This window comes from Lagopus muta, chromosome 1 (assembly GCF_023343835.1).
Source record: "Lagopus muta isolate bLagMut1 chromosome 1, bLagMut1 primary, whole genome shotgun sequence".
Classification (NCBI taxonomy): domain Eukaryota; kingdom Metazoa; phylum Chordata; class Aves; order Galliformes; family Phasianidae; genus Lagopus; species Lagopus muta.
Genome location: NC_064433.1, coordinates 169,719,863 through 169,789,041, shown reverse-complemented (window position 1 = coordinate 169,789,041; position 69,179 = coordinate 169,719,863). Strand labels below are relative to the sequence as shown.

General features: G+C 48.9%; 1 protein-coding gene and 1 long non-coding RNA gene across 3 annotated transcripts; one reads left to right on the top strand and one right to left on the bottom strand.

Moving 5' to 3' along the window:
• Positions 1 to 41,073: 41,073 nt before the first annotated feature.
• Positions 41,074 to 50,770, bottom strand: LOC125688390 (uncharacterized). The gene is made up of 2 exons (XR_007374708.1): positions 50,497 to 50,770; positions 41,074 to 50,392 (listed from the first exon to the last, which is right to left on the bottom strand). It is a non-coding gene; the product is annotated as an uncharacterized LOC125688390 (long non-coding RNA).
• Positions 50,771 to 50,919: 149 nt separating this feature from the next.
• Positions 50,920 to 60,864, top strand: UFM1 (ubiquitin fold modifier 1). Of its 2 annotated transcripts, XM_048934421.1 has the most exons (6): positions 50,920 to 51,085; positions 51,175 to 51,231; positions 51,456 to 51,513; positions 55,233 to 55,272; positions 55,681 to 55,713; positions 58,908 to 60,772. In XM_048934421.1, coding segments are annotated over exons 1-6 (258 nt in total). In that variant the 5' UTR covers positions 50,920 to 51,083; the 3' UTR covers positions 58,976 to 60,772. The 2 variants fall into 2 exon arrangements, with proteins under 2 accessions (XP_048790378.1, XP_048790379.1); XM_048934422.1 differs by lacking the exons at positions 50,920 to 51,085; positions 51,175 to 51,231 and adding an exon at positions 51,251 to 51,355 and having other exon boundaries at positions 58,908 to 60,864.
• Positions 60,865 to 69,179: the final 8,315 nt, after the last annotated feature.

Here is a 69,179-nt window from a genome sequence, read left to right as displayed (position 1 = left end):
GGCAAGTTAACGCGCCGGAGGAGGTTAGTGGGCAGGGCAAGTTAGCGCGCCGGGTGAGGATATCGGGCAGGGAAAGTTAGCGCGCCGGAGGAGGTTAGAGGGAAGGGCATGTTAACGCGCCGGAGGAGGTTAGTGGTCAGGGTAAGTTAGCGCGCCGGTGGAGGGTAATGGGCAGGTCCAGCTAGCACGCCGGTGGAGGTTAGCGGGCAGGGAAAGTTAGCGTGCCGGAGGAGGTTAGTGGGAAGGGCAAGTTAAGGCGCCAGAGGAGGTTAGCGGGCAGGGCAAGTTAGCGCGCCGGTGGAGGGTAGCAGGCAGGTCCAGCTAGCACGCCGGAGGAGGTTAGAGGGAAGGGCAAGTTATAGCACCGGTGGAGGTTAGCGGGCAGGGAAAGTTAGCACGCCGGAGGAGGTTAGAGGGAAGGGCAAGTTAACACGCCGGAGGAGGTTAGCGGGTAGGTGAAGTTAGCGTGCCGGAGGAGGGTAGCAGGCAGGGCAAGTTATAGCACCGGTGGAGGTTAGAGGGCAGGGAAAGTTAGCGCGCCAGTGGAGGGTAGCGGGCAGGTCCAGCTAGCACGCCGGGGGAGGTTAGCGGGTAGGTGAAGTTAGCGCGCCGGAGGAGGTTAGCAGGCAGGGCAAGTTATAGCACCGGTGGAGGTTAGAGGGCAGGGAAAGTTAGCGCGCCGGTGGAGGGTAGCGGGCAGGTCCAGCTAGCACGCCGGGGGAGGTTAGCAGGCAGGGCAAGTTAGCGCGCCAGTGGAGGTTAGAAGGCAGTGCACGTTAGCGCGCCGGTGGAGGTTAGCGGGCAGGGAAAGTTAGCGCGCCGGATGAGGTTAGAGGGAAGGGCAAGTTAACGCGCGGGAGGAGGTTAGTGGGCAGGGCAAGTTAGCGCGCCGGGTGAGGATATCGGGCAGGGAAAGTTAGCGCGCCGGAGGAGGTTAGAGGGAAGGGCATGTTAACTCGCCGGAGGAGGTTAGTGGTCAGGGTAAGTTAGCACGCCGGTGGAGGGTAGCGGGCAGGTCCAGCTAGCACGCCGGTGGAGGTTAGCGGGCAGGGAAAGTTAGCGTGCCGGAGGAGGTTAGTGGGAAGGGCAAGTTAGCGCGCCAGTGGAGCTTAGAAGGTAGGGCACGTTAGCGCGCCGGTGGATGTTAGCGGGCAGGGAAAGTTAGCGTGACGGAGGAGGTTAGAGGGAAGGGCTAGTTAAGGCGCCAGAGGAGGTTAGCGGGCAGGGCAAGTTAGCGCGCCGAATGAGGTTAGCAGGCAGGGAAAGTTAGCGCGCCGGATGAGGTTAGAGGGAAGGGCAAGTTAAGGCGCCGGAGGAGGTTAGCGGGCAGGGCAAGTTATAGCACCGCTGGAGGCTGGGGGGCAGGGAAAGTTAGCGCGCCGGTAGAGGGTAGCGGGCAGGTCAAGCAAGCATGCCGGAGGAGGTTAGCGGGCAGGGCAAGTTAGCGCGCCGTTGGAGGTTAGCGGGCAGGGAAAGTTAGCACGCTGGAGGAGGTTAGAGGGAAGGGCAAGTTATAGCACCGGTGGAGGTTAGCGGGCAGGGCAAGTTAGCGCGCCAGAGAAGGGTAGCGGGCAGGGCAAGTTAGCGCGCCGCTGGAGGTTAGCGTGCAGGTTAAGTTAGCATGCCGGAGGAGGTTAGTGGGCAGGGAAAGTTAGCACGCCGGAGGAGATTAGCGGACAGGGTAAGTTAGCGCGTCGGTGGAGGATAGCGGGCAGGGGAAGAAGAGCGCCGGTGGAGATTAGAGGGCAGGGAAAGTTAGCACGCCGGTGGAGATTAGCGGACAGGTTAAGTTAGCGCGTCGGTGGAGGATAGCGGGCAGGGGAAGAATAGCGCCGGTGGAGATTAGAGGGCAGGGAAAGTTAGCACGCCGGTGGAGGGTAGCGGGCAGGTCCAGCTAGCACGCCGGAGGAGGTTAGCGGGCAGGGGAAGAATAGAGCGCCAGTGGAGGTTAGAAGGCAGGGCACGTTAGCGCGCCGGTGGAGGTTAGCGGGCAGGGAAAGTTAGTGCGCCGGATGAGGTTAGAGGGAAGGGCAAGTTAACGCGCCTTAGGAGGTTAGTGGGCAGGGCACGTTAGCGCGCCGGTGGAGGTTAGAGGGCAGGGAAAGTTCGCGCGCCGGAGGAGGTTAGAGGGAAGGGCATGTTGACGCGCCGGAGGAGGTTAGTGGTCAGGGTAAGTTAGCGCGCCGGAGGAGGTTAGAGGGCAGGGAAAGTTAAGGCGCCGGAGGAGGTTAGTGGGCAGGGAAAGTTAGTGCGCCGGTGGAGGTTAGAAGGTAGGGCACGTTAGCGCGCCGGTGGAGGTTAGCGGGCAGGGAAAGTTAGCGTGCCGGAGGAGGTTAGAGGGAAGGGCAAGTTAAGGCACCAGAGGAGGTTAGCGGGCAGGGCAACTTAGCGCGCCGAATGAGGTTAGCAGGCAGGGAAAGTTAGCGCGCCGGATGAGGTTAGAGGGAAGGGCAAGTTAACGCGCCGGAGGAGGTTAGTGGGCAGGGCAAGTTAAAGCACCGCTGGGGGCTGGCGGGCAGGGAAAGTTAGCGCGCCTGTGGAGGGTAGCGGGCAGGTCAAGCAAGCACGCCGGAGGAGGTTAGCGGGCAGGGCAAGTTAGCGCGCCGTTGGAGGTTAGCGGGCAGGGAAAGTTAGCATGCCGGAGGAGGTTAGAGGGAAGGGCATGTTAACGCGCCGGAGGAGGTTAGTGGTCAGGGTAAGTTAGCGCGCCGGAGGAGGTTAGAGGGCAGGGAAAGTTAAGGCGCCGGAGGAGGTTAGTGGGCAGGGAAAGTTAGCGCGCCGGTGGAGGGAAGCGGGCAGGTCCAGCTAGCACGCCGGAGGAGGTTAGCGGGCAGGGCAAGTTAGCGCGCCAGTGGAGGTTAGAAGGTAGGGCACGTTAGCGCGCCGAATGAGGTTAGCGGGCAGGGAAAGTTAGCGCGCCAGATGAGGTTAGAGGGAAGGGCAAGTTAACGCGCCGGAGGAGGTTAGTGGGCAGGGCAAGTTAGCGCGCCGGGTGAGGTTAGCGGGCAGGGAAAGTTAGCGCGCCGGAGGAGGTTAGAGGGAAGGTAAAGTTAAGGCGCCGGAGGAGGTTAGTGGGCAGGGCAAGTTATAGCACCGCTGGAGGCTGGCGGGCAGGGAAATTTAGCGCGCCATTGGCGGGTAGCGGGCATGTCAAGCAAGCACGCCGGAGGAGGTTAGCGGGCAGGGCAAGTTAGCGCGGCGTTGGAGGTTAGCGGGCAGGGAAAGTTAGCATGCCGGAGGAGGTTAGAGAAAAGGGCAAGTTAAGGCGCCAGAGGAGGTTAGCGGGCAGGGCAAGTTATAGCACCGGTGGAGGTTAGAGGGCAGGGAAAGTTAGCGCGCCGGTGGAGGGTAGCGGGCAGGGCAAGTTAGCGCCCCAGTGGACGTTAGAAGGCAGTGCACGTTAACGCGCCCGTGGAGGTTAGCGGGCAGGGAAAGTTAGCGCGCCGGATGAAGTTAGAGGGAAGGGCAAGTTAACGCGCCGGAGGAGGTTAGTGGGCAGGGCAAGTTAGCGCGCCGGGTGAGGATATCGGGCAGGGAAAGTTAGCGCGCCGGAGGAGGTTAGAGGGAAGGGCATGTTAACGCGCCGGAGGAGGTTAGTGGTCAGGGTAAGTTAGCGCGCCGGTGGAGGGTAATGGGCAGGTCCAGCTAGCACGCCGGTGGAGGTTAGCGGGCAGGGAAAGTTAGCGTGCCGGAGGAGGTTAGTGGGAAGGGCAAGTTAACACGCCGGAGGAGGTTAGCGGGTAGGTGAAGTTAGCGTGCCGGAGGAGGGTAGCAGGCAGGGCAAGTTATAGCACCGGTGGAGGTTAGAGGGCAGGGAAAGTTAGCGCGCCAGTGGAGGGTAGCGGGCAGGTCCAGCTAGCACGCCGGGGGAGGTTAGCGGGTAGGTGAAGTTAGCGCGCCGGAGGAGGTTAGCAGGCAGGGCAAGTTATAGCACCGGTGGAGGTTAGAGGGCAGGGAAAGTTAGCGCGCCGGTGGAGGGTAGCGGGCAGGTCCAGCTAGCACGCCGGGGGAGGTTAGCGGGCAGGGCAAGTTAGCGCGCCAGTGGAGGTTAGAAGGCAGTGCACGTTAGCGCGCCGGTGGAGGTTAGCGGGCAGGGAAAGTTAGCGCGCCGGATGAGGTTAGAGGGAAGGGCAAGTTAACGCGCGGGAGGAGGTTAGTGGGCAGGGCAAGTTAGCGCGCCGGGTGAGGATATCGGGCAGGGAAAGTTAGCGCGCCGGAGGAGGTTAGAGGGAAGGGCATGTTAACTCGCCGGAGGAGGTTAGTGGTCAGGGTAAGTTAGCGCGCCGGTGGAGGGTTGCGGGCAGGTCCAGCTAGCACGCCGGTGGAGGTTAGCGGGCAGGGAAAGTTAGCGTGCCGGAGGAGGTTAGTGGGAAGGGCAAGTTAGCGCGCCAGTGGAGCTTAGTAGGTAGGGCACGTTAGCGCGCCGGTGGATGTTAGCGGGCAGGGAAAGTTAGCGCGCCGTTGGAGGTTAGCGGGCAGGGAAAGTTAGCACGCTGGAGGAGGTTAGAGGGAAGGGCAAGTTATAGCACCGGTGGAGGTTAGCGGGCAGGGCAAGTTAGCGCGCCAGAGAAGGGTAGCGGGCAGGGCAAGTTAGCGCGCCGCTGGAGGTTAGCGTGCAGGTTAAGTTAGCATGCCGGAGGAGGTTAGTGGGCAGGGAAAGTTAGCACGCCGGAGGAGATTAGCGGACAGGGTAAGTTAGCGCGTCGGTGGAGGATAGCGGGCAGGGGAAGAATAGCGCCGGTGGAGATTAGAGGGCAGGGAAAGTTAGCACGCCGGTGGAGATTAGCGGACAGGGTAAGTTAGCGCGTCGGTGGAGGATAGCGGGCAGGGGAAGAATAGCGCCGGTGGAGGTTAGAAGGCAGGGCACGTTAGCGCGCCGGTGGAGGTTAGCGGGCAGGGAAAGTTAGTGCGCCGGATGAGGTTAGAGGGAAGGGCAAGTTAACGCGCCTTAGGAGGTTAGTGGGCAGGGCACGTTAGCGCGCCGGTGGAGGTTAGAGGGCAGGGAAAGTTAGCGCGCCGGAGGAGGTTAGAGGGAAGGGCATGTTGACGCGCCGGAGGAGGTTAGTGGTCAGGGTAAGTTAGCACGCCGGAGGAGGTTAGAGGGCAGGGAAAGTTAAGGCGCCGGAGGAGGTTAGTGGGCAGGGAAAGTTAGCGCGCCGGTGGAGGGTAGCGGGCAGGTCCAGCTAGCACGCCGGAGGAGGTTAGCGGGCAGGGCAAGTTAGCGCGCCAGATGAGGTTAGAGGGAAGGGCAAGTTAAGGCGCCAGAGGAGGTTAGCGGGCAGGGCAAGTTAGCGCGCCGAATGAGGTTAGCAGGCAGGGAAAGTTAGCGCGCCGGATGAGGTTAGAGGGAAGGGCAAGTTAACGCGCCGGAGGAGGTTAGTGGGCAGGGCAAGTTAGCGCGCCGGGTGAGGTTAGCGGGCAGGGAAAGTTAGCGCGCCGGAGGAGGTTAGAGGGAAGGGCAGGTTAAGGCGCCGGAGGAGGTTAGTGGGCAGGTCAAGCAAGCACGCCGGAGGAGGTTAGCGGGCAGGGCAAGTTAGCGCGCCGTTGGAGGTTAGCGGGCAGGGCAAGTTAGCATGCCGGAGGAGGTTAGAGGGAAGGGCAAGTTAAGGTGCCGGAGGAGGTTAGCAGGCAGGGCAAGTTAGCGCGCCGGTGGAGGTTAGCGTGCAGGTTAAGTTAGCATGCCGGAGGAGGTTAGTGGGAAGGGAAAGTTAGCATGCCGGAGGAGATTAGCGGACAGGGTAAGTTAGCGCGTCGGTGGAGGATAGCGGGCAGGGGAAGTAATAGCGCCGGTGGAGATTAGTGGGCTGGGCAAGTTAGCGCGCCGGTAGAGGATAGCGGACAGGGAAAGTTACCTCGCTGGTGGAGGTTAGCGGGCAGGGAAAGTTAGCGCGCCGGATGAGGTTTGAGGGAATGTCAAGTTAACACGCAGGAGGAGGTTAGTGGGCAGGGCAAGTTAGCGCGCCGTTGGAGGATAGCGGGCAGGGCAAGTTAGCGTGCCGGAGGAGGTTAGAGGGAAGGGCAAGTTAACATGCCGGAGGACGTTAGCGGGTAGGTGAAGTTAGCGCGCCGGAGGAGGTTAGCAGGCAGGGCAAGTTATAGCACCGGTGGAGGTTAGATGGCAGGGAAAGTTAGCGCGCCGGTGGAGGGTAGCGGACAGGTCCAGCTAGCACGCCGGGGGAGGTTAGCGGGCAGGGCAAGTTAGCGCGCCAGTGGAGGTTATAAGGCAGGGCACGTTAGCGCGCCGGTGGAGGTTAGCGGGCAGGGAAAGTTAGCTTGCCGGAGGAGGTTAGTGGGAAGGGCAAGTTAAGGCCCCAGAGGAGGTTAGCGGGCAGGCCAAGTTAGCGCGCCGGTGGAGGGTAGCAGGCAGGTCCAGCTAGCACGCCGGAGGAGGTTAGCGGGCAGGGCAAATTAGCGCGCCAGTGGAGGTTAGAAGGTAGGGCACGTTAGCGCGCCGGTGGAGGTTCGCGGGCAGGGAATGTTAGCGTGCCGGAGGCTGTTAGAGGGAAGGGCAAGTTAAGGCGCCAGAGAAGGGTAGCGGGCAGGGCAAGGTAGCGCGCCGAATGAGGTTAGCAGGCAGGGAAAGTTAGCGCGCCGTATGAGGTTAGAGGGAAGGGCAAGTTAACGCGCCGGAGGAGGTTAGTGGGCAGGGCAAGTTAGCGCGCCGGAGGAGGTTAGCGGGCAGGGCAAGTTATAGCACCGCTGGAGGCTGGCGGGCAGGGAAAGTTAGCGCGCCAGTGGAGGGTAGCGGGCAGGTCAAGCAAGCACGCCGGAGGAGGTTAGCGGGCAGGGCAAGCTAGCGCGCCTGAGGAGGTTAGCAGGCAGGGAAAGTTAGCGCGCCGGATGAGGTTAGCAAGCAGGGAAAGTTAGCGCGCCAGTGGAGGTTAGAAGGTAGGGCACGTTAGCTCGCCGGAGGAGATTAGCGGGCAGGGCAAGTTAGCGCGCCGTTGGAGGTTAGCGGGCAGGGAAAGTTAGCATGCCGGAGGAGGTTAGAGGGAAGGGTAAGTTAAGGCGCCAGAGGAGGTTAGCAGGCAGGGATAGTTAGCGCGCCAGTGGAGGTTAGAAGGTAGGGATAGTTAGCGCGCCAGTGGAGGTTAGAAGGTAGGGCACGTTAGCTCGCCGGTGGAGGTTAGCGGGCAGGGAAAGTTAGCGTGCCGGAGGAGGTTAGAGGGAAGGGCAAGTTAAGGCGCCAGAGGAGGTTAGAGGGAAGGGCAAGTTAGCGCGCCGAATGAGGTTAGCAGGCAGGGAAAGTTAGCGCGCCGGATGAGGTTAGAGGGAAGGGCAAGTTAACGCGCCGGAGGAGGTTAGTGGGCAGGGCAAGTTAGCGCGCCAGGTGAGGTTAGCAGGCAGGGAAAGTTAGCGTGCCGGATGAGGTTAGAGGGAAGGGCAAGTTAACGCGCCGGAGGAGGTTAGTGGGCAGGGCAAGTTAGCGCGCCAGGTGAGGTTAGCAGGCAGGGAAAGTTAGCGTGCCGGATGAGGTTAGAGGGAAGGGCAAGTTAACGCGCCGGAGGAGGTTAGCGGGCAGGGCAAGTTATAGCACCGCTGGAGGCTGGCGGGCAGGGAAAGTTAGCGCGCCGGTGGAGGGTAGCGGGCAGGTCAAGCAAGCACGCCGGAGGAGGTTAGCGGGCAGGGCAAGTTAGCGCGCCGTTGGAGGTTAGCGGGCAGGGAATGTTAGCATGCCGGAGGAGCTTAGAGGGAAGGGCAAGTTAAGGTGCCGGAGGAGGTTAGCGGGCAGGGCAAGCTAGCGCGCCTGAGGAGGTTAGCAGGCAGGGAAAGTTAGCGCGCCGGATGAGGTTAGCAGGCAGGGAAAGTTAGCGCGCCGGAGGAGGTTAGAGGGAAGGGCAAGTTAACGCGATGGTGGAGGTTAGCGGGCAGGGCAAGTTAGCGTGCCGGAGGAGGTTAGCTGGTAGGGCAAGTTATAGCACCGGTGGAGGTTAGCGGGCAGGGCAAGTTAGCGCGCCTGAGAAGGGTAGCGGCCAGGGCAAGTTAGCGCGCCGGTGGAGGTTAGCGTGCAGGTTAAGTTAGCTTGCCGGAGGAGGTTAGTGGGCAGGGAAAGTTAGCACGCCGGAGGAGATTAGCGGACAGGGTAAGTTAGCGCGTCGGTGGAGGATAGCGGGCAGGGGAAGTAATAGCGCCGGTGGAGATTAGTGGGAAGGGCAAGTTAGCCCGCCGGTAGAGGATAGCGGGCAGGGCAAGTTACCTCGCCGGAGGAGGTTAGCGGGCAGGGCAAGTTAGCACGCCGGTGGAGGTTAGCGGGCAGGGAAAGTTAGCGCGCCGGGGAAGGTTAGCGGGCAGGGCAAGTTAGCTTGCCGGAGGAGGTTAGAGGGAAGGGCAAGTTAACACGCCGGAGGAGGTTAGCGGGTAGGTGAAGTTAGCGTGCCGGAGGAGGTTAGCGGGCAGGGAAAGTTAGCGCGCCGGAAGAGGTTAGAGAGAAGGGCAAGTTAACGCGCCGGAGGAGGTTAGTGGGCAGGGCAAGTTAGCGCGCCGGGTGAGTTTAGCGGGCTGGGAAAGTTAGCGCGCCGGAGGGGGTTAGAGGGAAGGGCATGTTAACGCGCCGGAGGAGGTTAGTGGTCAGGGTAAGTTAGCGCGCCGGTGGAGGTTAGAGGGCAGGGAAAGTTAAGGCGCCGGAGGACGTTAGTGGGCAGGGAAAGTTACCGCGCCGGTGGAGGGTAGCGGGCAGGTCCAGCTAGCACACCGGTGGAGGTTAGCGGGCAGGGAATGTTAGCGTGCCGGAGGAGGTTAGAGGGAAGGGCAAGTTAAGGCGCCAGAGGACGTTAGCGGGCAGGGCAAGTTAGCGCGCCGAATGAGGTTAGCAGGCAGGGAAAGTTAGCGCGCCGGATGAGGTTAGAGGGAAGGGCAAGTTAACGCGCCGGAGGAGGTTAGTGGGCAGGGCAAGTTAGCGCGCCGGGTGAGGTTAGCAGGCAGGGAAAGTTATCGCGCCGGAGGAGGTTAGAGCGAAGGGCAAGTTAAGGCGCCGGAGGAGGTTAGTGGGCAGGTGAAGTTAGCGCGCCGGAGGAGGTTAGCGGGCAGGGCAAGTTATAGCACTGCTGGAGGCTGGCGGGCAGGGAAAGTTAGCGCGCCGGTGGAGGGTAGCGGGCAGGTCAAGCAAGCACGCCGGAGGAGGTTAGCGGGCAGGGCAAGTTAGCGCGCCGTTGGAGGTTAGCGGGCAGGGAAAGTTAGCATGCCGGAGGAGGTTAGAGGGAAGGGCAAGTTAAGGTGCCGGAGGACGTTAGCGGGCAGGGCAAGCTAGCGCGCCTGAGGAGGTTAGCAGGCAAGGAAAGTTAGTGCGCCGGATGAGGTTAGCAGGCAGGGAAAGTTAGCGCGCCGGAGGAGGTTAGAGGGAAGGGAAAGTTAAGGCGCCGGAGGAGGTTAGTGGGCAGGTGAAGTTAGCGCGTCGGAGGAGGTTAGCGGGCAGGGCAAGTTATAGCACCGCTGGAGGCTAGCGGGCAGGGAAAGTTAGCACGCCGGAGAAGGTGAGTGGATAGGGCAAGTTAGCGCGTCAGTAGAGGATAGCCGGCAGGGTAAGTTAGCGCGCCGGATGAGGTTAGAGGGAAGGGCAAGTTAACGCGCCGGAGGAGGTTAGAGGGCAGGGCAAGTTAGCGCGCCGGAGGAGGTTAGTGGGCAGGGCAAGTTATAGCACCGCTGGAGGCTGGGGGGCAGGGAAAGTTAGCGCGCCGGTAGAGGGTAGCAGGCAGGTCAAGCAAGCACGCCGGAGGAGGTTAGCGGGCAGGGCAAGTTAGCGCGCCGTTGGAGGTTAGCGGGCATGGAAAGTTAGCACGCTGGAGGAGGTTAGAGGGAAGGGCAAGTTATAGCACCGGTGGAGGTTAGCGGGCAGGGCAAGTTAGCGCGCCAGAGAAGGGTAGCGGGCAGGGCAAGTTAGCGCGCCGCTGGAGGTTAGCGTGCAGGTTAAGTTAGCATGCCGGAGGAGGTTAGTGGGCAGGGAAAGTTAGCACGCCGGAGGAGATTAGCGGACAGGGTAAGTTAGCGCGTCGGTGGAGGATAGCGGGCAGGGGAAGAATAGCGCCGGTGGAGATTAGAGGGCAGGGAAAGTTAGCACGCCGGTGGAGATTAGCGGACAGGGTAAGTTAGCGCGTCGGTGGAGGATAGCGGGCAGGGGAAGAATAGCGCCGGTGGAGGTTAGAAGGCAGGGCACGTTAGCGCGCCGGTGGAGGTTAGCGGGCAGGGAAAGTTAGTGCGCCGGATGAGGTTAGAGGGAAGGGCAAGTTAACGCGCCTTAGGAGGTTAGTGGGCAGGGCACGTTAGCGCGCCGGTGGAGGTTAGAGGGCAGGGAAAGTTAGCGCGCCGGAGGAGGTTAGAGGGAAGGGCATGTTGACGCGCCGGAGGAGGTTAGTGGTCAGGGTAAGTTAGCGCGCCGGAGGAGGTTAGAGGGCAGGGAAAGTTAAGGCGCCGGAGGAGGTTAGTGGGCAGGGAAAGTTAGTGCGCCGGTGGAGGGTAGCGGGCAGGTCCAGCTAGCACGCCGGAGGAGGTTAGCGGGCAGGGCAAGTTAGCGCGCCAGTGGAGGTTAGAAGGTAGGGCACGTTAGCGCGCCGGTGGAGGTTAGAAGGTAGGGCACGTTAGCGCGCCGGTGGAGGTTAGCGGGCAGGGAAAGTTAGCGTGCCGGAGGAGGTTAGAGGGAAGGGCAAGTTAAGGCACCAGAGGAGGTTAGCGGGCAGGGCAACTTAGCGCGCCGAATGAGGTTAGCAGGCAGGGAAAGTTAGCGCGCCGGATGAGGTTAGAGGGAAGGGCAAGTTAACGCGCCGGAGGAGGTTAGAGGGCAGGGCAAGTTAGCGCGCCGGAGGAGGTTAGTGGGCAGGGCAAGTTAAAGCACCGCTGGGGGCTGGCGGGCAGGGAAAGTTAGCGCGCCTGTGGAGGGTAGCGGGCAGGTCAAGCAAGCACGCCGGAGGAGGTTAGCGGGCAGGGCAAGTTAGCGCGCCGTTGGAGGTTAGCGGGCAGGGAAAGTTAGCATGCCGGAGGAGGTTAGAGGGAAGGGCATGTTAACGCGCCGGAGGAGGTTAGTGGTCAGGGTAAGTTAGCGCGCCGGAGGAGGTTAGAGGGCAGGGAAAGTTAAGGCGCCGGAGGAGGTTAGTGGGCAGGGAAAGTTAGCGCGCCGGTGGAGGGAAGCGGGCAGGTCCAGCTAGCACGCCGGAGGAGGTTAGCGGGCAGGGCAAGTTAGCGCGCCAGTGGAGGTTAGAAGGTAGGGCACGTTAGCGCGCCGAATGAGGTTAGCGGGCAGGGAAAGTTAGCGCGCCAGATGAGGTTAGAGGGAAGGGCAAGTTAACGCGCCGGAGGAGGTTAGTGGGCAGGGCAAGTTAGCGCGCCAGGTGAGGTTAGCGGGCAGGGAAAGTTAGCGCGCCGGAGGAGGTTAGAGGGAAGGTAAAGTTAAGGCGCCGGAGGAGGTTAGTGGGCAGGGCAAGTTATAGCACCGCTGGAGGCTGGCGGGCAGGGAAATTTAGCGCGCCGTTGGCGGGTAGCGGGCATGTCAAGCAAGCACGCCGGAGGAGGTTAGCGGGCAGGGCAAGTTAGCGCGGCGTTGGAGGTTAGCGGGCAGGGAAAGTTAGCATGCCGGAGGAGGTTAGAGGGAAGGGCAAGTTAAGGCGCCATTTGAGGTTAGCGGGCAGGGCAAGTTAGCACGCCGAATGAGGTTAGCAGGCAGGGAAAGTTAGCGCGCCAGTGGAGGTTAGAAGGTAGGGCACGTTAGCTCGCCGGTGGAGGTTAGCGGGCAGGGAAAGTTAGCGTGCCGGAGGAGGTTAGAGGGAAGGGCAAGTTAAGGCGCCAGAAAAGGTTAGTGGGCAGGTGAAGTTAGCGCGCCGAATGAGGTTAGCAGGCAGGGAAAGTTAGCGCGCCGGATGAGGTTAGAGGGAAGGGCAAGTTAACGCGCCGGAGGAGGTTAGTGGGCAGGGCAAGTTAGCGCGCCGGGTGAGGTTAGCGGGCAGGGTAAGTTAGCGCGCCGGAGGAGGTTAGAGGGAAGGGCAAGTTAAGGCACCGGAGGAGGTTAGTGGGCAGGTCAAGCAAGCACGCCGGAGGAGGTTAGCGGGCAGGGCAAGTTAGCGCGCCGTTGGAGGTTAGCGGGCAGGGCAAGTTAGCACGCCGGTGGAGGGTAGCGGGCAGATCCAGCTAGCACGCTGGGGGAGGTTAGCGGGCAGGGCAAGTTAGCGCGCCAGTGGAGGTTAGAAGGCAGGGCACGTTAGCGCGCCGGTGGAGGTTAGCGGGCAGGGAAAGTTAGCGCGCTGGATGAGGTTAGAGGGAAGGGCAAGTTAACGCGCCGGAGGAGGTTAGTGGGCAGGGCAAGTTAGCGCGCCGGGTGAGGATATCGGGCAGGGAAAGTTAGCGCGCCGGAGGAGGTTAGAGTGAAGGGCATGTTAACGCGCCGGAGGAGGTTAGTGGTCAGGGTAAGTTAGCGTGCCGGAGGAGGTTAGAGGGCAGGGAAAGTTAAGGCGCCGGAGGAGGTTAGTGGGCAGGGAAAGTTAGCGCGCCGGTGGAGGGAAGCGGGCAGGTCCAGCTAGCACGCCGGTGGAGGTTAGCGGGCAGGGAAAGTCAGCCTGCCGGAGGAGGTTAGTGGGAAAGGCAAGTTAAGGCGCCAGAGGATGTTAGCGGGCAGGGCAAGTTAGCGCGCCGAATGAGGTTAGCAGGCTTGGAAAATTAGCGCGCCGGATGAGGTTAGAGGGAAGGGCAAGTTAAGGCGCCGGAGGAGGTTAGTTGTCAGGTGAAGTTAGCGCGCCGGAGGAGGTTAGCGGGCAGGGCAAGTTATAGCACCGCTGGAGGCTGGCGGACAGGGAAAGTTAGCGCGCCGGTGGAGGGTAGCGGGCAGGTCAAGCAAGCACGCCGGAGGAGGTTAGCGGGCAGGGCAAGTTAGCGCGCCGTTGGAGGTTAGCGGGCAGGGTAAGTTAGCATGCCGGTGGAGGGTAGCGGGCAGGTCCAGCTAGCACGCCGGAGGAGGTTAGCGGGCAGGGCAAGTTAGCGCGCCAGATGAGGTTAGAGGGAAGGGCAAGTTAAGGCGCCAGAGGAGGTTAGCGGGCAGGGCAAGTTAGCGCGCCGAATGAGGTTAGCAGGCAGGGAAAGTTAGCGCGCCGGATGAGGTTAGAGGGAAGGGCAAGTTAACGCGCCGGAGGAGGTTAGTGGGCAGGGCAAGTTAGCGCGCCGGGTGAGGTTAGCGGGCAGGGAAAGTTAGCGCGCCGGAGGAGGTTAGAGGGAAGGGCAGGTTAAGGCGCCGGAGGAGGTTAGTGGGCAGGTCAAGCAAGCACGCCGGAGGAGGTTAGCGGGCAGGGCAAGTTAGCGCGCCGTTGGAGGTTAGCGGGCAGGGCAAGTTAGCATGCCGGAGGAGGTTAGCGGGCAGGGCAAGTTAGCGCGCCGTTGGAGGTTAGCGGGCAGGGTAAGTTAGCATGCCGGTGGAGGGTAGCGGGCAGGTCCAGCTAGCACGCCGGAGGAGGTTAGCGGGCAGGGCAAGTTAGCGCGCCGGATGAGGTTAGAGGGAAGGGCAAGTTAAGGCGCCAGAGGAGGTTAGGTGCAGGGCAAGTTAGCGCGCCGAATGAGGTTAGCAGGCAGGGAAAGTTAGCGCGCCGGATGAGGTTAGAGGGAAGGGCAAGTTAAGGCGCCGGAGGAGGTTAGTGGGCAGGTGAAGTTAGCGCGCCGGAGGAGGTTAGCGGGCAGGGCAAGCAAGCATGCCGGAGGAGGTTAGAGGGAAGGGCAAGTTAAGGTGCCGGAGGAGGTTAGTGGGCAGGGTAAGTTAGCGCGCCGCGTGAGGATATTGGGCAGGGAAAGTTAGCGCGCCGGAGGAGGTTAAAGGGAAGGGCATGTTAACGCGCAGGAGGAGGTTAGTGGGCAGGGCAAGTTAGCGCGCCGGGTGAGGGTAGCGGGCAGGTCCAGCTAGCACGCCGGTGGAGGTTAGCGGGCAGGGAAAGTTAGCGTGCCGGAGGAGGTTAGTGGGAAGGGCAAGTTAAGGCGCCAGAGGAGGTTAGCGGGCAGGGCAAGTTAGCGCGCCGGTGGAGGGTAGCAGGCAGGTCCAGCTAGCACGCCGGAGGAGGTTAGCAGGCAGGGCAAGTTAGCGCGCCAGTGGAGGTTAGAAGGTATGGCACGTTAGCGCGCCGGTGGAGGTTAGCGGGCAGGGAAAGTTAGCGTGACGGAGGAGGTTAGAGGGAAGGGCAAGTTAAGGCGCCAGAGGAGGTTAGCGGGCAGGGCAAGTTAGCGCGCCGAATGAGGTTAGCAGGCAGGGAAAGTTAGCGCGCCGGATGAGGTTAGAGGGAAGGGCAAGTTAAGGCGCCAGAGGAGGTTAGCGGGCAGGGCAAGTTAGCGCGCCGAATGAGGTTAGCGGGCAGGGCAAGTTATAGCACCGCTGGAGGCTAGCGGGCAGGGAAAGTTAGCGCGCCGGTGGAGGGTAGCGGGCAGGTTAAGCAAGCACGCCGGAGGAGGTTAGCGGGCAGGGCAAGTTAGTGCGCCAGTGGAGGTTAGAAGGTAGGGCACGTTAGCGCGCCGGTGGAGGTTCGCGGGCAGGGAATGTTAGCGTGCCGGAGGCTGTTAGAGGGAAGGGCAAGTTAAGGCGCCAGAGAAGGGTAGCGGGCAGGGCAAGTTAGCGCGCCGGTGGAGGTTAGCGTGCAGGTTAAGTTAGCATGCCGGAGGAGGTTAGTGGGAAGGGAAAGTTAGCATGCCGGAGGAGATTAGCGGACAGGGTAAGTTAGCGCGTCGGTGGAGGATAGTGGGCAGGGGAAGTAATAGCGCCGGTGGAGATTAGTGGGCTGGGCAAGTTAGCGCGCCGGTAGAGGATAGCGGGCAGGGAAAGTTAGCGCGCCGGATGAGGTTTTGAGGGAATGTCAAGTTAACACGCAGGAGGAGGTTAGTGGGCAGGGCAAGTTAGCGCGCCGTTGGAGGATAGCGGGCAGGGCAAGTTAGCGTGCCGGAGGAGGTTAGAGGGAAGGGCAAGTTAACACGCCGGAGGACGTTAGCGGGTAGGTGAAGTTAGCGCGCCGGAGGAGGTTAGCAGGCAGGGCAAGTTATAGCACCGGTGGAGGTTAGATGGCAGGGAAAGTTAGCGCGCCGGTGGAGGGTAGCGGACAGGTCCAGCTAGCACGCCGGGGGAGGTTAGCGGGCAGGGCAAGTTAGCGCGCCAGTGGAGGTTATAAGGCAGGGCACGTTAGCGCGCCGGTGGAGGTTAGCGGGCAGGGAAAGTTAGCTTGCCAGAGGAGGTTAGTGGGAAGGGCAAGTTAAGGCCCCAGAGGAGGTTAGCGGGCAGGCCAAGTTAGCGCGCCGGTGGAGGGTAGCAGGCAGGTCCAGCTAGCACGCCGGAGGAGGTTAGCGGGCAGGGCAAATTAGCGCGCCAGTGGAGGTTAGAAGGTAGGGCACGTTAGCGCGCCGGTGGAGGTTCGCGGGCAGGGAATGTTAGCGTGCCGGAGGCTGTTAGAGGGAAGGGCAAGTTAAGGCGCCAGAGAAGGGTAGCGGGCAGGGCAAGGTAGCGCGCCGAATGAGGTTAGCAGGCAGGGAAAGTTAGCGCGCCGTATGAGGTTAGAGGGAAGGGCAAGTTAACGCGCCGGAGGAGGTTAGTGGGCAGGGCAAGTTAGCGCGCCGGAGGAGGTTAGCGGGCAGGGCAAGTTATAGCACCGCTGGAGGCTGGCGGGCAGGGAAAGTTAGCGCGCCAGTGGAGGGTAGCGGGCAGGTCAAGCAAGCACGCCGGAGGAGGTTAGCGGGCAGGGCAAGCTAGCGCGCCTGAGGAGGTTAGCAGGCAGGGAAAGTTAGCGCGCCGGATGAGGTTAGCAAGCAGGGAAAGTTAGCGCGCCAGTGGAGGTTAGAAGGTAGGGCACGTTAGCTCGCCGGAGGAGATTAGCGGGCAGGGCAAGTTAGCGCGCCGTTGGAGGTTAGCGGGCAGGGGAAAGTTAGCATGCCGGAGGAGGTTAGAGGGAAGGGTAAGTTAAGGCGCCAGAGGAGGTTAGCAGGCAGGGATAGTTAGCGCGCCAGTGGAGGTTAGAAGGTAGGGATAGTTAGCGCGCCAGTGGAGGTTAGAAGGTAGGGCACGTTAGCTCGCCGGTGGAGGTTAGCGGGCAGGGAAAGTTAGCGTGCCGGAGGAGGTTAGAGGGAAGGGCAAGTTAAGGCGCCAGAGGAGGTTAGAGGGAAGGGCAAGTTAGCGCGCCGAATGAGGTTAGCAGGCAGGGAAAGTTAGCGCGCCGGATGAGGTTAGAGGGAAGGGCAAGTTAACGCGCCGGAGGAGGTTAGTGGGCAGGGCAAGTTAGCGCGCCAGGTGAGGTTAGCGGGCAGGGAAAGTTAGCGTGCCGGATGAGGTTAGAGGGAAGGGCAAGTTAACGCGCCGGAGGAGGTTAGCGGGCAGGGCAAGTTATAGCACCGCTGGAGGCTGGCGGGCAGGGAAAGTTAGCGCGCCGGTGGAGGGTAGCGGGCAGGTCAAGCAAGCACGCCGGAGGAGGTTAGCGGGCAGGGCAAGTTAGCGCGCCGTTGGAGGTTAGCGGGCAGGGAATGTTAGCATGCCGGAGGAGGTTAGAGGGAAGGGCAAGTTAAGGTGCCGGAGGAGGTTAGCGGGCAGGGCAAGCTAGCGCGCCTGAGGAGGTTAGCAGGCAGGGAAAGTTAGCGCGCCGGATGAGGTTAGCAGGCAGGGAAAGTTAGCGCGCCGGAGGAGGTTAGAGGGAAGGGCAAGTTAACGCGATGGTGGAGGTTAGCGGGCAGGGCAAGTTAGCGTGCCGGAGGAGGTTAGCTGGTAGGGCAAGTTATAGCACCGGTGGAGGTTAGCGGGCAGGGCAAGTTAGCGCGCCTGAGAAGGGTAGCGGCCAGGGCAAGTTAGCGCGCCGGTGGAGGTTAGCGTGCAGGTTAAGTTAGCTTGCCGGAGGAGGTTAGTGGGCAGGGAAAGTTAGCACGCCGGAGGAGATTAGCGGACAGGGTAAGTTAGCGCGTCGGTGGAGGATAGCGGGCAGGGGAAGTAATAGCGCCGGTGGAGATTAGTGGGCTGGGCAAGTTAGCCCGCCGGTAGAGGATAGCGGGCAGGGCAAGTTACCTCGCCGGAGGAGGTTAGCGGGCAGGGCAAGTTAGCACGCCGGTGGAGGTTAGCGGGCAGGGAAAGTTAGCGCGCCGGGGAAGGTTAGCGGGCAGGGCAAGTTAGCTTGCCGGAGGAGGTTAGAGGGAAGGGCAAGTTAACACGCCGGAGGAGGTTAGCGGGTAGGTGAAGTTAGCGTGCCGGAGGAGGTTAGCGGGCAGGGAAAGTTAGCGCGCCGGAAGAGGTTAGAGAGAAGGGCAAGTTAACGCGCCGGAGGAGGTTAGTGGGCAGGGCAAGTTAGCGCGCCGGGTGAGTTTAGCGGGCAGGGAAAGTTAGCGCGCCGGAGGGGGTTAGAGGGAAGGGCATGTTAACGCGCCGGAGGAGGTTAGTGGTCAGGGTAAGTTAGCGCGCCGGTGGAGGTTAGAGGGCAGGGAAAGTTAAGGCGCCGGAGGACGTTAGTGGGCAGGGAAAGTTACCGCGCCGGTGGATGGTAGCGGGCAGGTCCAGCTAGCACACCGGTGGAGGTTAGCGGGCAGGGAAAGTTAGCGTGCCGGAGGAGGTTAGAGGGAAGGGCAAGTTAAGGCGCCAGAGGACGTTAGCGGGCAGGGCAAGTTAGCGCGCCGAATGAGGTTAGCAGGCAGGGAAAGTTAGCGCGCCGGATGAGGTTAGAGGGAAGGGCAAGTTAACGCGCCGGAGGAGGTTAGTGGGCAGGGCAAGTTAGCGCGCCGGGTGAGGTTAGCAGGCAGGGAAAGTTATCGCGCCGGAGGAGGTTAGAGCGAAGGGCAAGTTAAGGCGCCGGAGGAGGTTAGTGGGCAGGTGAAGTTAGCGCGCCGGAGGAGGTTAGCGGGCAGGGCAAGTTATAGCACTGCTGGAGGCTGGCGGGCAGGGAAAGTTAGCGCGCCGGTGGAGGGTAGCGGGCAGGTCAAGCAAGCACGCCGGAGGAGGTTAGCGGGCAGGGCAAGTTAGCGCGCCGTTGGAGGTTAGCGGGCAGGGAAAGTTAGCATGCCGGAGGAGGTTAGAGGGAAGGGCAAGTTAAGGTGCCGGAGGACGTTAGCGGGCAGGGCAAGCTAGCGCGCCTGAGGAGGTTAGCAGGCAGGGAAAGTTAGTGCGCCGGATGAGGTTAGCAGGCAGGGAAAGTTAGCGCGCCGGAGGAGGTTAGAGGGAAGGGCGAGTTAACGCGATGGTGGAGGTTAGCAGGCAGGGCAAGTTAGCGCGCCGGAGGAGGTTAGAGGGAAGGGAAAGTTAAGGCGCCGGAGGAGGTTAGTGGGCAGGTGAAGTTAGCGCGTCGGAGGAGGTTAGCGGGCAGGGCAAGTTATAGCACCGCTGGAGGCTAGCGGGCAGGGAAAGTTAGCACGCCGGAGAAGGTGAGTGGATAGGGCAAGTTAGCGCGTCAGTAGAGGATAGCCGGCAGGGTAAGTTAGCGCGCCGGAGGAGGTTAGAGGGAAGGGCATGTTAACGCGCCGCAGGAGATTTGCGGGCAGGGCAAGTTAGCGCGCCGGAGGAGGTTAGAGCGAAGGGCAAGTTAACGCGCCGGAGGAGGTTAGTGGGCAGGGTAAGTTATAGCGCTGCTGGAAGTTAGCTGGCAGGGCAAGTTAGCACGACGTTGGAGGTTAGCGGGCAGGGAAAGTTAGCGCGCCGGAGGAGGTTAGAGGGAAGGGCAAGTTAGCGCACCAGTGGAGGTTAGCGGGCAGTTCAAGGTAGCACGCGGGTAGAGGATAGAGGCTAGGGCAAGTTAGCGCGCCAAAAGAAGGTTAGCGGGCAGGTCATGTTAGCGCGACGGTGGAGGTTAGCGGGCAGGGCATGTTAGCGCGCCGGAGGAGGTTAGAGGGAAGGGCAAGTTAACGCGCCGGAGGAGGTTAGTGGGCAGGGCAAGTTAGCGCGCCGGGTGAGGTTAGCGGGCAGGGAAAGTTAGCGCGCCGGAGGAGGTTAGAGGGAAGGGCATGTTAACGCGCCGGAGGAGGTTAGTGGTCAGGGTAAGTTAGCGCGCCGGAGGAGGTTAGAGGGCCGGGAAAGTTAAGGCGCCGGAGGAGGTTAGTGGGCAGGGCAAGTTAGCGCGCCGGTGGAGGGTAGCTGGCAGGTCCAGCTAGCACGCCGCAGGAGGTTAGCGGGCAGGGCAAGTTAGCGCGCCGGATGAGGTTAGAGGGAAGGGCAAGTTAAGGCGCCAGAGGAGGTTAGGTGCAGGGCAAGTTAGCGCGCCGAATGAGGTTAGCAGGCAGGGAAAGTTAGCGAGCCGGATGAGGTTAGAGGGAAGGGCAAGTTAACGCGCCGGAGGAGGTTAGTGGGCAGGGCAAGTTAGCGCGCCGGGTGAGGTTAGCGGGCAGGGAAAGTTAGCGCGCCGGAGGAGGTTAGAGCGAAGGGCAAGTTAAGGCGCCGGAGGAGGTTAGTGGGCAGGTGAAGTTAGCGCGCCGGAGGAGGTTAGCGGGCAGGGCAAGTTATAGCACCGCTGGAGGCTGGCGGGCAGGGAAAGTTAGCGCGCCGGTGGAGGGTAGCGGGCAGGTCAAGCAAGCACGCCGGAGGAGGTTAGCAGGCAGGGCAAGTTAGCGCGCCGCTGGAGGGTAGCGGGCAGGTCCAGCTAGCACGCCGCAGGAGGTTAGCGGGCAGGGCAAGTTAGCGCGCCGGATGAGGTTAGAGGGAAGGGCAAGTTAAGGCGCCAGAGGAGGTTAGGTGCAGGGCAAGTTAGCGCGCCGAATGAGGTTAGCAGGCAGGGAAAGTTAGCGCGCCGGATGAGGTTAGAGGGAAGGGCAAGTTAACGCGCCGGAGGAGGTTAGTGGGCAGGGCAAGTTAGCGCGCCGGGTGAGGTTAGCGGGCAGGGAAAGTTAGCGCGCCGGAGGAGGTTAGAGCGAAGGGCAAGTTAAGGAGCTGGAGGAGGTTAGTGGGCAGGTGAAGTCAGCGCGCCGGAGGAGGTTAGCGGGCAGGGCAAGTTATAGCACCGCTGGAGGCTGGCGGGCAGGGAAAGTTAGCGTGCCGGTGGAGGGTAGCGGGCAGGTCAAGCAAGCACGCCGGAGGAGGTTAGCGGGCAGGGCAAGTTAGCGCGCCGTTGGAGGTTAGCGGGCAGGGAAAGTTAGCATGCCGGAGGAGGTTAGAGGGAAGGGCAAGTTAAGGTGCCGGAGGACGTTAGCGGGCAGGGCAAGCTAGCGCGCCTGAGGAGGTTAGCAGGCAGGGAAAGTTAGTGCGCCGGATGAGGTTAGCAGGCAGGGAAAGTTAGCGCGCCGGAGGAGGTTAGAGGGAAGGGCAAGTTAACGCGATGGTGGAGGTTAGCAGGCAGGGCAAGTTAGCGCGCCGGAGGAGGTTAGAGGGAAGGTAAAGTTAAGGCGCCGGAGGAGGTTAGTGGGCAGGTGAAGTTAGCGCGTCGGAGGAGGTTAGCGGGCAGGGCAAGTTATAGCACCGCTGGAGGCTAGCGGGCAGGGAAAGTTAGCACGCCGGAGAAGGTGAGTGAATAGGGCAAGTTAGCGCGTCAGTAGAGGATAGCCGGCAGGGCAAGTAAGCGCGCCGGAGGAGGTTAGAGCGAAGGGCAAGTTAACGCGCCGGAGGAGGTTAGTGGGCAGGGTAAGTTATAGCGCTGCTGGAGGTTAGCTTGCAGGGCAAGTTGGCACGACGTTGGAGGTTAGCGGTCAGGGAAAGTTAGCGCGCCGGAGGAGGTTATAGGGATGGGCAAGTTAGCGCACCAGTGGAGGTTAGCGGGCAGTTCAAGGTAGCACGCCGGTAGAGGATAGAGGCTAGGGCAAGTTAGCGCGCCAAAAGAAGGTTAGCGGGCAGGTCAAGTTAGCGCGACGGTGGAGGTTAGCGGGCAGGGCATGTTAGCGCGCCGGAGGAGGTTAGTGGGAAGGGCAAGTTAACGCGCCGGAGGAGGTTAGTGGTCAGGGCAAGTTAGCGCGCCGGGTGAGGTTAGAGGGCCGGGAAAGTTAAGGCGCCGGAGGAGGTTAGTGGGCAGGGCAAGTTAGCGCGCCGGTGGAGGGTAGCGGGCAGGTCCAGCTAGCACGCCGCAGGAGGTTAGCGGGCAGGGCAAGTTAGCATGCCGGAGGAGGTTAGAGGGAAGGGCAAGTTAAGGCGCCAGAGGAGGTTAGCGGGCAGGGCAAGTTAGCGCGCCGAATGAGGTTAGCAGGCAGGGAAAGTTAGCGCGCCAGTGGAGGTTAGAAGGTAGGGCACGTTAGCTCGCCGGTGGAGGTTAGCGGGCAGGGAAAGTTAGCGTGCCGGAGGAGGTTAGAGGGAAGGGCAAGTTAAGGCGCCAGAGGAGGTTAGCGGGCAGGGCAAGTTAGCGCGCCGAATGAGGTTAGCAGGCAGGGAAAATTAGCGCGCCGGATGAGGTTAGAGGGAAGGGCAAGTTAAGGCGCCGGAGGAGGTTAGTGGGTAGGTGAAGTTAACGCGCCGGAGGAGGTTAGCGGGCAGGGCAAGTTATAGCACCGCTGGAGGCTGGCGGACAGGGAAAGTTAGCGCGCCGGTGGAGGGTAGCGGGCAGGTCAAGCAAGCACGCCGGAGGAGGTTAGCGGGCAGGGCAAGTTAGCGCGCCGTTGGAGGTTAGCGGGCAGGGTAAGTTAGCATGCCGGAGGAGGTTAGAGGGAAGGGCAAGTTAAGGTTCCGGAGGAGGTTAGCGGGCAGGGCAAGTTATAGCACCGCTGGAGGCTGGCGGGCAGGGAAAGTTAGCGCGCCGGTGGAGGGTAGCGGGCAGGTCAATCAAGCACGCCGGAGGTGGTTAGCGGGCAGGGCAAGTTAGCGCGCCGTTGGAGGTTAGCGGGCAGGGTAAGTTAGCATGCCGGAGGAGGTTAGAGGGAAGGGCAAGTTAAGGTGCCGGAGGAGGTTAGCAGGCAGGGCAAGTTAGCGCGCCGGTGGAGGTTAGCGTGCAGGTTAAGTTAGCATGCCGGAGGAGGTTAGTGGGAAGGGAAAGTTAGCACGCTGGAGGAGATTAGCGGACAGGGTAAGTTAGCGCGCCGGTGGAGGATAGCGGGCAGGGGAAGTAATAGCGCCGGTGGAGATTAGTGGGCTGGGCAAGTTAGCGCGCCGGTAGAGGATAGCGGGCAGTGAAAGTTACCTCGCTGGTGGAGGTTAGCGGGCAGGGAAAGTTAGCGCGCCGGATGAGGTTTGAGGGAATGGCAAGTTAACGCGCCGGAGGAGGTTAGTGGGCAGGGCAAGTTAGCGCGCCGTTGGAGGATAGCGGGCAGGGCAAGTTAGCGTGCCGGAGGAGGTTAGAGGGAAGGGCAAGTTAACACGCCGGAGGAGGTTAGCGGGTAGGTGAAGTTAGCGCGCCGGAGGAGGTTAGCAGGCAGGGCAAGTTATAGCACCGGTGGAGGTTAGAGGGCAGGGAAAGTTAGCGCGCCGGTGGAGGGTAGCGGGCAGGGCAAGTTAGCGCGCCAGTGGAGGTTAGAAGGCAGGGCACGTTAGCGCGCCGGTGGAGGTTAGCGGGAAGGGCAAGTTAACGCGCCGGAGGAGGTTAGTGGGCAGGGCAAGTTAGCGCGCCGGGTGAGGATATCGGGCAGGGAAAGTTAGCGCACCGGAGGAGGTTAGAGGGAAGGGCATGTTAACGCGCCGGAGGAGGTTAGTGGTCAGGGTAAGTTAGCGCGCCGGTGGAGGGTAGCGGGCAGGTCCAGCTAGCACGCCGGTGGAGGTTAGCGGGCAGGGAAAGTTAGCGTGCCGGAGGATGTTAGTGGGAAGGGCAAGTTAAGGCCCAAGAGGAGGTTAGCGGGCAGGGCAAGTTAGCGCGCCGAATGAGGTTAGCAGGCAGGGAAAGTTAGCGCTCCGGATGAGGTTAGAGGGAAGGGCAAGTTAACGCGCCGGAGGAGGTTAGTGGGCAGGGCAAGTTAGCGCGCCGGAGGAGGTTAGCGGGCAGGGCAAGTTATAGCACCGCTGGAGGCTGGCGGGCAGGGAAAGTTAGCGCGCCGGTGGAGGGTAGCGGGCAGGTCAAGCAAGCACGCCGGAGGAGGTTAGCGGGCAGGGCAAGTTAGCGCGCCGTTGGAGGTTAGCGGGCAGGGAAAGTTAGCATGCCGGAGGAGGTTAGAGGGAAGGGCAAGTTAAGGTGCCGGAGGAGGTTAGCGGGCAGGGCAAGCTAGCGCGCCTGAGGAGGTTAGCAGGCAGCGAAAGTTAGCGCGCCGGATGAGGTTAGCAAGCAGGGAAAGTTAGCGCGCCAGTGGAGGTTAGAAGGTAGGGCACGTTAGCTCGCCGGAGGAGGTTAGCGGGCAGGGCAAGTTAGCGCGCCGTTGGAGGTTAGCGGGCAGGGAAAGTTAGCATGCCGGAGGAGGTTAGAGGGAAGGGTAAGTTAAGGCGCCAGAGGAGGTTAGCGGGCAGGGCAAGTTAGCGCGCCGAATGAGGTTAGTAGGCAGGGATAGTTAGCGCGCCAGTGGAGGTTAGAAGGTAGGGCACGTTAGCTCGCCGGTGGAGGTTAGCGGGCAGGGAAAGTTAGCGTGCCGGAGGAGGTTAGAGGGAAGGGCAAGTTAAGGCGCCAGAGGAGGTTAGTGGGCAGGGCAAGTTAGCGCGCCGAATGAGGTTAGCAGGCAGGGAAAGTTAGCGTGCCGGATGAGGTTAGAGGGAAGGGCAAGTTAACGCGCCGGAGGAGGTTAGTGGGCAGGGCAAGTTAGCGCGCCGGGTGAGGTTAGCGGGCAGGGAAAGTTAGCGCGCCAGAGGAGGTTAGAGGGTAGGGCAAGTTAACGCGCCGGAGGAGGTTAGTGGGCAGGGCAAGTTAGCGCGCCGGAGGAGGTTAGCGGGCAGGGAAAGTTAGCGCGCCGGTGGAGGGTAGCGGGCAGGTCCAGCTAGCACGCCCGAGGAGGTTAGCGGGCAGGGAAAGTTAGCGCGCCAGTGGAGTTTAGAAGGTAGGGCACGTTAGCTCGCCGGTGGAGGTTAGCGGGCAGGGAAAGTTAGCGTGCCGGAGGAGGTTAGAGGGAAGGGCAAGTTAAGGCGCCAGAGGAGGTTAGCGGGCAGGGCAAGTTAGCGCGCCGAATGAGGTTAGAGGGAAGGGCAAGTTAACGCGCCGGAGGAGGTTAGCGGGCAGGGCAAGTTATAGCACCGCTGGAGGCTGGCGGGCAGGGAAAGTCAGCGCGCCGGTGGAGGGTAGCGGGCAGGTCAAGCAAGCACGCCGGAGGAGGTTAGCGGGCAGGGCAATTTAGCGCGCCGTTGGAGGTTAGCGGGCAGGGAAAGTTAGCATGTCGGAGGAGGTTAGAGGGAAGGGCAAGTTAAGGTGCCGGAGGAGGTTAGCGGGCAGGGCAAGCTAGCGCGCCTGAGGAGGTTAGCAGGCAGGGAAAGTTAGCGCGCCGGATGAGGTTAGCAGGCAGGGAAAGTTAGCGCGCCGGAGGAGGTTAGAGGGAAGGGCAAGTTAACGCGATGGTGGAGGTTAGCAGGCAGGGCAAGTTAGCGTGCCGGAGGAGGTTAGCCGGTAGGGCAAGTTATAGCACCGGTGGAGGTTAGCGGGCAGGGCAAGTTAGCGCGCCTGAGAAGGGTAGCGGCCAGGGCAAGTTAGCGCGCCGGTGGAGGTTAGCGTGCAGGTTAAGTTAGCATGCCGGAGGAGGTTAGTGGGCAGGGAAAGTTAGCACGCCGGAGGAGATTAGCGGACAGGGTAAGTTAGTGCGTCGGTGGAGGATAGCGGGCAGGGGAAGTAATAGCGCCGGTGGAGATTAGTGGGCTGGGCAAGTTAGCCCGCCGGTAGAGGATAGCGGGCAGGGCAAGTTACCTCGCCGGAGGAGGTTAGCGGGCAGGGCAAGTTAGCACGCCGGTGGAGGTTAGCGGGCAGGGAAAGTTAGCGCGCCGGGGAAGGTTAGCGGGCAGGGCAAGTTAGCTTGCCGGAGGAGGTTAGAGGGAAGGGCAAGTTAACACGCCGGAGGAGGTTGGCGTGTAGGTGAAGTTAGCGCGCCGGAGGAGGTTAGCAGGCAGGGCAAGTTATAGCACCGGTGGAGGTTAGCGGGCAGGGAAAGTTAGCGCACCGGAAGAGGTTAGAGGGAAGGGCAAGTTAACGCGCCGGAGGAGGTTAGTGGGCAGGGCAAGTTAGCGCGCCGGGTGAGGTTAGCGGGCAGGGAAAGTTAGCGCGCCGGAGGGGGTTAGAGGGCAGGGAAAGTTAAGGCACCGGAGGACGTTAGTGGGCACGGAAAGTTACCGCGCCGGTGGAGGGTAGCGGGCAGGTCCAGCTAGCACACCGGTGGAGGTTAGCGGGCAGGGAAAGTTAGCGTGCCGGAGGAGGTTAGAGGGAAGGGCAAGTTAAGGCGCCGGAGGAGGTTAGTGGGCAGGTGAAGTTAGCGCGCCGGAGGAGGTTAGCGGGCAGGGCAAGTTATAGCACCGCTGGAGGCTGGCGGGCAGGGAAAGTTAGCGCGCCGGTGGAGGGTAGTGGGCAGGTCAAGCTAGCACGCCGGAGGAGGTTAGCGGGCAGGGCAAGTTAGAGCGCCAGTGGAGGGTAGCGGGCAGGGCACGTTAGCGCGCCGGTGGAGGTTAGAGTGAAGGGCAAGTTAACGCGCCGGAGGAGGTTAGCGGGCAGGGAAAGTTAGAGCGCCGGAGGAGGTTAGCGGGCAGGGAAAGTTATAGCGCTGGTGGAGGTTAGCGGGCAGGGAAAGTTAGCACGCCGGAGGAGGTTAGAGGGAAGGTCAAGTTAACGCGACGGTAGAGGTTAGCGGGCAGGGCAAGTTAGCGCTCCGGAGCAGGTTATCGGTCAGGGCATGTTAGCGCGCTGGTGGAGATTAGCGGGCAGGGCAAGTTAGCGTGCCGGTGAAGGTTAGCGGGCAGGGCAAGTTAGCATGCCGGAGGAGGTTAGCGGGCAGGGCAAGTTAGCGCGCCGGTAGAGGATAGTGGGCAGGGCAATTTAGCGCGCCATACAAGGTTAGCGGGCAGGGCAAGTTAGCGCGCCGGTGGAGGTTAGCGGGCAGGTCAAGTTGGCGCGCCAGTTGAAGTTAGAGGGCAGGGCAAGTTAGCACACTGGTAGCGAACAGCGGGGAGGGCAAGTTAGCGCGCCAGAGGAGTTATCGGGGAGGGCAAGTCAGCGCGCCGGAGGAGGTTCGTGGGCAGGGCAAGTTAACGTGCCCGTGGAGGTTAGCGGGCAGGTGAAGTTAGCGCGCCGGTAGAGGATAGCGGGCAGGGTAAGTTAGCGTGCCAGAGGAGGTTAGCGGGGAGGCCAAGTTAGCGCGTCGGTGGAGTTTAGCGGGCAGGGCAAGTTAGTGTGACGATGGAGGTTAGCGGGCAGGGCAAGTTAGCGCGCCGGTGGAGGTTAGCAGGCAGGGAAAGTTAGCACGCTGGAGGATCTTAGCGGGCAGGGCAAGCTATAGCACCGGTGGAGGTAAGCGGGCAGGGCAAGTTAGCGTGCCGGTGGAGGTTTGCAGTCAGGTCAAGTTAGCACATCGGTAGAGGATAGCGGGCAGGGCAAGTTAGAGCGCTACAGGAGGTTAGCGGGCAGGGCACGCTAGCGAGCCGATGGAGGTTAGCGGGCAGGGAAAGTTAGCGCACCGGTGGAGGTTTGCGGGCAGGTCAAGTTGGCGCGAAAGTCGAGGTTAGCGAGCAGGGCAAGTTAGCGCGCCAGAGGAGGTTAGAGGGAAGGGCAAGTTAACGCGCCGGAAGAGATTAGCAGGCTGGGCAAGATAGCGCGCCAGAGGAGGTTAGAGTGAAGGGCAAGTTAACGCGCCGGAGGAGGTTAGCGGGCAGGGCAAGTTATAGCACCGCTGGAGGCTGGCGGGCAGGGAAAGTTAGCGCGCCGGTGGAGGGTAGTGGGCAGGTCAAGCTAGCACGCCGGAGGAGGTTAGCGGGCAGGGCAAGTTAGAGCGCCAGTGGAGGTTAGCAGGCAGGGCACGTTAGCGCGCCGGTGGAGGTTAGAGTGAAGGGCAAGTTAACGCGCCGGAGGAGGTTAGCGGGCAGGGAAAGTTAACGCGCCGGAGGAGGTTAGCGGGCAGGGCAAGTTATAGCACTGCTGGAGGTTAGTGGGCAGGGAAAGTTATAGCGCTGGTGGAGGTTAGCGGGCAGGGAAATTTAGCACGCCTTAGGAGGTTAGCGGGCAGGGCAAGTTAGCGCGCTGGTAGAGGATAGCGGGCAGGGCAAGTTAGCTAGCCGGAGGAGGTTAGCGTTCAGGCTAAGTTATAGCGCTGGTGGAGGATAGCGGGCAGGTGAAGTTAGCGCGCTGGAGGAGGTTAGAGGGCAGATCAAGTTAGCGCGCCGGTGGAGGATAGTGCGTAGGTGAAGTTAGCTTGCCGGAGGAGGTTAGCGTGCAGGGAAAGTTAGCGCACCGGAGGAAGTTATCGAGTAGGCTAAGTTAGCGTGCCAGCAGAGGCTCTTAGACAGGCCAAGTTTGCACGCCGGTATAGGTTATTGGTCAGGCCATGTTAGCGCGCCGGTGGAGGCTAGCGGGCAGGCTAATTTACCGCGCCGGCAGAGGTTTGCTGGCAGGACTAGTTAGTGCACCATTGGATGCTAGCGGGTAGCTAAGTTAGCGTGCCGGCAAAGGTCGCAGGCAGGCCATGTTAGCTCACTGGAAGAGGTTAGCGGGCAGGCTAAGTTAGCGCGCCGTTAGTGGATAGCACGCAGTCCAAGTTTGCACACCAGTGGAGGTTGACAGGCCAAGTTAGCACGCCGGTGGAGGCTAGTGGTCAGGTGAAGTTAGCGCGCCGGCGGAGGTTAGCGGACAGGGCAATTTAGCGTGCCTGTGGAGGCTAGCGGGTAGGTAAGCTAGCGCGCCGGCGGAGGCTTGCTGGCAGGCCAAGTTAGCTCGCCGGTGGAGGATAGCAGGCAGGCTATGTTAGCGAGCTGGAGGAGGATAGCGGGCAGGGCATGTTAGCGCCCCCGCGGAGGTTAATGGGCAGGCCAAGTTAGCGTGCCGGTGGTGGTTAGCCGTCACCAGGGTCAACAGAAGCCCCTTGGCCCCTGGGAAACCATGGCAACAAATGTCTTGAAGATAAGAGAGAAGAACAGATTAGACCAAATAAGGAGGAAACAAGACATGCCACATGTCCATTGGTCAGAGATAACGGTAGTAGCCCTAAGGCATGGGGAATGTTTTAAGAAGGGTGTGCTCCTTGCAATTAACGCCATTTTGCCACTCACCATATTGGTGTCATGAAAAGCGTGCGAAACTGACCGGGGCTGTCGGAACACTTTCACAAGGGGACTTCAGTCAGGGTCACCGAAACAAAGGCGACAAATGGTGCCCCTTGTGAGGAAGTCTCATTTGTGGAAGTGTGATAGCTGGCTGCGGGACGGACGCAGGAGCCTGACGTGGTAAGGCGGCAGAAGACCGGAGGGGCTGATCCCCTGGGGCTAAGAGCAGCGCTGGTAGCTGGTTGAAGGTTGCGGAGGGTTTGATTTCCCTGGGCGACGATGGAATCCATCATTAAGGTAGTATATCAAGCCTGTAAAACGTACTGTGGGTAAACCGCCCCTTCTAAGAATTAGGTGGCCTCCGTTCTTTCTTTTCTTGAAAAGGAGGGACTTCTCTCTTTTCCTTATGAGATTTATGACTCCAGCAAGTGGGACTCTTTGACATTAGCGCTCGCTCAGAGAGCTATGTTGTCCCAAGGGGCGTTGGTGCTTAAATTTTGGGGTCCGATTCGGGGGGCTTTGAAGTCGGCGAGGGAAGAAAAGACTGCCAAAAACCTTGCCAGAGATCTGTTGGGTTTGGATCCGGGCGGGGGGGGGGGGGGTCACCGCGGCCGGGAGACTCTAACCCCTTCAAGGATCTGCCCCAAGTCAAGATGGCACCGGAGGCACCGACCATGCCAGAAACGTCAACATCGGAAAAGGAGGAGGAAGAGTCGCCATCATCGCCGATGGCTCCACCCCCGTATCCTCTCCTGTACCCCTCTTTGCATGGCTTTCGTCAGGGGAAGGATCCTACACGGGGAGGGGTAGGGGCAGGGGCCAAGGGATTGATGGTTGCAGCTCCACCCTCAGGGGCTGAGCGATTGATGGTTGCGGCTCTGCCCCCACCACCTGTTCCGCCCTCCCAAATGGCCAGGGTCCCAGCTAACTTGGGGAAAGGGGCCTTATTTATCGATTGGGGCCGGGTAAGGGAGGAGATGAGAGCAGCGGAGCTCTTGGATGATTATAAGGCATTCCCTGTAGAGATCAGGGGACAGGGACCCATTTGGGTTCCTTTAGATCCAAGGGTAGTAACTCGTCTCACTGAGACAATAGGGAAGAAGGGTTTCTTCTACACTTTCTGCACTGGAGGCAATTATGGCGCCGGGACCTTTGCTTCCATACGATATAGAGAGCCTCATACAGGTGATACTTGAGCCAGCTCAGTATATGTTATGGAAGGAAGAGTGGTTGGCACAGCTCAGGGCCGTAGTCGCTGCAGCGACACGTGACCCACGACACCCAGCAAATGGTAGGGAACTGGGAGAGGTAACTAATCTGACACGGTTGTTAGGGTATGGGGAAGGGATGATAGGGTCCCCTGAAGGCCAGTTCAGGAGAACTGATGGCGGCCACAGAAGCAGCTCTGACAGCCTTCAGAAGGTTCTCAAGGACAGCTGAACCTTCTGCTCCTGGCCCAGGGTCCATCTGAGTCATTCTCGGATTTTGCCAATCGATTGATTCGGGCAGTAGAAGGCTCAGATCTGCCAAAGATTGCCCATAATGCAGTAATCATGGATTGTCTTAAACAGAAATCACACAAAAATGTTAAGGATCTTATTTGAGCCGCTCCCGATGACCTCAATACTCCGGGAGATATCATTAGGTATGTACTAGAGAAACAGAGAACAATGCCCCTCACCAATGAGGGATTAGCAGCAGCGTTAGTAGCGGCGATGGCCATGAGAGAGGATCAGAGTAGGGGACCGTGTTTTAAGTGCGGACAGTTTGATCACTTCAGAGCCCAATGGCGAGGCCCTGAGAGGCAGAAGGGAGAAGCGGCGCCAGGCCAAATCTGTCAGGCCTGTGGGAAACTAGGCCACACTGTACGCCAATGTCGGAAGTTTGTCATAGTGCCGCAGGGAAACGAGGATGGTAGGGTGCCTTAGGCCCAGGGCCCCTCCCCCGGAACACCAAATGGGCCAGACAATGCAACTCTGCCTACCCAAGGTCGGGGCCCCGTACCTCAGTGAGCCCCTCGCCCATAGTGGCGTAAACCATGGGAATGGGAGAGCGCCCCTTGGGCAGGATCATGCTTGCTTGTGCGGGGAGCATACTTTCTTGCAGGTCCCCTGAGGAAGAGAACACCGTAAATATGCCCTCAGCTATAGCGACTAACATCTCGTCCCCACCTTCCCCACCTTTGGCATCCCCCTTCACTCCCCCCTCGGCTTCAGCTTCGCATAAACAAGTAGAAGAAGGTGTTCAACTGTCTGCACTTCTATCTTGCAAAACGGCTAAAGGGCAGGAATGCAAGGTCATTGAAACCTCACTGCTGTATCCACAACAACCACTGTCTCTGTATAATCTAACACTACCCGAGGGGGCAGGGGGAGAAGTGAGCTGGGATGGGACACTTGCTGTCTCCTCTCAGGAGGTGGAATGCAGTAACACCCAGGGGGGTGGGGACTGCGGGCAAGGCTCGGGTACGGATTGGTCAAAAGTTAAGGAGGTGGTAGAAGAAAAAACAGCAGAGATAAAGGGAAGCGATGTAAGTTACAGGCGCTGGGATGATAGTGTCCGGCCAGCACTGTCCACCCTGACTGCACCTGAAGGTGTAGGTGGTGTCTGGCCGGCGCCCTCTGCTCAGGTTGCACCTGACGGAGAAAGAAATAACGATAGTCTCCGGACCCACTCTTTGTCACAGTGTTCAGATCCATTGACTTGACCCACACATCCTTTTACAAGATTGAGTGCGCATGCAACCAATCAGAAGCCTCTACAACAGTCAGTGCATGATCAAAGGGAGATGGGCACAGTGGGAGCGGTGCGGAGCCTGCAGCTTCCAGCTGTGACTGAAAAGGATAGCGAAAGGAGAGAGGTGAATTTGCATTTGGGAGTTAAGAGAGATGCACTAACCGATTGTGGGAAGTTTAGATCTAGCCTGGTAAAGGAAGGAAGAGTACTAGAGACCTTCCTGATAGTAGAGAATGATAACAGAGGCCCGGAAAGGGTACCCCTTGATCCGAAAGGCATCACACACCTGATAGATTGTGCAGAGAAACGGGAATTGAAATCACTCCTCGCTTTAAATGCATTAGAAGTCCTGACAGCATTAGGCCTTCTCTTTCTGCATGTAACAAATCTAATGTGCGTGGTTCTTAAGCCAGTGCAGTATACACTGTGGGCATCAGAATGGGTTCCCTTCATGGACAGGTGGCCAGATTGAGGCCTGGAGAACAAGCAATTCCATACGGCTGGTTTGTGAGAGCAATGCTCTCAAGGCTTGAGACATCTGTCTTGATACTGAACAAATATTTGTTATTCTTGAGGTACACTCGAACAGGTACCTGAGACAATGTTGGTATATATTGGGCATAGATAGTGCCACTAGAGCTATCAGCAATCACTCTAATCTCTAATCTCTCTGTCTATAACTTTACTAGTATTGTAGGATGTGGCCTTAATTATTAAGTGTCGGCAGAGGCTAGCGGGTAGGTAAGTTAGCGCGCCGGCGAAGGCTAGCGGGTAGGCCAAGTTAGCGCGCCAGCGGAGGTTAGCGAGCAGGCCAACTTAGTGTGCCGGTGGAGTTTAGCGGACAGGCCAAGTTAGCGCACCGGTGGAGGCTAGCGGGCAGGCTAAGTTAGCGCGCTGGTGGAGGATAGTGGGCAAGGCAAGTTAGCGAGCCGGCGGAGGTTAGCAGGCAGGCCAAGTTAGCGCGCCGGTGAAGGTTAGTGGGCAGGCCAAGTTAGCGCGCCGGTGGAGGCTAGCGCGTAGGTCAGTTAGAGCGCCGGTGGAGGTTAGCGGGTAGGTAAGTTAGTACGCTAGCAGAGGCTAGCAAGCAGGCCAAGTTAGCGCACCAGTGGAGGATAGCGGGTAGGGGAAGTTAGCGTGCCAGCAGTGGCTAGCTAGCAGGCCAAGTTAGCGCGTCTGTGGAGGTTAGCAGGCAGGCCAAGTTAGTGCGTCGGTGGAGGTTAGCGGACAGGCCAAGTTAGCGCACTGGCGGAGGCTAGTGGGCAGGCCAAGTTAGCGCACCGGCGGAAGAGAACTCTGGTAGATACACCAAATGGAAAAGTATTTGTTGTGACTTTTATTCTGTAATAGTAGAAGGTTTGAAATTGGAGTTTCACTGGAAGAATCATCAAATGAATGAGTAAAAAAATTGGAAGGAATGGCTTTGATGTAAGAAATAATGTTAGGAAAAAACAATAAATATAAAATCTTTAACTTGTTACATCCAGTGATATACATATGAGAATTGTTCAAGGGATAAGTAAAATTGATTTACAATCTCCATTTCTGAATTTAATTGCATAAATTAAACTGCAAATACATTCTATTCCTCAGCATCTTTATTACTCATACATAAAAATGAAAAAGAAACAAGAAAGGTTGTGAATGAAGTGCAGGAAACAGTGTGATCTTATATAACACATCTTTAATGCTTAGTTTTTTCAGGAAGGTGACTTTTAATGTAAAATAATGTGTGAAAATGAAATAACCAAGAGACAATGGTTGTTACACAAATTACTGTTTCACGGCATTGCAAGAGCCTGTGTTTATGTACATTCTCCACAATGCAACAAAATAATAATCTGTGCTATAATCAATCATTTGGTACATATTTAATTTGCTTGTAAATATCTGATTTATAACAAGTTTGACCTTTTACATTCATAAATAACTACCAAAACTAGAGATTCTGTACTGTACAGCCCAATTAGATCCACAGTATAGCATCTTACATGTAGTTTCAGATGTGGCATTACCAATGTTAATAACGTTATTTTAATTTCATTTTCATAATTTTTCACCTTTGTTCCCCGCTTCTAGCCCTGTTGATTGCAGCTCAGATGATGAATAAATAACATTTCTAGCTTGAATGGCCTTTGAATTATCTTCACTTACATTTCAACAAATGCTTCAATAGGAAAACAGGAATTAATTTCAGTCAGCTAAATAAATATGCCTTTATATACTGTCACACAAATTTGAAAGAAATGGGTTTGAAAGAAATGATAATTGATTTATGCAAAGAATTTGGAAAAATAAACCACCACAAAAAAAGCGAGGCTTTTCATTTATCCTAACAAATGCAGCATTACCAGTGGGAATGAAGAAATAAAAACTGAGCAAGCAGTCTCTGCAATTTGCAATTGTAGATATTCCTATTTGTTTATTTTTAAAGGCTATGCAGAGAGTGATTTACTGCACAGCACAGAATTTTCCTTGGAACTAGCTATGTTTAAACAGGTTAATATAAAGAGAAGCTGGAAGCCTGCCTTTTCTTGCTTTTAATACATTGCAAGAGCACCTGGAGGCCCTCATCAGAGCTTCACAACTTCAACTTTAAGAAGTTCAATAGAGATGTGCTTAATTATCTGAACACACTTTGCACTGCCACTGAACAGGTACCCAGAGAACGCAGAACATCAGATATCACTGCAATGGATACAATAGGTCATCACGTCATACAGTCCCACTCAGGAGAAAGACAGGTGCATGGCAAACACTGGCTTTATATGTCAGGCTGGACTAAGAAGTTGAATCCAAAGGCACTTCAAATTTCTCTGCCATTTAAAATAAATAAATAAAGACCAAACACAACCTGCACAATCAGGATTGCCAATCTCTCAGTCCCTTGACTGTGAGTACTTATCTGGTGCTGCTCAAATTCTGATTCTCAGCAGGTATGGTGTTGGTGTCAATTTCATTCCGTAGATGTCTTTCCTTAGAACAACCGCAGTTATAAAATTACACATGAATTTTAATAAAACTAAATCCCTCCTGTGGATTTGTTATACTACAGTTTCCCTTCTCTACCTACTTTCATTCCATGTTAGCATTCCCCAGCTCAGGGAAATATCACTAAAAAGAATTATTGATTCTTTTTTATACCAAAATGCCATAGCTTGTTCTGTCTTGATATTTTCTTTATCAGTGATCGGCTATGAAAATAAGAATACTGCTATTTAACTTTCTATGTGCAAAGAAAGATTACGAGATGTTTCCAGATTTCTCAAAGGCCAAGTAGCTGGACATGAATGAAGAAGCCCACAACTATGAGAAACCTTAATGAGAAAACATCAGACAGACAAGGCAGAGATGTCACACACTAGTAAAAGAAGCAAGAATACAAGGTTGAGGAAAAAGCTCTTGTTTTCTAACTGCTTCTATGAATACTCATAATGTTTTTCTCTTAGTTTAAAATTAAAGAAAAGTAGCTTGGGTAAAAAAATTAGTCAAAGAATCATCATAGAATCATAGAATTACTTGAATTGAAAGGGACCTTCAAAGCCAAGTAGCCCAACTTCTCTGCAGTGAACACAGACACCTACAGCTGATCAGGCTGCTCAGAGCCCTGTACAGATTGATCTTGAATGTCTCCAGTGATGGGGCATCCACCACCTCTCTGGGCTACCTGTTTCAGCACCCCACCACCTTTACTGTAAAAAATACATATATCCAATCTAAATCTCTCCTCTTTTAGTTTGAAAGTGTTTCCTCTTGATTAAATAGCAGACCCTGCTAAAAAGTTTCATACAATCATAAAATCGTAGAACCATAGAATGGCCTGGGTTGAAAAGGACCACAATGATCATCCAGTTTCAACTCCCTGCTATGTGCAGGATCGCCAGCCACCAGACCAGGCTGCCCAGAGCCACATCCAGCCTGGCCTTGAATGCCTCCAGGGATGGGGCATCCACAACCTCCTTGGGCAACCTGTTCCCGTCTGTCACCACCCTCTGAGTGAAAAACTTCCTCCTAATATTTAACCTAACCTTCCCCCCCTCCCCCATCTCAGTTTAAAACCATTCCCCCTTGTCCTATCACTATCCACCCTTGTAAACAGTCTTTCCCCCCTCCTGTTTATATGCTCCCTTCACGTGTTGGATGGCCACAATGAGGTCTCCCCAGAGCCTTCTCTTCTCCCAGCTAAACAATCCCAGTTCCCGCAACCTTTCCTCATAGGAGAGGTCCTCCAGCCTTCTGACCATCTTAAAGCCCTCCTCTGGACCTGCTCCAAGAGCTCCACGTCCTTCCTGTACTGGGGGCCCCAGGCTGGACACAGTACTCTAGATGCGGCTCACAAGAGCTTTGTCCTCTTTCCTCTTATGGCCTCCATTTAGACACTGCAACATCGTTCTCTGATCTCTCCAGAGCCATCTCCAGGCTGAACAGCCCCAGCTCTCTCAGCTTGTCCTTATAGGGGAGATTCCATCCCTTGGATCATTCTTGTGGCTCTTTTCTAAATGCGCTCCAATAGGTCCACATCTTCTCTAATGAGGACTCCATATCTGGATGCAGTACTCCAGGTGAGGTCTCACCAGCACAGAGTAGAGGGGCAGGATCACCTTCCTAACTCAGCTGTCCACACTTCTATTGATGCAGCTCAGGATACAGTTGGCATTCTGGTTTGCGAGGGCACATTGCTGGCTCATGTCCAGCTTTCCATTCACCAGAAATATGAAGAAGGTTTTTACATTTGTCCATGGTCCAAATGTCCTCTTCGGTTTCCTCATTTCTAGCATCCACTCACAAGATTCATAGTCAAAAACAGCCTGTTTTCCATCTATGTTCAACCTATCTTCCCTGGTGAAATACAGTGGAAACTATACCCCCAACACTTCCAGTTGCATTACCTTTAAGGCACTGATTTCTCACCTTGCCCCCTCCCATTATAGCAGTTATTTTCTGTCTGAGAAAATTTGAGTATTTTACATGTATGACTTTCAATCTCTCATTGTAGAAAGAATTTGAATTTCAGTGTTAGTTTACTAGATAATTTAGATGTCAAGAATAAAATAAACCTTCTGTGTGGCTCCAACAATCCAATGGTTCCATTCCTTTGCAGTTAAAGAAAAATCTTATCATTCTCGCCAAGGTCAGTGAGTCCTTGGGAAATAAGCCAGTGAAACAAGGCCCAGAAAGTTGGAGACACTTTCCCAGCTACATCTACAGAACAAAAAGGTAGAAGCAGAGCAGTTCAAAACTCTATCTTAGAAGGAAAAGCTTGATTACATTTCTAAAATACTCAGCAAATGAGGTTTTTGCTTGTTTTCTCCATCAACAATTGCATCACCTTCCACTCAGAAAGTCCAGGATGTGCCATAACAATTTCCATAGCAGATATAGGACATTATGTACCGTAAGTCTGTTTCATTCAGCAAGATACTGTTTTCCATTAGAAATTTTAAGGAAAAAAAAAGAAGAAGCAAAGCCCACAGCATTCAAGTAGAATTCTGCCACAAAGTTCTTATGCAACAGCTAGCTGATGTGACTGCTCTGAGTGTTCAAGCACGTACAGTCTTTAGCACTGGTAGTTTGTAGTATGATAACGAATTAGGCCCAAACGTTACTTTGTCTTCATTCTCATTTGTTCTCCATTCTTATAGAGTCAGATGCATGTCTTTATGTGGCTTTTTCACCTTCAGTTGTTATGCTTTATACCTGTGTTCTGCTCCTCCAACTACTGAGAAGTTGCAAACTCAAAACTGGTGAACAAATTTCATATCACAGGGTGTTTACCTATTTTAATAAGTTTTCCACATAATGAGAATACCTGAAGATTGATTAATATAATTTGGCTTCATAGAAAATGGAGTTAAAACGAAATAACCTCATTAGGCTTTCTAGATGGAGAATATAAAATCTTAGTAAGAAAAAGAAAGAAAAGTTTCTGTTTCAGAGGAAGATTACTAAAATATATAAAATTATATCAAAATCTACTTGCATATGAACAGACTTACAAATCCTAATAGAAAATATAGTCTTAATTACATATGGGTTTTTAACATTGCCACATAAGGAAAAGAAAAAATGGGAACATAATTCCTCTCATTTTGTTCTACATTACAAAAGTAAATCTTCAATAATTATTAAAGATTAAAATGATAAAAGATAAAAATTAAATGCAGGCAAATTACAATCAGTTAAATGGATGCAGAAATTTAACAGTGAAGATCTTAATGTCTGCTGCTTGAGAAAGGGTATTTCAATTTTCAATTCCCATTCTTTTTATTTTTTATTCAGCTCTCTTTCTAGAAGGAAGGACTGTTTTATTGAAACACAATCACTGTTTACTATATTTTGCCATACCATATCAGTAATACCCATAGTATAATGTGATTGGAGAGATAGGAAATGGAAAGACAATATAAGAAGACATAATTAAGGTGCTGTAGTTAATAATAGAAAGCCTTTAAATATAAATATTTGGAATGCTTTTTAATCTATAAAACATGTGGGTAGGTTATGACATATTCTCTTTTACTAATTATATTGGAATTCTATTATTATGATGGAGCAAGGAGAATTCAACAAAAAAACATTTCTATGTCAAAACTAGCCTGAATTGCTAAGCTGCGTTGCTGATCCACTGAACACAAATGGTATGGTGTATACAGATACCTTCCTGTAGGATAGCTCTGTAGCGAGTAATAAGAAACAAACACTGTGAGGATTAAACTTATTTTAAGGTAAAGATTTCAAATAGTGCACAGAAGAGTTGTCTTCTCTTTGTTGACCATAACAGGAATCCAGGCAACCAGAATGGGACTCAGTCATAGAGTGTGACCACTTAAATTTTGGAGGCCAAGCTATTGTACTCTTCAAAGATCCAGGTACTGTGCCAGTGTCTAGGCAAGTCCAGACACTAGATGCACTATCTGGACACATCATGTTGGCTGTTAGGGCCATTTGAGCTGCAGCTGGATATTCTGGGTATCCTTCTGAGAAGCAAGAAAGATGCAGACTTCTCTAATGTATGCCATGTGGGCTAGCCCCATGTAGTTGGCTTAGATCAGCAATGAGTTTTTTAATGGCACTAGGCAAAACAATTCTAGGAAACTGAATCCTGTCCTACCTGAATATCAATGTTCTGCTACAACCCTATTACACGAACAAAGAACAGCATGGGAAAATCAGATATTTCAGTGGTTTTCATGCTCTTTGTATGGAGAGATAGCATGAAGATGGCACATGAAATACTGATCCATGGTAAAAAGACGCTTGAGTCCTTCACCTCACTCTCCTTGCCAAGTTCCTCTACATGAGGTAACAAAGCAGGAGCTGTCACTTTGTGAAGAAAAAGTGATGAAAAAATCACATCATTGTGGTTGGATTTTATTGTCTTGGGACATTTCCTGCATTGATTAGTCCATCATTAACATGGAGTAAAGTAAGACTTGTTCATCCAGTGGAGCAAACGCTAACAAATTGGTTTCAAATATGTGTTGCAGAACTGAAGTTATAAAAAAAGCAAATCCTAATTGAACAGTTGTGAGCAGCAAGATTAACTCTTGCAAGCTAAGCAATTACAACTGTTTAAAGTAGGATGTGTTTATTCTCAGTTTCTGTTAAACAAACTGGTGGAAGAGTCTACTTACTGAAGCGTAATAATTTCTATGTCTTTTTAGCTGAATTCACTTTTACATATGGTTCAAAACCAATCCTTCCCTTTTTTTAAATGTTTGTAGAAGTCATATTGTTCGGTCAATGTCTTATAGTTTACTATAATCCAGAACATTACTTTTTTCTTTCCTTTTGTGAATGCTTCATAGCATCGAGCCTAAATATTAACTAAATGAACTTTTTCCTCATTCAACTGTCTTTGGCTCTGACAACTCTCATTATAGGCCAGAGAGAAAACTGTATCTTCCTTAATGAGGTTTTCCACCAATTTGCTTGATTTTCCACTGTCTATCCCACTGATCTTCATTATACCAAGACAGTGAAAACATTCACATCTCATTTGACTCCCTATTTTAATGGGCCAAAACCTATCTCATCTGCTGGACAGTACCGACTGCACTTTCTGCACCTTCAGTGAGACAGTTGTAGACTCACATTTAAAACTTGGCCTAAAATGCTGTATTTTCTCTCTTACTGTTTCTCAGAACAAACGTTCTGGTGTTTAGATGTGTTTATATTCTTTAATGTGTGCCAGTAATTATGTCATCCAAATGGTGATGCCTTTGTAGACTTCTGATTGTGTCTAGCCAAAACATTTGTAACTTCTAAGCCACTTCCAGGAGAAATTTCAATTTTAGGGATGTAATCTCTTTTGGTCAGCTTCTTACTCACTACATGCAATAGACACGTCCTTGGCCAAGCCAGGATGCTACGCACTGAATTTGTATGTGTGGAGTCACATGAACAGAATAGGTGTGAACCAATTAAAAGAATTAAAAAAAAAAAAAATCTGCAGCCAATCAAAAAGTGAAAATGAAATTTCATGAAGGTCAAATTACATTTTAATACAATCTAATGAGGTTTATAGAAGAAATTGTGATCACTGTAACTTTTCAGTTGTTTTTTTTCTGCCACTTCTGATTCATTACTTTTTCTCTCTCAAACACTAGAACAAGTTTCAAAGAAAACCCTATATTTGATTCATATGCAGATTATGTTCAGATTTTATAGTCATAAATACCATGAGTACAATTTTGGATCAAGGGAAGTAAGTAGCAAAAATCCCCTTGGCTTCAGAAAGTTCAGGAATCTAATCCCTATTATCTTCTAACGTTTTACTGAAAGGATAATCCTCTAAAATTAACTGTACTGCTATGCTTAGAGGATTGTGGCCAATGATTCCCTTTGAGGTCAGCACTAGGGAAAATATCATTATTAACAACCTGCATAATGAGGCAGAATGCACTATAAGGAAGCCTGTGGATAGCAGCAAGTGCAGTAAGCTCAAGGGCAGGGCTGCTATTCAGAGGGACATCAAGGGGATGGATACTAGGCTGACTGCAACCTGAATAGATTCAACAAAGACACATGCAAAGTCCTGCACCTGGAATAGAATAACACATACCAGTAACTGACTGGAGAGTGACAGCCTGGTGGATGAACTGAGCAGTGAATGCCAAATGCATTACTGGGTTGCATCAGAAAGAGACCAACAGATAAAGGGAAGTAATTTCTCCCTGTTTGGCACCTGAGACCAAGTCCAGAGTATTCTAGCAGTTTTGGGATCTCTAATAGAAGGAACATTCACAGAAATTGGTCAAACCCACTTCTGTCAGAAAATTCTGTTAATTCATGCACCAGTACAGGCTTGTAATTTCACAGAAAAGGACATGAGGACCTGGTGGACAGCACGTTGAACATGAATTACCAGCATCCCCCCTCTGGCAAAGAAGGTCAACAATATCCTGGGCTTCATTAGGCAAAGTATAGCCATTAAGATTAGGGAGGAGATTCTTACTCTCTACTTAGCAAAGGTGAGACACAGCTAGAGTGCTGGGTCCTGTTCTGGACTCCCTGTACAAGACAGAGCTGGACATGCTGCAAGTACTATGAAGGGCTGCAATGGTGATCTAGAGATTGAAGCTTCCACTGTTTGACAGGAAGCTGAGAGAGATGGACTGTTCAAGTTGGTGAAGAGAAGGCTCAGGGCAGATCTTATCAATGTGCATAAATATTTGATGGGCAGAGTAAAGAGTACAGAGCCAGGCTTTTCTGAGCCAAGGTCTTCTCATTGCAGTGACAGAACACAAGGCAATGGGCACAAATTTAAATATAAGGCATTCAACTGAAATGTAAGAAAAATGATTGCTTTTTTTTACTGTGATGATGGTTAGATACTTGCACAAGTTTCTCTGAAAAGTTGTGAAGTCTGCAGCCTTCCAGCCTGAACTGTTCAGGAATTCTGGAAAGAGTGACACAGTTAACAATACAGAAATCTTCAGCATGCCAGAAAATTGAAAGATTACTTTTTCTACAACACTGATATGCTAAAAGTCATACAAGTTACTTTAATAGAATAAGTGAGTCAAGAAGTCAATTGGATGTCTCAGAAAATTCACTTCCACAGTGCTGATAGAACACCATAAAATAGACTTTCATGGGCCTTGAAATGGAGTTAATATGAGTCTCTCTGAAGGGAAAAAGGCTGCTTTAGTCCGTTAACACATCAATAGCAAGCAGGACAGTTTTGTACTAGGTGACAAGCCCCTGAAAAAAAACACAGATGGGGGAACTTCTACATCGGAACATCCATTTCTACAGTGTTCTTTCCATAAGAAGTCAATAGAAGCCTTACCCAAAATTATGTATTCTACCTCATGTTTTAATATAGTGAATACTATAATACAGTGCAAGACAAAACAGGCAATCCAGAGCAAATTACTCTTATCTGATCTTACAATTTTTTTTTTTTTTTTTTGGCTAATTTTAGTCTATAGAATACAGTGTAGGCTTTACTTACTACCTGCAAATTCTGCTCAAAAAATTAAGCTAATACTTCTCTGACATTCTCTCTTTCAAGATGAGCATTTGTAACTAAAACTAAAAATATTTTTTTTTAGAAAAAAGCCTTTCCTGAATCCCTGAAAGAATAATCTGCTATGTTGGAAACATAGCTTTCCTCAGAAGGCTTTCTCATTTTGTCTGTCCCATAACCTAAGAATTACATGTTATAGGACCTTCGAGTAGAATTATTTCCTAATACAGACAAAAACAGCTTCTGTACAGGTGCTTTCCCACAACGTGTTTATTGAAGATGATGGGCTTTCAGGCTATGTTACAGATCTGGTAGAATAATCAACTCTAAAAAATCAGTTTAATCACTTTATTATTATTAATTAATTAATGTATTATTTGGGCTGAGGAGAAGTCTTTACCTGTTATCCTTCTTCGCTACAACTTGTGTATTAAGCTTGGTCATTCTGTCATAGTAAATGTTGTATTACCAGCTCAATTTCTAAGTTTCCAAAAAAGAAACATGCTCCATTTTGAACCACACAAAAATAAGAAAACTGGCTAATACATATTTTATTATGTAATGTATTTTCCATCTGGTGTTCTTGCATTTTAAATGAGGTCTCCTCTGTTGGCAAATCCTCTGTTTTTACAATATATTTAATGTTGTATTTTACGAATAACAGACACCAATCTTCCTTTTATGCAACAGTTACATTTGTTCTTCCATACAAGTGATTAATTTGGGATACATTGACTGAAATTGCATCACTTATTCCTGTGCATGGGAACACATACCAGACCCAAGAGCGTATTTTCTGTAACAGAAAACACTTGAAATATTTTAATTTAATAGATTATCAATGTAAGGCTACAAAAGAATCTTGCAGCAGGTAGCTCTTGGCTTATATACATCAAGGAAGAACAAATGGAAGGTGAGACCTGGGAAAGAACAGGTAATTTGTGAAATGCAAACAACACAATTGAGAAATACTAGAGGAAAAAATATACAAAGTGACAGCATATAGGGATCAGTAAGAGAAATTAGAAAGCAGTGAGAAAACGTACTTAGTGGTGAAACTATAAAATATAAAAAATACCCTTCAATTCCATGTTGAAGTGGAAGGGGAAAAACAAACAAACAAACCACATGAGTGATGCCAGAAGATGGTGGGGTTTTTTTTGTTTGTTTGTTTGTTTGGCCAGGCTGTAATTACAAAAAAAATCAGCCTTGGGTAGACCTTGCAAGTTACCAATATCCTTGGTGTTATCACATACTTCCCATCTCCTCCTCCAACTGTAAATGATTTTAATTATCTGGTTACTTCATTAATTATTCTTGTGGTTTACCATTCCAGTTCCTTTGCTTCAAAAGCACACATGTGACATGCATGACTTTTTTCTATTCTTTTTCAACTTCCTTCAGTTTCTTTTTCCTATCATGACTTGATTATATAGCTCATTTCTTTTGAATCAGTGTACTGAAATCTTCTTTCCAATGAATTTATTCATTTTTTCTTTTGTCTTCTTTTTTTTTTTTTCCATTTAATTTATTTTATTCAGCCTTATGCTAGCATTTACTGCATTGTTTTGCATAATCTGTATCCTGATTTCTCTTCGGGAGTGTTCCCAAAGCAACTGCTGAAGGGAAATGCTTATATGGAGATTTCAGAAAAAGAGAATTATCTGTTGAAGTTAGAGGTATCATAGCCCAACCTGACTCCACAGGGTGAGACAAATCATCTCAGTGCATGTGATATGGACTGCTGGATAGAAGGCAGCACACAAAACTGAATCAATGTTTTAATGCAACAATAGTTTCAGTTTATTTCCCTTTTCATAGCAGCAAAACATTAAGATTTTAATTATGCACTTTTTTTTAATAGATGGAAGATGTGCTCTTCCATGAAGACACTATAGTGGCCTCAAATGATGTTGGTTCTGAAATGCAAAGTGTTATTCTTAGTTTGTTCTTGCATAGGAATGGTAACCATTACTATATTTAACTTTGAAAACTTATTTCCACTTTTGTCTTCTTATTCATCTTCATTTGATTTCACATTCTTGTATAGCATGATTGTTAGTTGAGGGAAAAACAAAAGGATTAAAGATTGGTATCAACTGTTATGCTGTGTATTATTTTGACTTCAAAAATACTGTATTAAGAGAATGTCCTAGGAATAATTCATCTTTGGATTTACAAAAATCACAGTGACTTGAAAGAGTAATTTGCACATCAGGTGGGTTATAATGCAAAGTCACCTGTGTCTCCTAATTTTCTAAAGAGAGAACCATAGAAAATTGACTTGAGTTCAACATTAGCTGGCCTACATTTATATCAGAGGAACAGTGGATTAGGGACTCTCAAATATGAGCTTTAAGAATAGCATAGGAACATGACTACAGGGTGGGATTCACCTCTCAAACTGTGCTTTTATAAAAAAAGATGTCAGTGAACTTGTCTCTCCCTGTAGTCAACTTGAAAGAAATAGGCACCTTCAGGGAACAGCTCATCTTTTCAGATATCTATTCCAGGCTGATTGGAGTTTACTAGAAGTACTTCTTTGTTTTGAATATGAGGAGAGTCTAAAAGAAGTAGTTTAAGGATAGGCACAAAGTTGGCACCAAGTTGTGATCAGCTGAGCCCTGTCCTTTCTGCTCGTAGTTCTGGATCTGTAATTAAAATTGGCCTTAAAGTATTCACAAATTTTCTGATGTCTTGCTAAACAGTAATGTTTTAAAAATGCCTCAACAAAATCTTAACAAGCTCATAAGCTATGTAAAAGACTGCATTGAAAGTGAACAAAGTAGGAATCACACATTACTGAGAAACTTGCCTGGCACAATAAAGGTCAAGACTTCATCTGCTATTAAAGGGTCATTTTCTGTTCTCTGATTGTTTTTTAATTACTTCTAACAGCATTACACTTTAAAGCTTAAAAATTCATTGTGCCAATATAATTTTGTACTTACTAGAATTAATTTTGCTCCACGGGTAATGGTCCAGAAACAAGAAGATTCTCACTACATCCAACACAAAAGCATCTTAAATATTCAGACAAATCTTCAGCATTGTGCTAAAATAAGCACTGAATGAGGAGGCATATTTCCCAGGTCAGAACACTCCTGCTAAATCTCTGATCCATTAAGAAGACCACAGGAAAGCTATGCTACACGCAGAGAAATTCTTGGCGTGCTACCCAAAGACATTAGAAGCCAAAGCCTGATAAACAATGACTATTTGAAGTCTGGTGTCCTGAACCAGAGCAGGTTAGAAAGGCCTGTTCTAAATGAAGAAAATTAAAGGCCATGTTTATCTTTTTGCTAAAGAAAGCTTCAGCAATTTAAAAGCCCAGACTCCACAAACACAATGTGGGTTTTCACTTCTCCTTCATTCCCACAGAGATGCAGCACCTTCTCCCATCGTGGTGAATTCCTCTTCTAATCCCTTCAAACAGTGAACTAGTGATCTGCGTAACCTCTCTTCCATGCCAGTGTATGCTGTCCTCTCACAGGAATATCTGCAGGCTATATAAACTCTTTTCTGGGCTTGCCATCAAAGAGAACAAAAAGTAGAGAAGGAAAAATACGAGAACTATCAACATAATAAATGACTGAATAAAGAAAATATACACAAGATGACCTTGTTTAGAGAACTGTGAGGGATATCACAGTTGACATCTAGTACTAAGCCTGTCGGAATCACAACTTCCCAGGCCTGAAATTAATTTCCTCTTAAATAGTGTCCTTCTCCTTGCCAGCCCTTACATTCAAAAATGGAAATGTAGCTTGGCTTTATTCCTTGCTTTATCTCTTCTTTCTTAAGCAAGAATCTGTTCACTTTTTTAGTTAAATGCTATCTGTGAAATCACTAGAATAATCCAATCTATTTAGCATAAAAACATGTACCCCTAGTTTAAAACCAAAATAAAATAAATCTAATAGGCTAGTTGTTTTATGACCAATTACACTGCAGTAGTAGCTGAATCAGGACTCTTGATGTTTGTTTGTTTTTGTGATGGCTGCACACAAAGCACGAATTTTGATGGACTTACAGTTTCCTTCTGCACATACAACACAATCTTCTTAAGATGTGAAACAGAACACACCAGAACTACCCTCACTGGTATCAGAAAAGCACCTCTGTCAGAATTGTATTAACCTTCTCTAGAAGAAAAGGATACAACAATTGTTCAAATTTAAGCCTTTGTATTTTTCATTACAGGAGCTTGCAATACATCAGCATATATTTTCCCATTTTCTGAATCATTGTATAAACAAGGTGATTTTATCTCCAGTAGCAAGCTAACCCACTGCAGTATATAATGATAGTATAAATAGGCTATAAAAATGCACACTCTAATGGTGAAAGCAAGGAAAAGAAGAATCTGCATAATTAGATGAAAATAAATAATGGGTCATCTTAGAGCAGCATGCTCAGAGCCAGAATTTACTGCTTGCAGCAGGTATTTCTCCTTAACTGGTGACAGGCTGATAAAAAAACAAAACAAAACATCCCTTTCACAATGCAACAAAGCATGGTTAATAAAATATTCTATAAAACTCAAAGCTACCTGTGTTTACTGCCTATGAAAGCAAAAAGGTACCATAGTTCATAAATGCAGAAAAAGTTTAAAACTATAGAATTGGACACTCTGTCTTTAAATTTATTTTCTCCCAAAATCTGTCTCTCACTGGATAGCCAGGAGCCCTCCAGATCCGATGAATTAGATTGTTACACCTCCTCCAATTAAAAGAAATAATTTTGTTTATAACTTTCCATTTAAAAGCATTATGATGCATGCAAATCGTATGGAAAATACTTTAAAAATGTTCTTTGCATATAATAACACAAAGTATACAAATTTCACATAAGCATTGATATTGCTTAAAAAAAAAACAAAAAAGCTATTCTCATCATAACAAAAGATGCATGAATTAAATTGTTTTTAAGACAAGAAGCCTAAAAAATTACTTGGTTGAGAAATTTTTCGAAGTCGAAGCAATTTCAAATAAATTCTGGAAAATAAGACATAGCACATTTACATGAAGGCTTCTCCAGAAATGATGCCTCTATTTCATTATGTTGGCCAAGGTCATCAGAGATGAATGTTGGTGGTATGGCAGTAGAGGTTCAGCCTTTCCAGCAATACTACATCACATTTTGTTGTTGTCTGACAGATGGCAGCAGAGGGGTGATCTGACAAAATGGCATTTGACATGGAAGTGCGCATGAAGAAAAGGTGTGGCACTGAATTCCTCCATGCAAAAATAAATAAATAAATAAAATAAAATAAAAAATTGCACCCACTGACATTAATTGAATCGTGCCGAATTTCATGGAGACCAAAGAGGGGATGTAAGCACAGTTGGCAGCAGGTGGTGCATTTCAGAAGTGGCAGCAATGTCAGAGAGTCACCTCTGCTGGTTCAGATTTTTGTAAGCATGCTAACTCATACTGTAACCAGAATCTACCTGAGAAAGAAAGCTGGTTTCCCTGGCAGCATAGGAACACACAGCTGAGGATGTGTATCAACGTACTGGGAAGGGCAGAACACTGGGAAGCAGAGCGGGATCCCAGCCCAGCGCTCTGGTTATAGGAAACAGTTATCAAGGGGAATTGTTATCCCAAGCTTCCCTGTGACAAAAGACAACAATAGATCTCTCTTCCTCCTCTGCTGTGTCAACTCAGATCTCTGTCTGAGATGATTCAATGTTCTGAGCCCACAGGGACACAACTATGACTTCTGCTGCTTTGCATTGCTTCACAGGAGGCTCCAGCAAGCAACAAAGCATGAGCAAAGAGCACCAGGCAGGCAGGAGGCCAAGAACAGAGACTGAGGTAGAAGTGGGGAGAAAAAGATTGGGGCATGGAAGGAAATTTTTCTGAGTGCCAAGATTTAATTGTCTGTGTACCTACTTAAAGGCTTAATCCGCTGCTTTTTAAGCAAAGATTCTTGGAAACACTAAGTGCCTTACCCAGTCAGGGACTGACAAAGCGAAAAGCATATTTTGCATGTGAGAGGTTTTATTACACTTTTTAAAACTTCAGATTTGATACTTCCATAGAGTCCTTACAATAGTAGTTTTAGTGGTAATCTTCCTATTCACAGACACTTGTTTTGTAGCACAGAAACTGATGTTCTTCACATGGCAGGTGCACCTCATAAATCTTACAAATACACATGAAAGATAAAAGATTTTAAGACACAGCAGAAAAAAAGGGAGATGTCTTTCCAAAAACACAAACAAGGCAGCTTAATTTTTATGGTCAAACTCTGAGCTGTGGCCACATTTATTTGTTTGCAAGATGAGCAGGAAATTATGAACCCAAGTTCTGTGCCTCAAGGCTGCTCTAAATGAATACTCACCAATATATTGTAGCCAACAGGGACTGTAATAAGACAAAATGGGAAGCAGAAGGGAAAAGGAAGCTAAATACCATTTCTTCAAAAAAAGGTTTTCTGGCATATTTATTCTACAGTGTCCTCAACTCCACTGAAAGTAAGTAGCAAATACTATCAAAGAGTTTTTTTTTTTCAGAAATATATAAATAAGTAAAATAATTAGTAAAATAATCATGGTAATTAATTATGGCAACTCAAAAAATGTTCATAAGGAAGTTGGATTCAGACTACAAGTATATAATAAACAATCCTGGTATAGGATGTAACTTCTTGAGAAATGGACACCTCTCTCCACTTCCTTATAATTTTACATGCTCTGTACATTTCAATAGTTGCCCCTTCTGTGATAATTTTACCCTCTGATAGGACAAGAAACACTATCTTGCTCCGGCAGTTAAATATTGGTCAACAGATCCTGGTAAGGTAAATTTCTGTTCATTTAAATTCCAATTCCTTTCTACTGTTCTCCTCAGTGCCACTTTCACACCACTAACAGAGGCCCAGCCAGGTGACTATCTGCCCCTTGCAGGCATGTGAGATGAACAGTTCCTCTGCACTGCACTACTTATCTCTCTTGCAATGCTGTTATCAACTAGAAGGATTTATCTAAAGTGCCATATAAAGACATTTTAATTCACCTCAGCCTCATCTTAGTATTCAGAGGGACATATATTTTGTCATTTTGGGGGGCTTTTTTCACATTTTCCTGTCTGAAATGCATTCTATCACAGTAATGTGATCGCACATTGTCAAAACCCCAATGGTTTTAATTATTCAAATTGTTGCAGTCTACACAGCTGCAAAAACAAAAGCTATACCTCATTGCAATCACAAAATACATGGCTATAGGCACACACTAAATCAGTACTGTAGGGAAAATAAACTGAACAAAAAATTCCAGCTTCTTTTCTTGTTTCAGTCACGTAGTAAAGGAGGGAGGACTTCCTTGGGAATGGATTTCTTTTTCTTGAGTTGAGGGGAATGTTCTTGTGTATAAGCCCATTACTGAAATGGCCACCTGCAACCCATCCTTGGCTAGTTTCAGGTAGGACATCAAGGTTCATTAATTCTCCTAGCTGAAAAAGTCATATACATAGTTCTTTCTTTATTCATTGTAAATTCTCAGGAAAAAAAAAAAAACAAAAAAAAAACAAACAACCCTGATATCTTTCTAATAAGGTTTAGGTAGCAGAGTACAAATTTCCACCATACAATTACAAATTTCCAGCACCAAAGAGGTCTTGTTTTTATAAAAGCATTTGGATTTCTAATACTACTTTTAAAGACACTGACTCTGAAATTACCTACAAGCACTCCTGCAGAGGATACACCTCCATAGCATCTAAACCTGGCTTAAGGTGGAACACAATAACACTACTAACCAGGTGTGCTTCCTCACATCCTTCTTTGTGCTGATTCAGAAAGAAAACCAGATGAAATTTGCCTAAATTTTATTTATTCATTCATTCATTCATTCACTCATTCATTCACTCATTTTCCTAATCACTTTCCTGAACTGACTCTTTATCGGGTCATAAGTACTGATATATGGTACATGTGTACTCAAATCAGCATTAACCAAATAAATGTGGGCACTAAAAGCAGTCAACAGCATGAAGATTTGGGTGTATTTCTTTCCCCAGAAGGAAAGTCCTTACAGTTGAAAGGCAAGAAATGAAATTCTAGATGAATGGTTCTCTCATTTCACATCTGTATTAATGACCTTGGTATGGGAAACAGTGATGCATTAATGAAAGCGGCAGATGGCACAGTTGTATAAATTGAAACCACAACATCATAAGATAATAATGACCTGAATCTGAAGAGGGCTGGAATAAATACAGGATGACACTTTCCTACACAAAAGGTTACGTGCTCAAAGAAGTCTTGATTATCTCCAACTTATGGTGTGACTTCTTAGAAACAGGGCAATGAAAAGCAAAATTATCATTAACAGATGAGAAAATAAGCAAAAGCCACAAATGTGACATTGTTGTGGAAGACAGATACAGTAACATAAAGTTAAATGCATGAAACACAGAGAAATATTAATGTCATTGCATAAGCTTTTATTTATTTGCTTGCTTGTTTTCAGAAGCAGTGCAACTGTGAAAAGATGAATTTTCTTAGCTGAGGACTGAGCCAGTCCACAGGTAAGAGATTAGTGATGCCAACACACTGACTCCTTCTTTGCACAGCTTTTCTCTTACCTTGATCTTAATGAGACCCCAGTCTAAACACTACAAAGTGTTTTGCCCTGACAAGTCTGGCATACAAGTGTGTGGTAATGACGACCTTGGACTGTGCCTTATTGATGATCTGGATGAGAAAATTTAGTGCACTCTAAGTAAGCTTGCAGATGACACCAAGTTTGGAGGAAGTGTTGAACTACCTGGGGGTAGGAAAACCCTGCAGAGGGATCTTGACAGGCTCAATCAATGAGGCTGAGGCCAGCTGTACGAGCTTTAACAAAATCCTGAACACAGGCCATAACCCTGCCTAACCTGGGCTACTGGTGGATGGAAAGCTGGACGTGAGCCAGCAATGTGCCCTCATAGCCCAGAAAGCCAACTGTATCCTGGGCTGCATCAAAAGAAGTGCAGTCTGCAGTGAGGGAGGTGATCCTGCCCCTCTGCTCTGCACTGGTGAGACCTCTCCTGGAGTACTGCATCCAGATATGAGTCCTCTGGACAGCAGAGATGTGGACCAGTTGGAATGTGTCCAGAGAAGGGTCACAGAAATGATCCAAGGGATGGAACACCTCTCCTATGAGGACAGGCTGAGTGGGCCGGGGCTGTTCAGCCTGGAGAGGGCTCCGTGGAGACCACAGAATAGCATTTCAGTATCTAAAAAGGGGCTGTAAGAAGAAAGGGACCAAACGTTTTAGCAGGGTCTGCTAAGTCAAAGGGATATGGTTTCAAATTAGAGATTTAGATTGGACATAAGAAAAAAACTTTTTACAGTAAGGCTGGTGAGGCATGGCACAGGCTGCCCATGGAGGGGCCGCAGTCCGTGGAGGCGTTCAGGAACCACACAGATGTGGCAGCGACAGCCGGGTTAGTGGGCACGGCGGTGACGTGCTTACAGTTGGACCAGGTGATCTCAGAGGTCTTTTCTAACCTTTACGATTCTACGACTCTCAGGAAAACGTGAAGGATTTTGAGTACGCGCCCACACACCCGCATTTATACAAACGACGTAGCACCTACCTCCAACCCCGCCCGCCTTCCCCTCACGTCCCGCCCGGTGCAACGCCGCACTGCCAGCGTCAGAGCCCAACCCACGCTACAGAACGGCCGCCGCTGCCGCCTCGCTAAAAACCCCCGCACCCCTCCGCAATTCCCCTCACCCACCCTCAGCTCTTCCCCTCTCGGGGTCGGCGAAGCACAGAGACCGAGCGCCCCACTCGTTGCCCCTCAGCGGCCCGCAGGGCGTTTTTGTACTTGTAGCTTTCCATCAGGCGCGCCGCGGGCAGCCCTGCGAGCGGGAGAAGCGGCGAGGGCCGCCGTGAGGCTGACGTGTCGGCGGGCGGCGGTGGCGGCGGCAGCATGTGAGTGAGCGGGTGCGATCCTGGCTCTGCTGCTCCACATCGGGTCCTCACACGCCTCTAACCCCCCGCTTTCTTCTCGCTCTTCCCAGGTCGAAGGTCACCTTTAAAGTCACGCTCACCTCCGACCCGCGGCTGCCCTACAAAGTGTGAGTGCGGGGTTGTACTGCGTGAGGTGGGGCCCTCAGCCCTGCGGGGCTCCCTTGGCGTTCTTTTGCTTTTATTTTATCGTGGAAGATGAATGGCATGTGTGTCTCTGTTCTGCCTCATCCTGTACGTACACATCTTTGGCAGGAGGGTTGCTGCTCGTAAGGTCGCTTGATACTGGTTTATGTTAGCAGTCACGCACCCAACGTTTAAACTCTCGTTTCAGGCTAAGCGTGCCCGAAAGTACACCTTTCACAGCTGTCTTGAAGTTTGCTGCTGAGGAAGTAAGTAGAAAGATGTGACTGCTCTTAATTTTGTGACTGTGCCTGAAAACAAATGGTTGTTGGTTGTAAAATAGAACACTGAATCCAACATGCCAAAAAAAAAATCCTATTGGTAGATACTCATGAGCCCTGGCTTCACTGCTGTCAGTGGATCTGTCAAAACTTCTGGATTCTGTAATTCAGCAGTTCTTACAGGATTTGTATGGGAACAGGCTGAGAGAACTGGGGCTGTTCAGCATGGAGAAGAGAAGGCTCCAAGGTGACCTGAGAGCAGCCTTCCAGTATCTAGAACTACAGGAAAGAAGACAGATTCTTTATCAGGGTCTGTGGTGACAGAACAAGGGCAAATGGCTTCAAGCTCAAAGAGGGTAGATGTACGTTAGATTGAAGGAAAAAAAAATTTCTACAGTGAGGGTGGTGAGGCAGTGGAACAGTTTGCCCAGAGATGTGGTGGATGCCCTGTCCCTGGAAACTTTCAAGGTGAGGCTGGATCAGGCCCTGGGCAACCTGATCTAGCTGTGATGTCCCTGTTCACTGCAAGGGAGTTGGACTAGGTGGCCTTCAGGGGTCCTTTCTAACTCTAAGGAGTCAGTGGTTCTATGATTCTAGGATTCTAATTTGCACATCAGTAGCAAGTATAAGACCTACTCGTTTTCTTCGCTATTGCACTTTTATGCCAATAATATAAAAATAAATGGTAGTAAACATGATTACAAATTACTGCTGTTGCCTATTTAATATTTTCAATTACTGATGTAGAATATTCAGGATACTCTTTAGCTTTTTTGAAGAAATTAGTAACACTTCTCATGCTTGTTTCCAGCAGTCTTTGATTTTGGAATACATCTCATTTCTGATTGTAGATTTTTGTTTTTAAGTCAAACAAAATATTAAAATTCAATACTGAATTATAGTGTACCAACGTCCTGTACAAGTTTCCTTTTCTATATTGTGATGATTTTAACGTGCTGAGTATGGCCCAGTGTTTTGTACTGTATGATGTCACACTCAGCAATGAAACTTGAAGGAAGAAAGACAAGGAAAAAATTAATAAAGAAAGCAAGCGACCACTGCGCATGTACATACACGTACTAAGGCCCTGCTTCCTGAGAAGTGACTGAGCATTACTTGCTGTTGGGAATTGGAGAGTAGCTTTTTTCTCCTTCTGTTTCTCAGAAGTCTTTTCATTAAGCTGCTCCTGTCTCAAACCTGCGTTTGGTTGTTTTTTTTTCTGCCATCTCATTTTCTCCCCTTTTTCCTGCTGAGGAGGAGGAGGGAGAGATCAACTATGTGTAGTACTTAGCTATTATGAGATGACATATTACTTTTACATTGTTAGTGTTAAATATGTAGCTCCCAATTTTTGAACTCATTACTCAAACCTGGCTTTGAAGACAAATTATTTCCTCATGGCCTTTCCATAGTGACTCTGGTATATGATTTGTCTTTTGCAAAAGTTACTTTTTTAATGTTACATTGCAAGGTGAGTAGGTAATGACCTGCAATAGGTACAAAGCTAAGAGATTGTAAGTTTAAAGTTAATAATAATAAAAAAATGCTACTATTGTGTGTCTGGAGATGAAAGGCAATTTTTCGGTATACCAATAATTAAGTGCTGTATTTAAGCATGGTATCCATGAATTCTAGCTGTTGCTGTTAATGTGTGGAGTTCTTGCAAGTTGAACCTCAGAATTTTGATTTGAGCAATTAGAAAATGAGGAAAGTACAATTAATGAATGCCACTGAAAGGTTCAGCTGAAGTGACTTGCTCAGCAAATGAGAGCTCTCTAATTCTACCAGAAAAGCATGTAGTATTAGCATTCATAGTTGTGCTTTTTCTTGCATAAGAGAAGTGCTTTCTGAGGAGCAAATGATAGTTGCTGATTACCTGGACACCAGTCTTAGGGACTGATCATAGAGCTAAGTAAAATGTGGCAAAGGAGCAACCTGTGGTCCTCAAGCCATCCAAGTGGCACTGATTGATGTGCACCCACACTGCCTACCCCTTCCATCCACATTATGCAGTACAGGATATTTCTTTGGGTCCTTTGTGACTTCCTGTAGTCATGAAAATAAGTCCTAAGAAATAATTATTTTTTGTGTTCTCCGGAAGTTCAGTTATTCTGAAATAATATGCAACCTATGTCTGATGCAGCCCCATCTGTGCGCTGTTTTTTGTATAGTGGAATTGACCACATATGATGAGTGGATGTGGGGATGGGTATCGTGGGGGCATATGGTGCTGATTGAGGGTACAAAGCCTGCTTAGGCTGGTGGCAGAATTCTGACAGAGCTGGATCAGGTGCAGTGCTCTCAGTGCCTCCTTTTATAAGCAAATCTTAGAGTGAACTCTTCTTGCAGCAGTGCAGTTGGAGATCAAAATGGAGCCAAGAAGAAAGCTAGGAAATAGGTCAAAATTAACCAAGATTAACTAAAGTTGATTTGGGGTTCAAACACCATCTTCCGTCACAACAATGGGAAGTTCAAATAGTGATAATGTACCTGATGGTAATACTAATTACTCACAGAGTTGACTTGTATGGTGAAAATATTCTCTCAGTGCAAATTCCATGCATTTCAGATGCAACCTTCTATTTTTTCCTACTATATAATGTTTTCATATTGGCTCTTGTTCTGGTCCTGTAAGTGTTTCTTTCTGTTGAGCACACCAGTATGAAGTTAGTATGCCCACAAATACGTGTGTGTGTTTTATGTTTAAGATTGTTGACCATTTTTAATCTGGAAAATTTGAGCATATGTATTCTCGGTCAATTGTTTTTTTATTTAGAAAAGTATTGTTTGTTCACAGTATTTGGCATGACGTAACATGTTCTTCTTAGAAGTTCATTTCCATGTGTTTCATAGAATCACAGAATCATAGAATGCCCTGGGTTGAAAAGGACCACATTGATCATCTAGTTTCAACCCCCTGCTATGTGCAGGGTCGCCAGCCACCAGACCAGGCTGCCCAGAGCCACATCCAGCCTGGCCTTGAATGCCTCCAGGGATGGGGCATCCACAACCTCCTTGGGCAACCTGTTCCAGTCTGTCACCACCCTCTGAGTGAAAAACTTCCTCCTAATATCTAACCTAAACCTCCCCTTTCTTAATTTAAGACCATTCCCCCTTGTCCTATCACTGTCCAGCCTTGTAAACATTGGAAGGCTGCAGTGAGGTCTCCCTGGAGCCTTCTCTTCTCCAAGCTAAACAATCCCAGGTCCCTCAACCTTTCCTCATAGGAGAGGTGCTCCAGCCCTCTGATCATCTTAGTGGCCCTCCTCTGGATCCACTCCAAAACTTCCACATCCTTCCTGTACTGGGGGCCCCAGGCCTGGATGCAGTACTCCAGATGGGGCCTCACAAGAGCTGAGTAGAGAGAGTCAATCACCTCCCTCTTCCTTCTGGCCACCCCTTTTTTAAGGTTTTTTGTTGTTTTTTTTTTTTTAATTTAGTATAATTAGAACTAATATTTCTTTTATATTTTATCCAGTGAATAATGGATGTAGTTATTTTAGTACTGCAAATTTCTTACTCTATATTGAGATGTCTAATCAACTTTAAGTGTAAATTTTAGTTTTTCTGTATCTCTAAATCTCAGGGGAATATTTTCTCATGATTCTTTCTACTTGAGTAAGCTAAAATAATCATTGCTTTGAGTATTATCCATGTTTTCTACTTTAACTATGTCTTTTGCATTGTTTTGTACTCATTTCCTGTAGTTCAAAGTTCCTGCAGCAACAAGTGCCATTATCACAAACGGTAAGTATGTAGTTTTTATACTGTAGTTTCAGTTGAGGGATATTGATAGACACAGAAACGTCTTTTCTATCACAGACTCTACAGTGTGCAAACTGAACTTAGTAATATTTAATAATATAGTAGCATTTTTCATATTATTTACGAATGGGATGAAGGTATGTAGCCATTATTATTCACTGGAGTGGTTTTCTCCTAACACATAGTTTGGATTTCCTATGCTGTAGATTTCTTGTTAGTTTCTTTGATGTGACTGATGTTGATTATTGGAAATAGCTACTTGAAGGGCTGGTGTGATAAGTATGTATTGTTTGATGTTTTATATTTTTGGGCAGTAAGTTCAATGTAATAAACTGTGAAGTCCATTTCACTGTCCTGTCTGTCTCTTTTTCTGCTTTAATTTCTTCCTAGATGGAATAGGAATAAACCCTGCACAGACAGCAGGTAAGTTATTATTTATGGAGCCCAGTAGTTCTAAAAAAAAACAAGTCAGGTATTTTAAGTTAACACATAGCACTCCAGGTTGGTTGTTATATCTCAAGTTTTGATTTCTTAAATGGGAGAACAGTTGTCCAGTAGTTGAAACTAGTAGGAGTACTGCGTCCAGTTCTGGGCTCCCCAGTACAAAAAAGACAGGGATCTCTTGGAGAGAGTCCAGCGGAGGGCCACGAAGATGGTGAAGGGCCTGGAGCATCTCCCCTATGAGGAAAGGCTGAGTGAACTGGGTCTGTTCAGCCTTGAGAAAAGGAGACTGAGAGGGGACCTGATCCAGGTCTATAAATATCTAAGGTGTGGGGGGCAGAATGGCGAGGCCGGACTCTTTTCAGTGGTGAGTGGAGACAGGACAAGGGGAAATGGCCAGAAACTGCAGCATAGGAAGTTCCGCACAAACATGCGCAAGAACTTCTTTACAGTGGGGGTGACGGAGCACTGGAACAGGCTGCCCAGGGAGGTGGTGGAGTCTCCTTCTCTGGAGATGTTCAAGACCTGCCTGGATGCCTACCTGTGCGACCTGCTGTAGGGAACCTGCTTTGGCAGGGGGGTTGGACTCGATGATCTCTGGAGGTCCCTTCCAACCCCTACAATTCTGTGATTCTGTGAAACTGCAGTCAGTGTTCTGAGTGAAAGATTAAATCCACAGAACTGTTATTTAGTAGGACTGTGGAAGCGTGAGGTACTGATGATCTTTAGGACTTAGCTATTTAGTGCAGTCTAAAAGAGCAATTACTAATTTCTAAAATACCAGATGATAGCTGTATTTTTTTTCACCACTGTGCCTACTCCAGTAGTATTTGGTATTTCAGAAGCCATTCTGATAAGATCTGTTTAGAAGAGTAACACTGTTTTAGAGCAGGAACTGTAGGTGCTTTGTAAAGTACATTCTCAAAAAGGGTGGTCTTGCAGATAGTCCTCTTGTTCCCCTCAAGGGATTCCAGGTGATTCCACCTGGTGCAAACTGTAAATCTAATTTTATTCCTGCTTGCAAACATGATGAACAGTTAGTGAAGAGTTCTTTGCTGCTTCTCTGTTTTTTTTTTCAAAAATTTTTTTTTCAGATCTTTTTGCCAGATCTTATTCATTTATGTCCTCTGTCTGCTGCGTGTTGCCAAAAGTAGCACAGTTTGCTTCTAGGTTTTTGGGTGTTTTGTTTTTTTGGCTTTCTAGATACCGCTTTCTCATTCATATAATTAGCATACCTAGCCCTCTTAAGATAAACAGTATAAAGTAAAATCTTGCAGAGCATCTCACAGTAAGCAACAGTTAGAAGGTCAATTGCTTGACGTTATTTTTTTGGAATTGTAGAAGGAATCACAGAAGTACAGCAATCCACTTTTGATATCTGCAGTTCTATCAACAGCATTTGTAAGTGAAGATCAAGAGAGTACTTGGTTTTCTGCACCACATGAGGTTTTTGTCAACCTTGGGCTTGACTTAGGATACCCTTGTTTTTTGGCCAGTGTGCTGCCTCTGGCAGACTCCTCAGCTGTTGCTGTCCTCATCGTGAACATAGAGGCATAGAACCATAGAATTACAGAATGGTTTGGGCTGGAAGGGACTGCTAAGATCATTTAGTTCCAACCCCCCGGCTACAGGTAGGGGCATCTCTCTCTAGACCAGGTCAGTTAAAGCCCCATTCAGCCTGAGCTTGAATGTTTCCAGGGAGGAGGCATTCACAGCCTCATTGGGCAGCCTGTTCCAGCATCTCACTACCCTCACAGTAAAGAATTTTCTCCTAATATCTAGTCCAAATCTGTCTCATTCCAGTTTAACACCATGTTCCCTTATCCTGTTGCTACCTGCCCTTATAAAAAGTCCCTTCCAGCTTTCCTGTAGGTCCCCTTCAGGTACTGGAAGGCTGTTATAAGTCTCCCTGGTGCCTTCTCCAGGCTGAAGGGCCTCAGCACTCTCATCCTGTCCTCATGGGGAAAGTACTTCAGCCCTCTGATCATCTTTGTGGCCCCTGTCTGGACCTAATCCAACAGCTCCATGTCCTTCTTGTGTTGGAGGCTCCAGAACCATATGTAAAACTCCAGGTGGGGTCTCATGAAAGCAGAGTAGAGGGGCAGAATCACCTCCCTCGACCTGCTGATCACATTTCTCTTGATGCAACCTAGAACACAGTTGGCCTTCTGGGCTGCATGCACACGTTGCTGGCTTATGTTGAATCTTTCATCAGTCAACACCCCCAAATCCTTCTCCTCAGGGCTGCTCTCAAGCCATTCTCTAGCCAACCTGTATCTGCACTTGGGATTGCCCCGACACGAGTGTAGCACCTTGCACTTGGCCTTGTGGAACTTCATGAGGTTGGCATGGGGCCCACCTTTCAAGCCTGTCCAGGTCCTGTATGGCATCCTTTCCCTCTAGCATGTCAGCTGCCACCACTCAGCTTGGCATAATCTGCAAACTTGCTGAGAGTGCACTGAATCGCACTGTTCATGTTGCCTACAAAGATGTTAGATAGCACCAATCCCAACACATCATATGACCAAGTACAGTGAAGATAGATGATACAGCTAACAATATAGTTTAGCTACTGGATCATCATCAGCCTGTGAGGGCAGTTTTTCATACGGCCACTTAAGAACATTTAGGTGAAACAGTAAAGTCAGTTGTTTAAGATAAGATATATTTACACTGTTCTTCTTCCTCAGAGGTATACTTGCATTTTGTATTATGTAGCTTAATCCTGCAAAGTAAATGGATTAAGGGCTACTTTATTCCTGAAAATGAAAATGTTCACATGGCAGTTCATCATGCCTGCAGCTATTCGCATCAAATTCAGATCTCCAGTTGCTTTGCATTAACTCTCCTAAATTTTGATAAATGTTGAGCAATTACTCAGCAGTAATATAACAGCATTTCATAGTCAAGGTTCAGGTAAATTAAAGACATCTAGATTGAAAGTATTTCCTAATGATCTTGATCTTGTCTACAAATGTAAGATTAGGCACAGGGGTGGCACTGTAGGAAGGATAAGATTGAATTCTTTGGAAATACAAAAAATGGTTTTGTAGCATATAGAGAAATTGTTATAAAGATATTGAACACTGATCTAAGGGCATTATTGTTCTTTAAATGTGTATGCTTGCTTCGGCAACTTATTTTGTTTGGTAATGTTCTCTTGTTTGTTTGTTTAGGAAATGTATTTCTAAAGCACGGTTCAGATCTACGGATTATTCCCAGAGATCGAGTTGGAAGCTCTTAATGTCTACTGAAATCTTCTGGAATAAGTGACATTGGCATGTAGTTAATGTCTATTTATTTTGGGACTCTGCATTGTGACTGAAGAATTGGCCTTTTTGAAGCTACCCTATATGACTTGCCGAGATCCAATCTTTTTTTGTCACACAGATAAAGTCTCATTTTGTTGTTAAAGCATAATAAATAATGCACTGGTTATTTCTTTACTGATATTTTTCAATGGGGTGATCCTATTGAAAAAAAGATGGATGTCTCTAAAGATGTTTATTACTGAAAATGCAAGAGTAAACTCAACCACAATAAGTAATTATTTAAAATATTACATATTGTCAAAGTTAGTTTGTGGAAGGGGGAACTTTATGATCTTGTTCCAGAGAAACTGTTCTACTGAGTGTTGGAAGGTTTAGCTTTATTCATATTTTCCTTTTTCTTTTGATAAAATTCCATGTTGAGAGGAGAAGTTTTACCACAATTCGAGTATTAAGCCCAGATAGAATTGAAAAGTTAAGTGGTTTATAATTGGAATAAGTAAGTAAATGCCAAATGTTCCAAAGTAATTGTAATATTTAATTGTTGAAAACATTTTAGATAGCAGAGAATGCAGAGGTACCTATATGTTAACTTCACAAAACATCAAATGAAGTTTCAAACCAAATGCAATTTCAGAGAATTTGTGAGACATAATCTCAAAATGCCATGGAAGGCCTGGCAAAATTTGGGAATGTATAAGTACTGGTCAAATATGTCATTCCTTTTTCTATAAATAATGGTTCTTTGTAAAAGTTTTTGTTTCTGCATATTACAAGAGAATCATAGTTCATCAAAATGTTTGTGTTCAGGTAATATGCTTTTTCTTTATCAGTTGCCTGAGGTAATTTATCAATCGTGCATTTTATTTAGAGTAATTGCTGCTTTTCTTGAACTGGTTGTTCTACTTTGTGATTTAATCTGTTTGGCCAAGTCTTACCCTGTTGCGTTTTGTGTTTCTTACTGAGTTTACAGGAAGTAAAACAGTGGGCAGAGCACTGCTTGGTTTAATGAGAGTCATCACAAATGATTAATGATTGCACTTCACTGTGCAAAAATTCTCCAGAAGGATGTTCAGATTCGGTTTCAAATAGTGCACAGAATGCCCTAATGAGTGGATATGAATTCAGTATGTAGAAGAAAACGTTCTGAAAGTGATATTTGACTTAAAATTTTCCACCTCTAAGATGGATTGTAAAATTCTTCATTTTCCTTTGTTTTAATAAACAATATGAAAAAAAAAAAGTTCCTTTCTCATTTTCTCAGTTTGATTTTGACAGTAATTAAAAATGCCACCCTTTTGACCTTCGTAATTAAGATACTGTGAGATTAATTTGAAGCCAGAATATTCTTACTATGCAGAATTCTGTCCAACACGGACTTGAAGGTACTGTGTATAGCTTCTATTAATGTAATGCTACAAGATGATTAGAAAGGGCTATGTCAGTGGCTTTTAACTTTCTCTGCAGATCTATTGATGGAATACTTGTAAAAGAATGTAACAAATAGGAAGCTTTCTTTCATGTCTCAAGATGCAATGTAGTTTTCATAAGGTCATCAGGGCCTTTTCAAAGGCATTTTGAAACTAAGGTGCCTTAGGCTAGTTAAAAGTGATTTCAGATGATTGCTTACTACTTATAATAAGCTTTTACTACACTTTTACTGTGTTAATAGCACAATGTGAAGTATTTGAGGTGCTGTGTTGCAGCATAGTTTGTGTAATATGCAAATGATTTGTCCATTTGGAAGAATAACTTTGTAATACTTTCTCTGTTCATGACACCTTTGTGTAAACATGGTCTCTGAAATTTGAATGTAGCTTTTCTATTTGGTGTTAGTAGTAAAATGGTCTCAGCAGACATTTGCAAGTTGATGTTATGTTTGCAAGTACATATTGTTATGTCAAAGTCAGGTTGGATATGTTGTACAGGAAAAATTGTAAATTTAGAAGCAGATTTCCTGGGCTGAGGGAGTCTTCAGAAGATTATGAAAAGAATCCCTAACTTCCCCTACTTTGTCAGACTTTGTTGCTCCTTTGCTGAAGGCATGAAGGCAATTCAAAGGGTTTTTTGTTTTTTATTTTTCCCTTGTATTGTGAAAGAATGGCTGTTTTACTTTGAAGATACTCTGAAAAGATGGGGCTAAATCCTAGAATGATGATGTGGAAAGTCTTGGTGAGACCTTAAAAGAGCTGTAATGATTGTTTTGGTTTGTAAGATATTGTGGACTTTTTTTTTTTTCCTCAAGTTTGACAGTATTTTAAGGACATTTTTGAGGAAGGGAAGTGCAGTGAGCTAGTGTAATATAGAAAAACTGAAAGAGTTAGGAAATAGTCTTCACATTATTTCTGTCAGTTATGTTCTTTTCCTTGTATACTCAAGTCTTCATTTTTGCTGTGTTAATTTTCTTTATAGAGGCTCATGTAATGCTTTTTTTTTTTTTTTTTTTGGATTTAGGATGAGGATAACATTGGTAACATACAATGTTTTTAGCTATTGCTGAGCACTGCTTGCACAGAGCCAAGAATGTTTCAGCTTCTCACACTTCCCTGCCAGCAAGGGGCTAAGAGTGCGCAAGAAGCTGGGAGGGGACGGAACCAGGACAGCTGACCTGAAGTGGATATCTCATACCATAGGGCATCACACTCAACCATAAAGTTGGGGGAGTTGTCCAGGATGCCTGCCATTCTTTGGAGACTGGCTGAGCATCAGTCAGCTGGTGGTGAACAATTGCATTGTGCATCACTTGGTATGTTCATTCTTTTTGTTAAGGTAGTTTTTCTTTCCTTTTCCCCCCACCCCTTTTTTATTAAACTGTCCTTACCTTAGCCCCTGATAGGGGAGTAAGCTAATGGCTCTGTGGTCTTTAGCTGTGTGCCCGATTAAACCACAAAATGTAGCCTTTTTTCATATTTAAGATTGAAAGACTTTTCCACTCTTGTTGCTAATAACCATTAAAATCTTTGGCAGCAGGTCTCAAAACTTCAGAATTTTTGTCTCTAGGTTGATGGTGAAAACCCGCTTTCCATTGCTGCTCCAGTGGTACAGTGTGCAGTTCGAGCAAGAGAAAGAACTGTGCTGCAGCATGTTAAGTGGATCCTGAAGATGGTGAGAGTACAGCAGTCCTTTGTATGCTAGCATGCAGGTAGTCATCAAATGGAGCACTTGAATAGGGCAGTGGAAAAAACTGAATCCTGTGGTTTCCCAAGTAGCACAGTGGAGACAGCATTTCAGCAATGCTGGCAGAACCCTGAGCTCTAACTGAGTGAAATTCATTTAATATGTGATACATAGCATTCAGATTTAAATACAGTGTAGCTAACTATACATCTCAGCCTCTGTTCCTGCTGATGGAAGGTAGATACGTGGTAGTATACACAGAGGCTAGTATGATCTTTTTGAGGCTAATCTCTGCAGGCTGTTTCTGAAATTAATGGAAAGTAAGATTCCTCTGGAGGGACATTCAGAGTAGCTAAATGAATCTTCACTTCTGAATTGCCCTCTGGAGGAGACTTTCTCTCTTTACTAAGTATAGATGTTGCCCTGTATGGGCTAATGTTAACCTTTGTGAATACATCCCCAGCATGCTCTTTCCCCTCCTTTCAAAATTGTGTAGTGTAGCATTGTGCTACTCAGCTACTGTTGTTTGATCAGGATGTTTAGTGAATGACACAAAGCTCCCAGGAATTTGTTCAAAACTGAAATTATTGCATGACACAAACATGCTCTTTATGTGATATTGTTAGTTGAATGCATCTTTTCTGTTTTTACAGTAGGCTCAGCACCCATGATGGGAGCATGAGAGACTTGTTCTTTATGCAAAGCTTTGTCAGATTAAAATCAGTTGTCTACAAACAAAAAAGAAAACCTCTACTGAAGAAGAAAACAAAAGATTCTGCTCATTTTTCAGAGCATATAGCAGTTTTCCCTTATCTCCCTGAGAAGTTTAAATGTTCCTGAAAAGCAGATTTTAAAGAATTTGGGATGCATAAAAGAAGCTGCTAACGCAAAGAGCAGGTGCACGTGTTTCTGCTTATTACTGTGAAGAAAGTCCTGAGCCTGTGACTGGGAGCTGTCAGTGTCTTTCATTGATTAGGAAGTACCAAATGGTGTCTGTGAGAAGTGCACCAACTTCAGAGGCTTCCTTTCCCTGGAGGAAAAAATAAAAATAAAAATAAATCACTCTTAAATTCTGAACGTAGGTCAGATTTGTCCTATAATCAATCACTGCTGCAGACTTGAAACTAATCTTTTTGTTGTGGGAATGGGAAGGTGTGTCTGCAGTTGCTTTCACTGTTCTTGAGACTTGATGAGAAATAAGTCTGGGTTGGTCTGGACACTAAAAAATATTCAGGACTTGTCTCTGAACAAACATGAACTGGTTGCCAAGATAGATTATGGAGCCTCCTTCTTTGCTGATGCTCAAAACATGATCAGACAGGGCTCTGAGCAACTGATGAAACTTCGAGGCTGACGTATCTCTAAGCAGGGCTTAGAACCAGATAAATTCCAGTTGGTCTTTCCAGCCTAAGTGACTCCCTGGACAGTTCTTTCCTTATTCCTTTTCCCAGCATTTTGTTGGTAGAAAAAGAGCTACATCTTACTTTACCTTAGATACTTGCCCAGATAAGGTAAGATACAGCCACAGTTCTTCCTACTTGAACCCTTTTTAGTCTCCTCACACCTGTATTTTCTCAGAATACCTGTAGAGGATTACAGTCCTTGACCTCCTGCTGGAACAAGCAAAAAGTTTTATCAGAGGTATTAGCCAAAATCGTACTGTCTTCTACTGTTGCGTAGAAGCTGTGGCAGTTGAATAATTTGGAGTCTGATATAAAGGAATTTGTAATCATTATGACATTAATATTAGAGATCTTGTAAACTCCATTTTTAATGTTTGTATTGAAAACAGACAGCATTTGATGTAGCTGATCAGATAATATTTACTGCTGTAACTTTCTAAATCACAATTTTTTTACTCAGGCAGGGGAGGGAATGTAAATACCATTACTGTAATAAAATGCTGTCAGAGGATCCACGTTGCTTGAGAAATTAGCATCTCAATTCTGCTTTACATTGACATTTCGAGTTAGCAGTAACGATTTAGCAGTAGAGACCCATTAACTCATAACAGAGTTCTCTTCCATTCCTCTGGGCTCTTGAGTAGGATACAAACAATACCTGCTAACAAAAACAGCAGCTAGGAGTCCTCACCCCCAACATGAAAAGTGAAAGATTGTACAAGCACTCAATGTCAGTAAGCACCACCCATGCAGAGCAGATCATTAGCACATGAACAAGTGCACAGCGTGTGTTTCCAACTGTACAGTAGTCTGTAATATCCATTATGGATGACAAATCAAAATGGTCCAATTATTTATGTCAGATTCATTTAATTCTCATTTCTTGACTAAATACAGTTCTCAGTGAATGTATCTGTAGCAGTAAATAAGAGTGGGTCAGAGTAAGCTCAGGTGGTGATTGTTCTCGCTTCTTGGTTCTGTGTTGGACAGCCCCATCTGTCTCCAAAACAGACCTATTCAGACCTGTTCCAGAGAGGTTTTGCACGACAGTCAGTGCCAAGTGGACTCAAGCCCAGGAACAATGGGCCTGAATGGTCTGAAGTTTGCACATCTCATTTTTGTTTGTAACCTCACAGCCAGAGAAAATTAGAATAGAGGTCATCCATTTGTTTCCATCAGTAAGAGTCAGGAATTCTTGAAGGTTTATTGGCCAGTGTCCGCAAATGACAGAAGGAACCAATTTTAGCCACATATTTTTGTGAATTGCCCAGTGACTTTCAAATTTCTTCTGTACTACTGACACACCAGACGAACTTAATGACAGAAAAAATTCAGTCACAGAAGGTGTTAGTGGGGTTTGAAATAAAAGCAACAGCAACAACAAAACTTGTAAAGGATCTTAAAAATGAGAGCACTCAGGCATTGAGAGCACTCAGGAACTGATGTGGCTTGACGTCCCATTTCTTTGCTGCAGTTCTCTACAAACTTTGATTGGTGACAACTGCCCTGTGGTTGTTCGTTTACTTTGCTTTCAAACACTTCCAAGCACAAACCAAAGAGGCAATTGGTCTCCAGGCATATCTGAAAAAAAAATCCCTTTAATTCTTTCAGTTCTGACCATTTAACACAGTCTGACTGGTATGAGTGATACTTCCATAAGAGGCATCATGTCTTTTGGAATTAATGTAAATTATTTCATATCTGAACTATTGAAATAATGCAATTTACACTGAGAAACCTTCAAGAAAACATAGAAAATATACAAAATGCTTTGGACCCCAGTCTTAAAAGAGTTAAAGTTATTGGTTATTTTTAGGTTTCTGAAATAAAATGAGAAGAAAATACATATCTCTACCACTTCACACTGAATGTGCAGCTATCAAAGCAAAATACGCCTCCGTTGTTTCATACTGTGCCTTAAATGCAAATTTTATTTTCAGTTTAAACTGTGAGATCACCTTGAAAAAGCTTTATTATATTGCTGCTGTGATGACCTCAAATTAGAATGACACAGAAAGGCTGTAATACTTGCCAGCGTTCAACACAAAATCAAGATGTTTGTCAAGAAGTCTTAACTCAATGTTTGTTAGTGGAAATGACATTAATGAATTCAGAACTCTTGACAGCCTTTATCTGAAGATGAGTTGACACTGCATACTGGTAAATGCAAAGCATATGCCTGCTTACTTGTTCTTAACAATTAATGTTAAAAATCCTTCCCTGTTACAGGTGAGAAAAATAACGCATTTTAAAAGTTCCACATTGTATTTTAATCTAAAAGCTATATGAAGACAAATAATTACCTCCATTATCCAATAGTGGTGATTGCAACATTGATTCTGCCCAAGAACAGCACAGCTGTGAGCTCTAAAATAAGTAGTTATGGTTTCAATAATATGTATGATCGTCTTCTTAAGCTCCTGTGAACTTTTACTATTAAAAATGAAACATTGTTATCAACTGGATGGGGAAGACCTACAACTAAGATGCACTAATTCTTCTTAATTTTTGGTTTAAAAAACTCAGTAATCTCTTATTCAGTTTAACACAGAAGACTGCAAGTACAATGAATCGTGACTTCTTTATACAATAATTCTTACAGTATTTTTGTTGTCAATAGGCTTACATGAATTACATGCAATCAGCATATGTAGGATTTCCAAAGGTATCTAAATGTTCTGGAAAACTGTGACGGTTCTAAGCAGTGAAAAAGGCAGAATATAGAATCATAGAATCCTTGGAGTTGGAAGAGACCTATGCTATCTAGTCCCACTCCCCTACAATGAACAGGGATGCCACAGCTAGATCAGGTTGCCCAGGGCCGGATCCAGCCTCACCTTGAAAATTTCCAAGGATGAGGCATCAATCACATCTCTGGGCAACCTGTTCCAGTGCCTCACCACCCTGACTGAAAAAGATTTTTTCCTTCTATCTAACATAAATCTACCCTTTTTGAGGTTGAAACCTTTTCCCCTTGTTCTGTCACCGCAGACCCTGATAAAGAGTCTGTCTCCTTCTTTTCTGCAGCTCCCATTTAGATACTGAAAGGCCGCTCTCAGGTCACCTTGCAGCTAGGCTGAAGAGCTCCAGCGCTTTCAGCCTGTCCCCATAGAAGAGGTGTTCCATTCCATACATCATTTTTTTGTGGGATTTATCCTCAATGCATTCCAGGAGCTTGGATTGCCTGCAGATCACCATGACACTTTTCCACCCGATATTCAGGTGGTTGAAGTCCCCCAGAAGGATGAGTGCTTGCAATCGCAACACTTCCTGTAGCTGGAGGAAGAAAGCCTCACTGACATGCTCTGCTTGATCTGGTGTCCTGTAGTAGACCAATCACAAGGCTCATTTTGCTGCTCAGTCTCTGTCACCCATAGACTTTTGACTTACTCATGACTGTTCTTTAGGGACAGCTCTTACATTCTGTTCCTTTCCTGATGTAGATAGCAGCACCTCTTCTCCTCCTTCCTCACTTGGCCCTTCTGAACAGCTTGTAGCTGTTGATAGCCACACTCCAGTCATGGGAATCATCTCACCAGGTTTTGGTGATGACAACTATATTCTAGTTTTCTAGTAGCACAGCTCTTCCTGTTCATTTCCCAAGCTGTGTGCATTGGTGTAAAGGCACTTCTGCCAGCAAGCTGGTCTTGTAATTTACTTAAAGGATAACTCCTTAATTCCTTTCCAATATTTCCCTTGATTTTCCCCATTGCCTTTTCCTGTTGCCCCAGTAGTCACTACATCACCATCATAGAGTTTTGTATGTGCTGCAGTGTTACCAGCACTTCTACAGGCAGTGGGTCCTTCAAGGTCCCTGCCAGCACCCTTTCCCTGTAATTGAGTTATACCTTCCCACACCTTTTCATGGGAAGGCTCACTGTCCTCTCTGTCCTCCTTCGCACCTTATTTAAAGCCTCTCCAGTGACCCCCACCAGCTTTCCCCAAGGATCCTTCTCCTCCTTTGAGAAAGGCAAACCCCATCCGGTGCCCACAAACCCCGTACTATGTAGGCTAATTAGTCGCCAAAAAAAAACAAAGTTCTGATGGTGTCACCAGCCACAAAGCCAGGTATTTAAAACTAAGATCCTTTGTCTTTTTTCTGTGTCCTTTCCTAATACAGGAGGCAGAGAAGAAAAGATGATCTGTGAGTTCAATTAGCCATTGTCCCAAGTCCCTGAAATTTCGTTTGATAGCCCTTGACTCACACGTAGCTGCTTCATCTCTCCATATATGGAAAAGCAGTAAGGGGTTGTGGTCTGCTGGCCGTACTAGGCTAGGTAGTTCCCCAGTGACAATATAACTGATCTAGTTTAACTATTTGCCTTACAGTAGTTTAATAAGGCATGAATAAGTCCAACTGTATTAGAAGGTGCTTCTGAAAGCATGTCATTCTTTCAAAGCACCTATAAAAAAACTGCTGCAGTCTTATGAGGTTTTCTGTTCCAGAGTTTTACTACATTTATAATAATGTAGTTTATTTTTATTTTCTTCCCCCAGATTTCATTTTAATTCTGGAAAATTAAGCTTGCTTTGTCTTCCTCTTTTCCAAAGTGGATATTGGGAACATCATTTGGGACCAATAACTGTAGGTGCCTGTTTCTACAGAAAACAAAACAAGCTTCAGTATTCTGGAAGCATAATGTATTAGTCTGGACAGTTCAATCATGAAATTAGCTTTTAACTTTTCCTTTAATCCTTGATTATGTTTATATTCTCCTCACTGCTTCATTGGCACTGTTTGTTTTACTCAAAAAAACATGTGTTGAGAGGCATCTGTTTGAAATAGGAAAGTAGTTTGAGGCAGAAGAGCTTCCCCAAGAACATCTGCCAAACAGCTTAACTCAAAGGGAGTTTTCCATCCCTTTCCAGGATGGTTACTGCTTGCTTTCTTGAGAATCCTTTTGTTTCCGATTACTGATTATCTGCTGCTTATTGTACAACATAGGTCTGGAATACTCATTCTTTTCTCATGAATACTGGAGTGTAGTTTATTTAATTAAAAAAAAAAAAAATTATGCAGCAATTCAGCTAAGTTCTGAGCTAGGTAAGCTTTGGATGAGGCATTTTTATGGTATAGACTAAGAATACTGCAGGTAGCTGAGAGAAAGGAATAATAGTCTATTTTGACCAGTGCTCATGTGAATTCTTGAATCTGCTTTTGATTACTGAATAAATTTAAGAATGCCCCAAAATGCTTTCTTTGCCTTATTCTCCTCCATAGTTTTCTTTTGGTTCTTTGTTTTCAACTTTTTGGTCTCTTTTATTGCTTATTGATTTGGTTTTGGATAATTTCTTAAGACACAGTGCTACGTATCATGCTCTATTACTTCCTCGCTAACTACAGCAGCTCTTATGCAGACTGATGAGAAACACAACAAACAGAAGGTGAGAAACATTTTCAGGCATTTTTAAATTATCCAAACTGCTGCAAGAGACTAAAAATTGTGGAAAATTAGTTCAGCTAAATAGTAATCTTTATTCTATTAAATAACACGTTGGGGTTTTTTGTTTGTTTGTTTGTTTTGTTTTTTTGTTTTGTTCTGTGTTTTTTCTTTCTTTGTTTGGTTGGTTTGTTTTTTTCTGTTAATGAAAGCTGTATGAAAGTTCTTCTCAAAATCTGACCTGCTTCACTTGGGAGGTAGACAAAACTGCTTTCTCC

Excerpts from the sequence above, each read along its gene's own strand:
- UFM1 (XM_048934421.1), top strand. Across the intron at positions 51,232-51,455 it reads CCGCGGCTGCCCTACAAAGT|GCTAAGCGTGCCCGAAAGTA; the intron begins GTGAGTGCGGGG and ends CTCTCGTTTCAG. Across the intron at positions 55,714-58,907 it reads AAACCCTGCACAGACAGCAG|GAAATGTATTTCTAAAGCAC; the intron begins GTAAGTTATTAT and ends TTGTTTGTTTAG.